Source organism: Phacochoerus africanus, chromosome 12 (assembly GCF_016906955.1).
Source record: "Phacochoerus africanus isolate WHEZ1 chromosome 12, ROS_Pafr_v1, whole genome shotgun sequence".
Classification (NCBI taxonomy): domain Eukaryota; kingdom Metazoa; phylum Chordata; class Mammalia; order Artiodactyla; family Suidae; genus Phacochoerus; species Phacochoerus africanus.
The window spans coordinates 1,424,945-1,497,033 of NC_062555.1; the positions used below are offsets into that span (position 1 = coordinate 1,424,945).

A 72,089-nucleotide genomic window follows, 5' to 3' on the forward strand; every position below is an offset into this window, starting at 1 on the left:
AACCACCTCTTCCTTACTCACTTGCTCCAGTTATTATAGCAGGAGAAATGAAATGGGAAACACTTATGGACATTAAATAATCTGATGTTATCATCATGAATGTTTGTGATATTTTGTAATAGACAATTGTTAATGGGCAGACAAACATGTTTTGTCATGTTGTATTATCTAAGATATTCCAATTTCTATTTTTCTTTTTACAATTTCTAAAAAGCACCTTAAGTTAACTCAGAATCCCTATAGTTACATTTCTATATCAAGGACAGTGGGTTATTACTCAAAAGTTTGTATTTTTCTCTAAGAATATTAAATCTGGGATGATTTTTGAATGATTGTAGGGTTCTATTCCTAGTAGAGTTTGTATTATTCAAATATCTGAAAACTCTGAGTTATTAGAAGAGAACAAAGGAGAAAGAGGAAGGAGATGTGTGTTTTTAAAATGACGCAAAGCAGATAGGTATAGTACAGGAAACAATATCCCAAAATATCTTCGAATAGAACATGATAGAATATAGAATGATAAAAAGAATATACATATACATTATATATTATATATATTTATGAATGCCTGTGTCACTATGCTATATATTAAAAAATGACACAATGCTGTAAATCAACTATACTCTAATAAAAAAATAAAAATAAAAGGCCAAGCAGATTGTCAGTAGATACTGTCTTCATCTCAACTCTTCAAATGGATGTCACAACTTGAAAATTTCTAGATTTGTCCAAAATAAAATAAACAGATAATCTTCTGGAAAAGCTGAAGGAAAGTAGGCAGACAAAGGTGGGAAATAGATGATGGTGGAATATAAAGTGTTGGGTGGATCCTTCTACTTTTGAAAATTTATTTTACTGCAGATGCCACAATGAAAAGCATTGCTTTTCTATCACCTCTCTCTGATTCAGTTATACAAGCACATCCATCTTTGGAAAAAAATCTACACTCTGTATCTTTACAGAAGTTACTGATCTTTATGGGAGGGTTAATAACCTTGAGATTATTTATCATTCAATATCCAGGTTAAAGAGTATATAATCTACTATCCTTACACTCTTTATTCTGTGTAACTTTATCCCATGACTCCTGCTTATCTTATCCACAGATACCCTAGATAATAGCCTTACATGATAATCAAAAGGTGGCCACAAAATTGAACATCTGAAGTTCATGCTTTATATACCTGCTTGCCCTCCATATTAATAAGCTATTTATTTATGTTTATGTATTGCCTTTTATAGAATAGATAACTCATGGTAGCACAAAGTAAATAAGCCCTAAAATGGAAGAATGTTGGCAGAACAAATATTGATGAAATGAACGATTTCTATGGATTTTTTCCAGGAATTCCTCTTCTATATATACAACACATTATCTCTCACATAATTATAGATTTTAGCTTATGCATTTTCAGTTTTCCTCTGGACATTCTCTGAGAGGTAGATTTTTACCTTTTACAATTAAACCTCTGAAATGTGACAAGTGGAAACTATAAATCTGTGATGCTTTTGTATGGACACAATGTATGATAATTCTATACTGTGGTCAATATTCTGCTTAAAATTGTCATTCAGAGATGGACAAGTTGCCATTCTCCAAAAGCTATTTGAGTGTCAGTATCTCCATTCAACTTTTGTCTTATTTCTAAGCACACATAAGCTCTTCTAATTTTCCAGTATCCACAGTTCTTAGTGAGGACATAGAATTTCAGCCTATCTTATATCAGAATTGTTTGTGAACTCTCCTACATTCTGCCATCTCTAAAATCTGTAATAAACCATAAGACATGAAATATATTCCTCTATTTGTACACTGCAATGATGGCTTTTAACATACCTGGTGCTCATAAAATCTCACTGATTTCAAAAGATAATTTTTCTCAACATTTGTGTTCCTTTTATTTATCTCCTATATTAACAGTAAATCTCAGTAATTTAGAAATTTCTTTCTCAGAGTTATATGGGAACAGTGTTTTCAAAATAATATACTAGAAAATTATGTTGGATTCTTTTGTAATGAAGACTCTCTGGGTAAATCATGGAGATTATTTTTCACTTAATTACTAAAGGCCACTCTGAATTACAGTCAATTCTGACCACTTTTTAACAGCAACTTCCTTATAAAACACTGAAAAATATTCTTGTCTCTATTCCAGGGGTATATATTTTAAGAAATAATGACAAGTTATTAGCATCATAGAGGGTATTTTTCCCTAAAGTTTTCCTTACCCTGCTAGACAAAAATATCTCCTATGTAGTAAACCTAACTTTTATTTGTATATTTAGCTTATAAGGACAGAAAATTAATTTCCCTCAAGCTCATTAATAACATACAAACAAGTATTTGGATTTTTTAAGTACTTTACACTGACTAACAGTATCATATTTTTTAAAAATGGTGGAGGGAAGGAGTAAAGAACAGAAAGAATAAAAATGATGTCATTCATAAAATAGGAAGGGCATCACCCAGAAATAATCTTGGTACCTACCATAACATGAAATTACCCCCTCCCTGTGTTGATAAGTAGAATGTAGCAGAACAAAAAAAAAAAAAAGTAGGGTATAATATACTCAAAGTTTTGCATAAAAAAAAAGTCAAGCAAAAATTTGAGACACACAAAAATGTGCCTTATAAAACTGAAGATGATATAATTGGCTTTTTCTGATAATTAGTGATGCTGAGCATCCTTACAAGTGACTCTTTACCATCTTTATGTCTACCATGTGATTCTTCAATTTCACTGCTAAGTTTATATCCAAAGAAATTCTAATCAATATTCTGTGATAATATTTATGGGAAAGTGATTTGAAAAAGAATAGATATGTGTACATATATAACTGAATCACTTTTTGTTGTATGATAGAAATTAGCACAACAATGTAAATCGACTATACTTCAATAAAAGTTTAAAAATTAAAAAGTATGAATGACAATACTTATAAATTGTTTAGTAGATTAAAAAATATACTCCTGTGTAAAATGTTCTGTATATTTTAACTGATAAATGTTGCTTAGTATTACTAACCAATAAACACAAAAATATATTACCACTACTAATTAAAAAGCGATAAACGATGAATACACTTGAAAACATCTCAAAACCTATTGCAAGTTTTATTCAACAGCACATTAAAATAATAATACACCACTAGCCAAATGGGAGTTGTCCTTGAGACGCAATGATGTTTTAACATACACAAACCAGCTCTAATTGTCATAAATTGGTTTTTAAAATTTGTTAAAGAAATTCTTATTCCCAGTGCCTATCCTAAGGCCTGGGGTACCCAGTGTTAGAACCAATCCCTCCAAGGTTGTGATACCCCCTTCTACTTTGTGGTTGCCCACCAGGGGTATGGGTCTTAACAAGGTTGTGTCTCTGCCCCTTCTACTTATCTCAGTGTTTTTTTGTTTGGGTTTTTTTTTTTTTTTTGTCTTTTTGCTATTTCCTTGGGCAGCTCCGGTGGCATATGGAGGTTCCCGGGCTAGGGGTCGAATCGAAGCTGTAGCCACCGGCCTACGCCAGAGCCACAGCAACGCAGGATCCGAGCCACGTCTGCAACCTACACCACAGCTCAGGGCGACGCCGGATCCTTAACCCGCTGAGCAAGGGCAGGGACCGAACCCACAACCTCATGGTTCCTAGTCGGGTTTGTTAACCACTGTGCCACGACGGGAACTCCATACTTATCTCAGTGTTTTTTATTTAAACTTTTACTTGTAGAAAAGCTCTTCTTCTAAATGATTTCCCTTAATTCTCCTGCAAATCATGATAAATGCTTGCCTTAGTAAACATGAATTCCTTTGACCAAAAAAATATTACTAAAATTTATGTAATGTCAACATTTCCAAAGCTAATGTATTTCCAGTGATGCTGATATTTTAAAACACAAGGATGTTTTGTTCTGTGATTAATTCAATGAAAATAAGGCACTTTAAAGAGGACCAAATAAACCTGGTGATACATTCAACTAAATGTAGACAAAAATTATAAGTGGGGCATCACATTTTTTCTTCAACTTGGTATTTTGTATTTGATAATTCAAATGTCTTTAGCCCTTGACTTGGCATTTGTATGTGTGTGGGGGGAGTGTGCACATAGGAATTCATGTTTTTCTGCAGATTTCCAATAAAATACGTTAGTCTGAATTCATGAACTGTCCAGAGGTATCTGATCCATTGAGGAATGTGGTTGATATGGAGATGAATTGGAATATTTAGCTGTATTAATTTTGAATGGTGAATTTGAATAGCATAAAAGATTGTATACTTGTATGTGTAACTGGGTCACCATGCTGTGCATTAGAAAATTGATAGAACACTGTAAACCAACTATAATGAAAAAATAATTAAATTAAAAAAAACAGTTCTACATCCCCCAAAAAAACTGTACTGTAAGAAACCAATTCTATCTAAAATTATTATTCAGCTATAATGTTATTAAGGAGAAAATATTTATTTTTTTTCTTACTATGAATTTGCTATTGCCAGGAGACTTCCTAACCTCTATCTTCTAACAAAGCAAAAATCAAGCTCATAATATTCAATAGATAATAGGACTTCAATAATGCAAAATAAATTTTTGGTCCATTAATAAACTTTCTCATTAACTTTACTATAACTAACATTTATTCCTACTTTTCTGAAATGATATAAAATTTACTGGTAGATTTACTTACCTAAAACAAATTGATTAAATTTAACTCATATCAAGAGATTTGTAAAAACTCAAATTTAATATCACCAGACCCATCAAACGCCCTACTGTTTAATAAAAGTTACTCATTAAGAAACTATTAGTAGTCTCTTAGCATCAGAAATTGGTGCATTATGGATATTGGAGGACATATACCCTGATATACAAAGATATGATATGAGGTGATAAATTACCAGATCACTCATCTGTGTCTGAGTATGGGTGTGGAATATGTCAAAGTAGATGCAAACTATTGCATTTGGAGTGTATAGTCAATGAGATCCTCCTGTATATACATATATTTATATACACAAACACACTTGCAGAACATTGTATACCAACTATAATATCAAAAATAAAATAATAAAAAAGGTGAACATATGTTTACAGCATTCTCTATTCCAAATCATTTTGAAATAACTTTCCAACAGATTTAGCAAAATGTACACTCCTTAAGGTAGGCTTCTACCTAGTTTTCTTGATAACCATAGACATCTCATTCACAATAACTTTTAAAACCCCATCCCGAAGTCCGAGGGAAAATACTATCATGATCCTATTGTTAGCTGAAGTAAAAGGGATATGTGAATACACTTCAGTGAGAGAATTACTGTCAATAATATATTCTTGGAGTTCCCATAATGGCACAGAGGAAAAAAATCTGAATAATAATATTTTCTCAATAATAATACTTGATAATACTTGATAATACTCAAGACCTCTTTTTAACATTTATGTTTTTAATTATTTAACATATTGAGAAAGTATTATCAAGAATATATGTATATATTTTTGGCTATTTTGGGAGGGTGTTTTCAGGGCTGTACACATGGCATAAGTGTACACATGGCACAAATGGTTCAAATAGTGGCAACAAGAAAATGGTAGAAACATGGAGAAGTAAATGGTATGCTGAATGGTAAATTGTTATAATTAAATTTGTGTTTCTATGGCAATAATCATCTGAATATGAAAGTTAATTACCTAAATATTTCTAATAACTGACATGTGGAATGACATTATATTTGCCCTACTTCTCACTGTAATAGTAGTCAGTTAGGGTTGATTGCAGAATTTAGTATCTGAGCAATGAATCACTTTGTATAAGCCTATACCCTATCCAAATATTTTTCTCACCAATTTTACTGAATGTATTTTCCTATATAACAAAATATTTAACACAGCAATTGGAATTACTTTCTCCCCTTCTTTACTATTTGTGAATGTTAATCTCATTGCTAAACTCTTTAAGCAACATTATCTACATATATAGAGCCAATGCACCATTATATAATTCAGAAAAATAATAAGAAATGCAGGAAAAAAATTGTATACCTCAATGTCAAACCTGGTTCATATCCACATATCAGTTTTCCTTTTCTTTTCTGTATATTTTGATTGAGGATTTTCTGAAGTTGTCATGTGTCAGGAGACATGTTTCCACAGTCTTTTCTTAGCCTCTCTGTTTCTATTTTCTATGCTAAAAACTCCATCTTGTGCTGCTTTACTTTACACCATATTCCCCCTTGAAAAATAGTTGTAGTGCTGGTAAATAAGGTAAGCTTATGAACAAAGATCAAAAGGCATAAGTTATTCATATGGTCAGCTGAATGAGGACATAATCTATTGGTCTAGGCATGCCATACCTGTGCAGATAGGCATGCAGTTTGCACAGCATGATATGTCCTCTTAACAATAAGAGGAAGATGAGCCTCATAGCCCCAAGGGGTTTATGAGGGGTCATTAGAGAATATGCATCAGCAAAGAGAACCAGGTGCAAACCTAGGCATGCCAGGTTGCTGCAGATATGCACACCATTTGCAGATGCACAGTGGTGATTCTCTAGATGTTATGCATAGATAGCTTAAGCCAAGCTTCCTCAATGCTAATGAATGTTAAATGCCTATAGGTCAGAATAAAAGCTTAACCAGCTACCAGCTATGTGGCTTTTAAAATAATAATTAAGAAAAATTATATCCTGTACCTATAGCCCTCTCCTCACTTGATGTAATCCCAAAGAGCACAATAAAGGCAGTGTGGTTTCTTGAGGTGGCACTCTTGGTCCCTGAGACTTTGAGTCCCAGGTTCCCACCTTTAATTAAGATAAATGTCTCTGTGTCTTGTTTTATGTTAACTTTTTCTTAAATTTCACAGCACCCATTCTTCAGCTCTCACCAGCCAAGCTGGTCTTGGCAGTCATGTTCACAGGTATAACTGAGTCTAATGAAGAAATAAAGGGAATTAAAAGCATAATGTATGTTTTACAAGGTTATAAGTATAAAATTCCATTTGTGAAACACTTCTTTCAAAAATTATAATTACTCTGACACTAATCAGTAGCCTGAAAATTTCCTGCATTATAAAAAGTCTATTACTTTTTATTTTGTAGTATTGCAAAAAATTCTTCAGTTTCTCTTGCTTCTGCTATCAAAATAATAACTACAATTGCTCTAGCAGTTAACATAGAGTTTCCACCACCAGTTCAATATTTACACTGGTGTTATCAGAACGTGGTCTGCTATAAACTTACAATAATTAAATCAGATAAACCGAGTCCACAATAGAATGGCAAGCTTTTTGAAAGTTAGAGAATTCTTCATCATTGGATATAAAGTATTATATTCCCTTATAAGAATATGGAGAAAATTTATTAAAAAAAATTGAAATCAGGAGTTCCTGTTATTGTGCAGCAGAAACAAATCTGACTAGGAAACATCAAGTTGTAGGTTCAATCCCTGGCCTTGCTCAGTGGGTTAAGGATCTTTAAAAAAAAACAAAAATTGAAATCAGGAGTTCCCATCATTGTTCAGCAGAAACAAATCTGACTAGGAACCATCAAGTTGGGGGTTCAATCCCTGGCCTTGCTCAGTGGGTTAAGGATCTGGCATTGTTGTGAGTTGTGGTGTAGGCCACAGATGTGACTTGGATCTGGCATTGCTGTGACTGTAGTGGAGGCAGGCAGCTGTAGCTCTTTATTATAACCCTAGCCTGGGAATCTCCTTATGCTGCAGGTGTGGCCCTAAAAAAATCAGTAAATTATACTGCAATTTCAATAACTCATGAACTTTAATACAGCAATTGGAATTAGTTTCAACTGGAATTCTGTGTGTGAATAATGTACAATGAAAAATAAAGTTAGCTAGATTATTTTTACAATATTCTCATAATTATATGCTGCAGGAGAAAATAAAGTATAAAAATGAAAATAATAGAATAAAATTAAATATCATATAACTTTTTGAAAGCATAGTCCAAATAGTCATCAAAAGTAATGGCATGGTTCATTCATTACTATCTGATCTGAGTGACCATCATGTTAATTTTAGGTAAAATTAGGAATATTTTTAGTTAGGGAAAAGTAAGTTTTAAGTATTTAGTGTACAGTATGGTGATTAGTTAATAATATAATATTTTATGCTCAAAACTTTCTGAAAGTTGATCTTAAGCATTCTTTTTCACATTAGAAAAGAGAGTTACCTGTGTTAACTATGAGTGGTGATATGTGTTAATTATCTTGAAGTTGGTAATCATCTTGTAATGTTTATGTACATCAAACCACTACATTATTCACTTAAATATACACATTTATATTTCAAGTATTATTCAACAAAGTTAAAAATGTGTTCTGAAAATTTGTGAATCAACATAGAAAAATCAGTTGTATTTCTATACAACACAAATGAAAATTGGAAAATAACATTAAGAAAACAGTAGATCCAACAGTGGCACAGTGGGTCACCACAAAGTTTCAGGTTTAATCCTTGGCCTGGTACAGTGGGTTAAAGAATCCAGTGTTGCTGCAGCTGCAATGTAGGTCACAGCTGAAGCTAATATTCAATCTTTGACCCAGGAACTTCCATATGCCACAGTGTGGCCATTAAAAAATAAACAACATGACCAAGGAAATGAAAGTCTTATATACTAAGTCTTTATAAAACATTAAACAAGCATATTAAAAAGGATTCAAAAATTGGAAATGTATCACACATTCCTGAATTAGAAGAACTAATATTGTTATAATGGCCATGCTACCCAAAAAAATCTACAGATTTAATGCAATCTCTACCAAATTTCCAATGACACTTTTCACAGAGCTAGAACAAGCCAAAAATGTATAAGGAACCATAAAAGACAAATAATTGCTAAAGAAATATGGAGGGGAAAAAAGCAGGAGGCATAACTCTCTCAGACTTCAGACAATATTGCAAAGCTACAGTAATCAAGAGAGTGTGGTACAGAACCAAAAGAGACCAATGGAACAGAATAGAGAATCCAGAAATGAACCCAAACACCTATAGTCAGTTAATCTTTGACAAAGGAAGGAAGAAGAGAAAATGGTAAAAAGACAGTCTTTTGAGCAAGTGGTGCTGATAAAACTGGACAGCTGCACATAAAACAGTGAAACTAGAACACACCCTCACATGATGCAAAAAAATAATCTCAGAATGACTTAAAGACTTAAGTAGAAGAGAAGACACCATAAAACTTCTAGAAGAGAATATAAGCAAAACATTCTCTGATATCAACCATACAAATGTTTTTATTGCTCAGTCTCCCAGGCAATAGAATTAAAAACAATAATAAACAGATGAGACCTAGTCAAACTGAAAAGTTTTTGCTCAGCAAAGGAAACCATAAAAAAGGGATAGGAGAAAATACTTTAAAAAAATGCAATGAACAAGGGCTTGATCTCCAAAGTATATAAACAACTAAACAGCAAAATAAATAAAAATAAACCCAATTGAAAAATGGGCAAAAACCTGAATAGGCATTTCTCCAAAGACAACATACAGATGGCCAACAGGCACATGAAAAAATGCTCAACATCACTGATTATTAGAAAAATGCAAAACAAAACTAAAATGAGGTAATATCTCACACTGATCAGAATGGCTATCATTTATAAGTCCACACATAACAAATGCTGGAGAGGTTGTGGAAAAAAGGGAACCAGCTTACACTGTTGGTGGGGATGTAAATTGTCACAATCACTATGGAAAACAATTTGAAATTACTGTTTTACTATATAACTATCATATTACCCAATAATCCCACTCCTGAACATATATCCAGACAAAACTTTCTTTCAGAAAGATACATTCAACCCATATGTTCATTGCAGCAATATTGACAGTACCCAGGAAATGGAAACAACACATATGTCTATCGACAGATGAACAGATTAAGAAGAGGTGGTACATATACACAATGGAATAATACTCAGCCATGAAAAGAACAAAATAATGCCATTTTCAGCAACATGAATGGAACTAGAGATTGTCATACTAAGTGAGGTAAGTCAGAAAGAGAAAGACAAATATCATATGACATCACTTATATCTGGAATCTAGTACAAGGCACAAATGAACCTATCTACAGAAAAGAAAAAAATTAATGGACACAGAGGACAGACTTGTGGTTTCCAAGGGGGAGATGGAGAGAGTGGGATGGACTGGAAGTTTGGGGTTTGTAGATGCAAACTATTGCATTTGGAGTGGATTAGCAATGAGGTTCTGCTGTATTGCACAAAAAACTATGTCCAATCATTTGTGATGGAAATGATGGAAGACAATATGAGAAAAAGAATGTATATATGTGCAAAATGGTCACTTTGCTGTATATCAGAAATTCAGAGAACATTGTAAATTGACTATAATGATAATATGGGAAAAAAGAATGTATACATATATGTGTAACTGGGTCACCATGCTGAACAGTAGAAAATTGACAGAACACTGTAAACCAGCTATAATGGAAAAAATAAAAATCTTTATGTAAAAATTAAGAATATAATTTTATTTGAAAAAACATCCTAAAGAATAAAATGTTTAATCAAGTGAAATACTTTTACACCAAAGCATAGAAAACACTTTTAAGGAAATTAAAGATCTATAAACAGAAACATATCCAATATTCATGGATTAAAATATTAAGATAACAATACTCTTTAGAGTAGATGTAGATGCAAATCAGTTCCATTGGAGATACTAACAGGAGTTCCTTTTGCACCTCAGTGGAAACAAAAACAACTAGTTTCCATGAGGATATGGATTCAATCCCTGGACTTGCTCAGTGAGTTAAGGATCCAGAATTGCTGTGGCTGTAGTTTAGGTCACAGACATGGCTGGGATCTGGTGTTGCTGTGGCTGTGGTGTAGGCCAGAAGCTGCAGCTCTGATTTGGCCTCTAGCCTGGAAACTTCCATGTGCAGCAGGTTTGGTCCTCAAAATTAAAAAAAAAGAAAGAAATAAATTGACAGCTTTTTTGGCAGAAAAAGATTGTTAGTCCTAAAATTCATATAGCACTATAAGGAATCCCCAAAAGTCAAATAGTCTTGAAAAGTTAAGAACAAATTTGGAAGGCTCACACTTCTGAATGTACTAAAAGCTACAGTAACTAAAACAGTCTACTTGGATGAGAAGATAACAGATCAAAATAATAAAATTGAAGGTCCAGAAATAAACTCATACATCTATTGTCAAAAGTGTTTTGACAAAGTTGCCAGTATCATTCAATAGGAATTGAATAGGCTCTTCAACAAGTGATGCTGATAAACTGGTATCAAATATGAAAGAATGGATTTGAATCCTACCTCATACCACATATGAAAATTACCTCTGAATAGATCAAATGTAGGATTTAAATGATAAAATTATTAGTAGAAACCATAGAAAGAAATCTTCAAGATTTAGAATTAAGTGAGGTTCCTTAAATACAACAAAAAAAGCATAAATAACAAAAGCAATTAGACAAATTAGATCCCACCAAATTTAAAAATTCTTGTGCTTCAAAGGACACTGTCAATAATGTGAAAGCTGGAGAACTTTGCTGATGAAAATGTAAGATGATGTTTAAGTTCTGTGTACACAGTTGGTGTTCCTCAAAATTTAAATATAGGGTTGTCAAAGAATCCAGTAATTCCTCTTATAGATAAATACCAAAAAGAATTGTAAACAGGTGTTCACACAAATGTGTACAATTGTTTACAGCAGCACTATTCATGGCCACAATAAGTCAAATGGCAGATGAGTGAATAAAGAGTTTGTGGTACATCCAAAAAATAGACTATTAATTCACCATAAAAATAATGAAATAACAATGCATGCTACAATATAAATAAACTTTGAAAACATGCTAAGAAAAAGGATAGAAAAGACCATACATTATTTGTTTCTATGCATATTAAATGTCCAGAATAAGAATGACCACAACAGAGAGAGACAAGATGGCAGAAGAGTAGGGGGATATGCTTGCCCTCTCCCACAAACACACAAAAAAAACACATCTACAGGATAAATGACTCACACAGAACAGCAACGAATCCCTGGCAGAAGAACCTAAACTCCAATAAGGGCAAGAATTTTGTGACATTAATAGGCAAAACAAGAGGAAAGAGGAGAGTGAGAAAAGGGGAATCTGAGCTGGATTGGCGGTCCCAAAAGGAAACTGCAGAGGAGAAAGGCATCCCGCACCCTGGAAAGTCACCGACTAGAGGGAAAGATCAAATGAACTGGAGGAATCTCCAGATGCAGAGAAGAGTGTAGCAGAAAGTTGGAGTTCTGAAAAGCAGAGCAAGAACTGAACAGATCATTTGAACTATGGGCACAGTCACCAAAAAATTGAGACACCTGGGTGGGGGCTGGGCACTGAGACCTCGGCTCCGAGGGTTAGTCCCTGGGAATGGGATGGGGTGGCAGGGTGGAGGGGAGACAGCTTGGGAGGTCTAGAATCCAGTCTGTCAAGTTTGATGGGACAAGGACTGCCTGGGAGACTAGAAAGCAGAGTGTCGCAGGGGGAGGGAGCAATACTGCTAAGGGTGGGGATGTGGAAAGCCACATCAGAGGGAACCTGGGAGAAGAGCCAGGTCTTCACCAGTGTTGGGGAGGGGAGAGAAGAAAAGGTGGGCCCCCATAGAATACTCCCCATGCCACAGCAAGATTACTGGCCCGCTAGCTATCAGAAAGTTGTGCTTCCCAGTGCATACCCCCCTGCCGCTCATTATGTACATGTCAGACCTAGGGCTCCCTGCCATCTGGGAGGGCTGGCCTCAACAATTGCCAGAAGCCTACCACTGCAGGGGCTGTCCCTGCCCTGGCATGCTTGCTCTTTGGAGGGGCTACACTCCTGTGGAGCAGCACCAAACACCGCCAGCCCCTGGGAAAAGGCCTGCAGCCCAGAAAAGCTAGAACAAGCTTGGCCAGGCCATGAAAAGATCTGCCTAATTCTTAAAAAGTCCTTGCAAGTTGGGCTGCCTTGGGGAATAGCCTCTTGGTTTTACAGGAGCCCAGCTAGCCACTCTAGCTCTCAGGGGATGGCAGGGGAGAGCCACACCCCTGCAGAACAACTGCATAGGACTGCCAGCTCCTGGAAGGACCCCCCACAGCCCAGAAAAGCTACTAGCCTGGTAGGGCCACGAAAACATCTGCCTAATTATTGGAGAGTTCTTCTGAGTTGAGCTGCCCTGGAGAAAAGCCTCTTGGGTTCACAGCAGCCCCGCTAGCTGCTGCAGCCATCAGGGGGTGCCACACTCTGGCAGAAGAGCTGCACAGGACTGCCAGCTCCCTGCAGGAGTCCCTGCAGCCCAGAAAAGCTACAACAAGCCTGGCTTGGATGTGAGAAGATCTGCCTAATTCTTGTACAGTCCATCGGAGTTGGGCTGCCCTGGGGAAGAGCCTCTTGTGTTTGCAGCAGCACAGATAGCCACTCCAGGTCTTGGGGGGGGGGGGGAGAGCCACACTCCCATGGAACAACTGCAGAGGAAAGCCAGCTCCCTGCAGGACCCCCCACAGCTCAGAAAAGCTACAACAACCCTGGAAGGCCCATGAAAAGATCCGCCTAATTCTTGGACAGTCCTTCGAAGTTGGGCTGCCTTGGGGAAGAGCCTCGTGTGTTTGCAGAAGCCCAGCTAGCTACTCCAGCTCTCAGGTGCTGCACTCCGGTGGAACAACTGCACAGGACAGCCAGATCCCTACAGGACCCCCTGCACCACAGAAAATCTACAAGAAGCCAGCCAGGATGTGAAAAGATCTGCCTAATTCTCGGACAGTCCTTCTGGATCAGGCTGCCACAGGGAAGAGCCTTTTGGGTTCTCAGTGACCCAGATAGCTGCTCCAGAATGTGGGGGGTGCTGCACTCCTGTGGAACAGCTACCCAGCACTGCCAACCCCCTGCAAGAACCCAACAGCCTAAAAACACAAGAGCAAGCTCTGCCCGGCTGAGTGAAAACTGCTCCCATCGTGGTGTGGATCTCCCACTCCTGTCTGCCCTAAGGAAGTCCTCTTTTGCTTCAAAGAGACCCTGTTAACCCCGCCAACACTCCAGAAAAGCCACACTGCCTCAAAAAAGACTGACCAACAACACCAGCTCTCAGGAAACATTCCACGGCAGTGACAAGACAAACACTGCCTGGCCACGGAGAGTACAACTCCACCAAGAAAATGAAAACAACAAGCAAGATGAAGAAGCTGAGAAACCACCACCAGTCAAACCAACAGGAGAACTCACCTAAAGCAGTCAACAATGAAACAGATCTCTGAAGTCTGACAGACCTGGAGTTCAAAAGAGAAATAGTGAAAATACTGAAGGAATTAAGAGAAGATATGAACAGTAATGCACACACTCTCAGAAAGGAACTACAAAATATAAGGAGGAGCCAAGACAATCTAGAAAATTCATTTGCAGAGATGCAAACTGAACTAAGGGCAGAAAAAAAAAACAGAATGAATAATGCAGGAGAACGAATCAGTGATGTGGAAGTTAGAATAATGGAAATCACCCAATCAGGTCAGCAGAGAGAAAACCAAATCAAAAAACAGGAAAGCAATATAAGAGACTCATGGGATAATATAAAGTGCTCCAATGAACATAGGGGAGCATGTGTCTCTTTTAAGCAGAGTTTTGTCTGGATATACGCCTAAGAGTGGGACTGTGGGGTCGTATGGAAGTTTTATGTATAGATTTCTAAGGTATCTCCAAACTCTTCTCCGTAATGGCTGTTCCAGTTTACATCCCCAGCAACAGTGCAGGAGGGTTCCCTTTTCTCCACAACCCCTCCAGCACGTGTTATCTGTGGACTTCTTAATGATGGCCATTCTGACTGGTATGAGGTGGTATCTCATGGTAGTTTTTATTTGCATTTCTCTTATAATCAGTGGTGTTGAGCATTTCTTCATGTGTTTGTTGGCCATCTTCATATCTTCCTTGGAGAAATGTCTATTAAAATCTTTTGCCCATTTTTCCTTTGGGTGATTGGCTTTTTTGCTGTTGAGTTGTATAAGTTGCTTATATATCCTAGAGATTAAGCCCTTGTCAGTTGCATCATTTGAAACTATTTTCTCCCATTCTGTAAGTTGTCTTTTTGTTTTCTTTTGGGTTTCCTTTGCTGTGCAAAATCTTAGGTCCCATGGGTTTATTTTTGCTCTTATTTCTATTGTTTTGGGTGACTGACCTGAGAAAATCTTCATGAGGTTGATGTCAGAGAGTGTTTTGCCTATGTTTTCTTCTAGAAGTTTGATGGTGTCCTGTCGTATATTTAAGTCTTTCAGCCATTTTGAGTTTATTTTTTGTGCATGGTGTGAGGGTGTGTTCTAATTTCATTGCTTTGCATGCAGCTGTCCAGGTTTCCCAGCCATTCTGGCTGAATAAATTTTCTTTTCCCCACTTTATATTCTTGCCTCCAAAGATTAATTGAAGAGAGTTGTCTGGATTTACTTCTGGGTTCTCTATTCTGTTCCATTGGTCTGTCTGTCTGTTTTGATACCAGTACCACACTGTTTTGATGACTGTGGCTTTGTAATATTGCTTGTAGTCTGGGAGAGTTATGTCCCCTGCTGGGTTTTTGTTTCTCAGGAATGCTTTGGTGATTCTGGGTTTTTGTGGTTCCATATAAATTTTTGGATTGTTTGTTGTAGTTCTGTGAAAAATGTCATGGGTCATTTGATAGGGATTGCATTGAATCTGTAGATTGCTTTGGGTAGTATGGCCATTTTTACAACATGGAATATCTTTCCATTTCTTTACATCTTCTTTGATTTCTTTGATTAAAGTTTTATTGTTCTCGGTATATAAGTCCTTTACCTCCTTGGTCAGGTGTATTCCAAGGTATTTGATTTTGTGAGGTGCACTTTTAAAAGGCATCGTATTTTTGTATTCCTTTTCTAATATTTCATTGCTGGTATACAGAAATGCAACAGACTTTTGAATGTTAATCTTATATCCTGCTACTTTGCTGAATTTATTAATCAATTCAAGTAGTTTTGGGGTTGAGTCCTTAGGGTTTTCTATGTATAGTATCATGTCATCTGCACACAGTGACAGTTTTATCTCTTCTCTTCTTATATGGATGCCTTTTATTTCATTTCTTTGCCTGCTGGCTGTGGCTAGGACTTCCATAACTATGTTGAGGAGCAGTGGTGAGAGTGGGCATCCTTGTCTTGTTCCAGATTTGAGTGAGAAGGCTTTCAGTTTTTCCCCATTGAGTATTATACTTGCTGTGGGTTTGTCAGAAATGGCTTCGATTATGTTCAGGAATGTTCCCTCTATACCCACTTTGGTGAGAGTCTTCATCATGAAGGGATGTTGGACTTTGTCAAATGCTATTTCAGCATCTATTGAGGTGATCATATGGTTTTTGACTTTCCTTTTTTAATGCGGTGGATGACGTTGATTGATTTGCATATGTTGAACCATCCTTGTGAAACTGGGATGAACCCAACCTGGTCATGGTGTATAATTTTTTTGGTATGTTGTTGGATTCGGTTGGCTATGATTTTGTTGAGAATTTTTGCATCTCTACTCATCAACAATGTTGGCCTATAGTTTTCTTTTTTTGGTGTTATCTCTGTCTGGTTTTGGAATTAGGGTGATGGTGGCATCATAGAATGTCTTTGGGAGTATTCCTTCTTCTTCAACCTTTTGAAAGAGTTTAAGGAGGATGGGCACCAATTCCTCTTTATATGTTTGGTAGAATTTGCCTGTGAAGCCATCTGGTCCTGGACTTTTATTTGTAGTGATTGTTTTGATGACCTCTTCAATTTCATTTCTAGTGATTGGTCTGTTCAGTTGGTCTGTTTCGTCTTGATTCAGTTTTGGCATGCTGTAAGATTCTAGAAAACTGTCCATTACTTCCAGATTGCCAAATTTGTTGGCATATAGTTGTTCATAGTATTCTCTTATGGTTTTTTGTATTTCTGCGGTATCCATTGTGATTTCTCCTTTTTCATTTATAATTTTGTTTATTTGGATTCTTTCTCTCCTCTTCTTAGTGAGTCTAGCCAGGTGTTTGTCAATTTTGTTTACCTTTTCAATGAAGCAGCTCTTGGTTTTATTAATTTTCTCTATTGTTTTTTGAGTCTCTATTTTATTGATTTCTTCTTTGATATTTATAATTTCCTTCCTTCTGCTGACTTTAGGTCTTTTTTGTTCCTCTTTTTCTAATTTGTTTAGGTGGAGGGTTAAGTTGTCAATTTGGGATCTTCTTTTTTGAGGAAGGCTTGTATTGCTATAAATTTCCCTCTGAGCACTGCTTTCACAGCATCCCTTAGATTTTGAGCCGTTGTGTCTTCATTATCATTTGTTTCAAGGTATTTTTTAATTTCCTTCTTGATTTCCTCATTGACCCATTGGTTTTTTAGTAGCATGTTGTTTAATCTCCGTGTAGTAGGTTTTTTCTCTTTCCTTTTCCCATGGTTGATTTCTAGGTTTATGGCATTGTGGTCAGAGAAGATACTTGAGATAATTTCTATGCTCCTAAATTTGTTGAGGTTAGCTTTGTGTCCCAATATGTGGTTGATTCTTGAGAATGTTCGATGTGCATTTGAGAAGAATTTGTATTCTGATTTTTGGATGTAGTGTCCTGAAAATATCAATAAAATCTACCTTTTCTATTGTTTCCTTTAGGATCTCTGTTGCTTTACTGGTTTTCTGTCTAGAGGATCTGTCCATTGGTGTGAAGGGGGTATTAAGGTCTCCTACTATGATTGTATTCCCATCAATATCTCCCTTTATGTCTGTTAATATTTGTTGTATGTATCTGGGTGCTCCTATATTTGGGGCATATATGTTGACGATAGTAACATCCTCTCCTTGGATGGATCCCATAATCATTAAGTAGTGTCCTTCTTTGTCTCTCTTTATGTCTTTTGTTTTAAAGTCTATTTTGTCTGATATGAGTGTTGCAACTCCTGCTTTCCTGTCATGTCTATTGGCGTGAAATATTTTTTCCCACGCTTTCACTTTCAATCTATATGTATCCTTTGTCCTAAGGTGAGTTTCTTGGAAGCAGTATATTGAAGGTTTTTGCCTTTTTATCCACTCAGCCACTCTGTGTCTTTTGCTTGGGGCATTCAGTCCATTGACATTTAAGGTGATAATTGATAGATGATTATTTATTGCCATGTTGAACCTCCTGTTCCAGTTGATTCTATGGTTCTCCATTCTTCCTTTCTTTTTGTGGTTGAATGGTCTCTGGTTATTATCTGTTTGAGTGGGTTTTTTCCCTTTTTTTTTGCAAATGCAATGTTTGGTTTTGGCTTGCAGTTGCCCTGATTTTAAGTATGCTAACCTCTTCCTATAATTGTGTGTTTTAGCTTGATGGTCTTGTGTGTTGAAACACTTCATTACTATATTAAAATTAAGAGAAACAAACAAACAAACAAACAAAAAGGGTCTATTAATTTCCCAACATCCCTTGCCCACATTTTATGATTTTGATGACCCTTTTTTTTTCTTCTTAATTTTATTTTGTTTGAAACATGTTCATGATTATATCTGTATGCTGGCTTATTTGAGGGACTGCTCTCTGATTGTGGTTTCCTCAGTCCTAGTTCTTCCTCTTCGTTTTTTTTTTTCCTTTTTCCTCCCTTTCTTTCCTTCCTCTTTTTGGTTTAGAGAAGTGCTTTCAGTATTTCTTTTAGCCTTGGTTTTGTATTGCTGTATCCATTTAACTTCTGCTTGTTGGAAAATCTTTTTATTTCTCCTATTTTAAATAAAATTTTTGTTGGATAGAGTATTCTAGGTTGCATATTTTTTCCTTTTAGCACTTTAAATAGCTCTTGCATTCCTTCCTGGCCTGTAGAGTTTCTGTAGCAAAATCAGCTGATAATCTTATGGGAATTCCCTTGTAGGTAACATCCTGCTTTACTCTTGCTGCCTTTAGGATCCTCTCTTTATCACTAACTTTTGCCATTTTTATTATAATGTGTCTTGGTGTGGGTCTATTTGGGTTCAAATTTTTTGGGGCCCTCTGGGCTTCCTGTATCTTGAACTCAGTATCCTTTAGATTTGGGAATTTTCCAGTGATAATTTCTTCAACTATATTTTCCATTCCCTTATCTTTTTCTACTCCTTCTGGAATTCCTATTATGCATAGATTGGCCCACTTTATATTATCTCATAGGTCTCTTATATTGCTTTCCTGTTTTTTGATTTGGTTTTCTTTCTGCTGACCTGATTGGGTGATTTCCATTATTCTATTTTCCATGTCACTGCTTCATTCTTCTGCATTGTTCATTCTGGTTATTACTGCCCTTAGTTCTGTTTGTATTTCTGCAAATGAATTTTCTAGATTGTCTTGGCTCCTCCTTATATTTTGTACTTCCTTTCTGAGGGTGTCTGCATTACTGTTCATATCTTCTCTTAATTCCTTCAGTATTTTCACTATTTCTCTTTTGAACTCCAGGTCTGTCAGACTTCAGAGATCTGTTTCATTGTTGACTGCTTTAGGTGAGTTCTCCTGTTGGTTTGACTGGTGGTGGTTTCTCAGCTTCTTCATCTTGCTTGTTGTTTTCATTTTCTTGGTGGAGTTGTCCTCCTGATGGCTGGGCAGTGTTTGTCTTGTCACTGCCATGGAATGTTTCCTGAGGTTTGGTGTTGTTGTTCAGTCTTTTTTGAGGCAGTGTAGCTTTTTGGAGTGTTGGCGGGGTTAACAGGGTCTCTCTGAAGCAAAGGAGGACTTCCTTAGGGCAGACAGAGTGGGAGATCCACACCACGATGGGAGAAAATTTCACTTGGACGGGCAGAGATTGCTCTGGTGTTTTTAGGCTGTGGGGTTCTTGCAGGGGGCTCGTGGTGCTGGGTAGCTGTTCTGCAGGAATGCAGCACCCCCCAGGGTTTGTGCAGCTATCTGGGTCACTGAGAACACAAGAGGCTCTTCCCCAGAGCAGCCTGACTCAGAATGACTGTCTGAGAGTTTAGGCAGCTCTTTACATGGCCTGGCCAAGCTTGTTGTAGCTTTTCTGGGCTCCTTGGGCTCTTCTAGTGAGCTGGCTGTGCTGAGTAGCTCTTCCATAGGAGTGAAGTACCCCCCGAGGCCTGAATAAGTTAGCTGGGCCACTGAAAACCCAAGAGACTCTTCCCCAGGGCAGCCCAACTCAGAAGGACTGTCCGAGAATTAGGCAGACCTATCACAGCCTGGCCAAGCTTGTTCTAGATTTTCTAGGGTGTGGGGTTTCCTGCAGGGGCTGGCAGTCCTGGGGAGCTCTTCTGTAGGAATGTGGCACCCCACGAGGGATGGAGCAGCTAGCTGAGCTGCTGCAAACCCAAGAGGCTCTTCCCCAGGGTAGCCCGACTTGGAAGGACTGTCCAAGAATTAGACAGACCTTTTCTGAGCCTGGCCAAGCTTGTTCTAGTTTTTCTGGTCTGCAGGCCTTTTCCCAGGGGCTGGTGGTGTTTGGTGCTACTCCACGTGGGTGTAGCCCCTCCAAAGGTCAAGCATGCCAGGGCATGGACAGCCCTTGTGGTGGTAGGTTTCCAGAAATTATTGAGGCCAGCCCTCCCAGATGGCAGGCAGCCCCAGGTCCATCGTGTATGTAAGGGGTGGTGGGGGGTGGGGGGATGCACTGGGAAGCACAACTTTCTGATAGCTAGTGGGCCAGTAAGCTCGCTGTGGCATGGGGAGTGTTCTATGGGGGCCCACCCCTTCTTCTCTCCCCTCCCCAACATTGACACAGACCCGGCTCTTCTCTCAGGTTCCCTCTGATGTGGCTTTCCACTTCTCCACCCTTAGCATATTGCTCCCTCCCCCTGTGACACTCTGCTTTCTAGTCTCCCAGGCAGTCTGCCCTGTCAAACTTGATGGACTGGTTTCTAGACCTCCCAAGCAGTCTCTGTACCACCCAGCCCCCCCAGCCCTTTCCCGGGGACTAACCTCAGGAGCTGACATCTCAGTGCCCAGCCCCCACCCAGGTGTCTCAATTTTTGGTCACCGTGCCCATAGATCAGATGATCTGTTTGGTTCTCGCTCTGCTTTTCAGAACTCCAGCTTACTGCTACACTCCTCTGCATCTGGAGATTCCTCTGGTTTGGTTGATCTTTCCATTGAGTAGATGACTTTCCAGGGTACAGGATCCCTTTCTCCTCTGCAGTTCCCTTTGGGGAGCACCTGTCCAGCTTGCATTCCCCTTCTCTCACTCTCTTTTCTCTTGTTTTACCTAGTAATGTCATGAAATTCTTGCCATTATTGGAGTTTAGGTTCTTCTGCCAGCAATTGGTTGCTGTTCTGTGTGAGTCATTTATCCTGCAGATTTTTTTGTTTGTTTGTGTTTGTGGGAGAGGGCCAGCGTGTCCCCCTATTCTTCTGCCATCTTGCCTCCTCCCCAAGTTTTAAATTAGAATCACTCACCCTGTGTCTGGCCTCACCGAGATTCAGGTTCTTCATGTCTCTGCAAAGAAGGAATTCAGTGAGAGACAAAGTGATATGCAAGAAATAAATTTATGAAGATAGGATGCTCATGACAGATGCAAGTGGGCAGGTGCAGAAGCTCTGCCCTGAGGATCCAGTGGGCTACAGATTTTATCATTCAAGGGGAGTGGGGGTTGGAAAAGCCCACCTTTTCCTTTCTGGGAGTAGTAGCTCCTCCTTAATATCTGGCAAGGTGTATTCAAATCCCCAGAAAGGTGGTCCTCATACTCTTGCCCTAGTTCTGAATATGAATGCAGGCCTAATCCCATCCCCCACCCAGTGACTTGAGGCAATTCGTAAGGCTCCACTAATGAAGCAAACTTGCCTTGTTCTGACGGCTTTTTTGAGCAATTTATTTACTTACAGAGATCTCTCAGTGAATGTCCCCTAAGTTTCCCTCTTTAAATATGGTCCTTTATCAGGACTTCTAAAACTACCTGTGTCTACTCCATCCCTAATCAAGAAAAGCCAAAAAAAAGCATATTATTAAACTTTTCTAAGCAAAACCCAGTATCAATAGATGTTTAGAGTCTAAATATCATGGCTATTAGACAAAAAAGTCATAATAATTTTAAATGTCATTCATATATAATATGGGGATATTTAAAATAAACTATTTAGAGGAAGATAACACATATTTAAAATATTTGAATAAGTTAATTGACAGTTTTAAATTAGGTAAGATTTTTAAGCATTTAACTCTTAAAAGGGAATTCATACTTTTGCACTTTATTTTAAATATTTAGGAGTTACCTTCATGGCTCAGTGGAAATGAATCTGACTAGTATCCATGAGGATGCAGGTTTGATCCCTGGCCTCTCTCAGTAGGTTAAGGATCTGGCTTTGCCATGAGCTGTGATGTAGGTCACAGAGATAGGTTGGATCCTATGTTGCTGTGGCTGTGGCTGTAGCCAGCATCTGTAGCTCTGATTTGATTTCTAGCCTAGGAACCTCCATATGCTACAGGCATGGACCTAAAAAGACAAAATAAAAATTTTAAATGTGTTTTTGGAAAATAATCAAATACAATTTTGCAAAGAAAACTGCAAATTTCAAAAAATAAAAAAATTATAATTATTGCTTGAAAAAATAACAAAAACAAAAAACTAGTTACAGGGATTTCCAGTCATGATGCTGCAGAAACAAATCCAACTAGTAACCAGGAGGATGTGGGTTTGATCCGTGGCCTTGATCAGTCGGTTAAGGATCCAACATTGCTCATGAGCTGTAGTGTAGGTCACAGAAGTAGCCAGGATCTGGCATTGCTGTGGCTCTGGTATAGGCCAGCAACAACAGCTCTGATTATACCCTTAGCCTGGAAACCTCCATATGCTATGGGTGCAGCCCTAAAAAAGACAAAAGAAAAAAGAAAAAAAAAGTTACAAAAGTTTAAGACATACCAAATAGTGGGGAAAAGGAAACATATGTTCTTATATAGCATGTAAATAGCAGAGTAAATAGAAAGTGCAATTTTAGACTATGTAGAAAAAAAATATTTAGGGAGTTTCCTTGTGATACAGTGAGTTAAGGATGCAGCCTTGTCACTGTAAAGGCTCAGGTGGCTGCTGTGGCACAAGTTTGATCCCAGGCCCAGGAGCTTCCACATGGCTCAAGCATGGCAAAATGAATGAATGAATGAATGAATGAAGAAATAAATAAATAAAATAAAGGAAATTTTAGTACCCAATCTGACTAAAATGTATGAGTTGCTGCAAAATCTGAATTCATTGTAAATTTGTAGCTTTATAATTTGTCTCTGTTAAAAAAAAAGTAGGACAAGTAAGTCAAGCATTTAATTCAACCATTTATTTTAATTGTTATAAAAGCCTATAGAATGCAACAGACAGGCTATGATTTTTTTTTTTAAATACACAGATTTTTAACAAAGGAGCACTTTACTGAATCTTGTTGACACATCACAGAAAAGTAAGGAGGCCACCAAGGAGATAGAACTGCATGCAAATTTTTAACTTGATGAATTTACAAATATTTCAGGTCCAAAGCATCTCAAAATGAGTCATGAGGTTTTCCGATGTACCAAGAACACATTCACCTTAGGTTTAATTAACAAAAGAATAAAAAAATGTTAAATTTGTAAGTTTATATGGAAAGCTATAAAAAAGTACATAGGAAATGACAAAAACATTGCTTATGTATATAATATGTATGTATTTATGAATAACTATTAATCTAGAACACATACAAAGCTGTTAATTATCATTAGGGCCTTTCTACTAACTTAAATATTTCAATGTTTTCCAAATTTTCTCCAATGTTAATATATAGCACTCCAACTCTAAAACTATGAAGTGCTGACTTGTTCCTTAGCTGCTTGTGTGCTTATCCTTTAATTCAATCAAAAGTAATTTATAAGAAAAAAGTGAATATTCTTTAAGAAAAAGTCATGGAACATTAAAAATAATGTAGTAATGTGAGTGTTCTAATGATAATGTCCAGTCTTTATTAGTACTACGTTAAATGCCCAAAAGTCATTATCTGATTTTATTTTATAACTTTATGGACCTTGAATTATTATTTCTTTCTTGCAGTTGAAGAATCCTGAGGCTAAAATTTTCAGTGAGTTATCAAGGGTTATACAGCTAAAAGGGTACAAGATCTAGAATATAAATTCTGGAATGTTTAGTTCCAAAGCAAATTTTCATAATCACTCGCTATATTGCTTCTCCATAAAATAAATGAAATAATTCCTATCATTACTCCTCAAATGGAGTTCTTTTCCATAATAAAATTATCTGAAATTCAAGGATACATGGGAATTTGTATGCTATAGCTTTAAAAATGACAATCATATTTTTTGATTTTCAAATCAGTTATCCTCAAAAATATGTAAGTTTTGACCATAGCATTAATATATTTTATAGTTTCCAATATATTATCAATTTCTGCAGTCAAATGCTCAACCACTGAGCTATACCCCCTACATGGATTTCTAAAGGTATCTTCCTGGAAATGAAAAGACCATATTTGGTCAAACAGAAAACAAATACATAAAGGATTCAAGCATTTCTGGAAAAAAACCAACGGAATACACTATAGGGAAGAGGGAAAAAAATCTATTCAGTTTAGCTTCACTCTCACTTTAATTGCCAGGTACCCACGGTTTTCTGTAAGACTAATGAAAGCATTTTTTACTTCTTTGTTTCTAAGACTGTGAATGAGTGGATTCAGTGTGGGGATGACAATAGTATAAAAAACAGATCCACTTGATTTCTTTCCCAAGGAGGACTTACTTGGTTTTAAATAAGTAAAAACCATAGTGCCATAAATGATGGTGACTCCCAGGATGTGGGAGGCATAAGTAGAGAAGGCTATTTCTTTCATGAGGTAGAAGTAATTTTCAGGATAGTAGACAGTATAGACACATAGGACACAAGTATTGTGATAAGAGATGCCATTAGAGTGAGCCAGCTACAATGAATATCATTATTTCCATGTCTTATATGTCAGTACAAGACAAGGCTAAAATTAGGTATGTGTCACAGAAAAAGTGATGGATTATATTGGAGTTGCAAAAATCCAGTATGCTCATGAAAAGCACACTGACAAAGAGTCCATGAAACCAGTCAAATAAGATCCAAAAACTAAGGAGCAGCAGCATCATGTGGACACAACAATGTGATACTGCAGAGGACTGCAAGTAGCTACACAGCAGTCAAATGTTGTGGAGGAGAGAAGAATATTCAGTGACCCCCAAGAAGACAAAGAAATACAACTGGGTGAAGCCATTCATGTATGGAATGTACTTTGTGGGAATCAGTAAGTTCTCTAAAGTTTTAGGTGTGATGACTTTTGAGTAACTGAGATAAAGAAATGACAAGTGGCTGAGGAAAAAAATACTTGGGGATTTGAAGCTGGAGACTCGGGTGGATTATCCATATCATCCCTGCATTGCCCAGCACAGTAACCAGGTATATCAGGAGAAATAGCATAAATAGTATCCTCTGGATTGCTTCAGAATCTGTCAGTCTCATAAGGATGAAGTCATTCACATGTGTGTTATGTTTTCCACCCATAGTATTCAAATGCTCTAAACTGTTGAGAAATTGAAGTTGATGTTTAGCAGGCATGGCTTCAGAAAGTTGTGTTTAAATGAAAGACAGGACATATTTTTACTAGTTTAGTTTTTCTATAATGTGATATTAAGAAAGGTTTACAGAGTAAAAAGAGAAAAATCTTAATTTGATTGCCAAATATAGAAATAGGTATAAATTAGCATTTGGATATAATGTAAGCTAATATATTGGATATTTAAAATATGCATGAAACTGTTCTGAATGCTTCCCTTTATTAGAGCATTATGATTCCATGGATTATTACACCATAGGTAATACTACTAGCCACATATTTTAGAGGAGAAAAATGGCACAGAGAATTTTGGTAACTTATCCAAAATCAGTACTATTATATGTTGGGTCTGTAATTTTCCCAAAATAGATTGACATCAGACAGCAGACTTATGATACTATATTCCCATTTATAAACTTCAGCAAACCTCAGGAAGAAAATGCTATATATATAATAAACAATGACAGAATAATAGTTTTAATCCACCATGTGCTCTTTTAACTTCCAATATTATTTAATATAAATGATAAATATATTTAACCTAGTGGATATTAGTAGTGTGCATTAAAATGATAGACCACAGGTTCATGTTAGCTTCCAAAAGTTATGATGAATAATTTCCTAATTTTACCATTCAAAATCAAAATTCTTCCAAAATTATATTTCTAAAATATGCATGTTTCTTGTAGTCCCTGATTATGTCATCTCTGTATTTCTAGTTCCACATGCCCTGGCATTACTTAGGGTGTTGTCAAAGTACTATCTACATGTATATTCTTCTGATAACGTCAACGTTTTATCTGAGCCTAAGGAAAACCTTCTAATTTTCAAAATAATACTTACCAGGAGTCAAATTTGATGTAAAACCACTGTCTTCCTGTATTATCTTTTTAGCCATATGTCAACCTCAAAATTTATTCACAAATAAGACATGAAGACTATTTAAGTAGAAAATTTCTGTAATATATTTTTTTTCTAAGAGATATGTTCTCTTTAAATCTTAGTGCATTCACTTCCCAGAGGGAAAAAAAAAACATAGAAATTGTGGTCAGCTCCTGATCAAAGGTAAAATTTTCCAGAAAGCTGTTTAAAACAAATATGTATATAAACAGAGAAACCTAGGTCTTGCCACTCATCCTGTTAATTCTAGGTTACCTCATATACTGTGGATTGGTGATAATGAAAAATTTGGTCATCCCTGTGGGCCACTTTACGTGCGATTTTATTCAAAATGTTTCCAAAGACAAAAGTTCAAGGACTCCATGCAGCTCTGCCAAGTTTTGAAATGCTACTTATCTTTTCCCTTACTACCCACACAATGAAGAGCCTAATGGTTTGGTCTTCTTTTGTGATGTCCAAATTGATGCCTGGAGAGGTAGAGAAGCACTTTCTAGGGAAATACTTAATTACTCTAGGTCTGAAGCCATCAGGGACAGAAGGATACATTTTCCTCAATGATACTTTTATATTTAAATGTGTGATACTATATAAGAGTAATATGTTCATTAGAAACCAAATACAAAGAACAGTCTGAAAACAATTCAAAACTGTTGAAATGTTTTGATAATTTCTCTCAATTATTTTTTTCATAAAATGATTATTTATATGCCTCTAGATTTGCATAATTTTTGTGGTACTATATATTCAATATTCATCCTCAATTCACCTAAAATTTCATAATATACTATAAACAGTGTTACATTAGACTTTCATAAAACCCATAATTTGTAGGTTTTTTCATTAATTCATGATAATTAGATCAATGGTTGTATAGATTTAAAAGGGAATCTTACAGAAAAGTCCACTCATACATCATGGTTTTAGGAGGTAATATATTGTTGTAGCCAAGGGAGCACATTTTATTTGTACTATATCTTTGATGAAGGGCAGTTCTATTTATTAGAAGTCAGTGCTGCTGAAACAGGCTTATTTGGAGGTTAAAAAGTGAATATAAATCTATTTGACAGTAAATAACTGAGAGTTAAATCAAATGAGAGACATGGTAATTTTCTATGTAAATGCTACCTCCAAAGCCCTGTTGTTTGCAAAATTACTGGGAGCGAGTGCTTCTTCCTCAATATTTTCCCTACATATGTCATGTTTAGTGTTGCTTATGACTTTAAGCTATTCTCCTTTTTTTTTTTTTTTGGCCATGCCCACAGCATGCAAATTTCCAGGGACAGTGATGATTGAACCTGCTCCAGAGCTGGGACCCAAACCACACCAGTGAAACCCCAAATCCTTAACTCACTGAGCCAAATGGAAGAAAACAAAGTCTGATCAGAGATTTTAAATATCTTTTGATTTAATGATGATATACACTAGCTCACTACAGTTTTAACTATTCATTCATGCAGTTAAATGTTTTTTTCATTCAATGTTTTTCATTCAATGTTTTTTCTTTTATTTTATTCTAGTTACTATTTCTTTCTTCTTTAACTCTTGAAAGAATGTTGTTTTTTTTTTCAGATAGATGCTATTTTTTTTGCCTTCAAATCCATTAATTGTTATCTAGATTTTATCATTCGTCCCCTACTTTACTAGGATTATGAAGAACAACAAACAATTTTTCCTCTATTCTCATTTTTTGAATGAGACCCACCCACTGTAATGAAGGACAGAATAATAGGAGAAAAATAAGCAGAAATTTAATGATATTTATATCCTGTATACATGGGTGATACCAGGAAAACTGAGTGACTCCTTCAAATGGCCCAAGCCTCCCCCTTAAACATCATATCAAGCTAAACACAAAGGATAATGGGGGGAGGGAGGATGGGAGGCAGGAAAAAGAACATAGTAAACAATGGTATGTTTGTCAGTGCAGGTTCAAGTCCAAGCCTTCTTCATTGATAAGTTTCTAGATATTTAGTTTTCTTCCTCTTCTTGGTACAGAGAGAGAGACATCCTTGTACATGAAGATTTCCATTTTAAATGTAAATGCCTCTTACAAAAGGGTAACTTCCACTCAGTTTTCGGAATATATCCTGTGTCTGCTCTTTCTTAAAAATAACCAGCTTGGAGTTCCTGTCATGGCACAGTGGAAACAAATCAGACTAGGAACCATGAGGTTGCAGGTTCAATCCCTGGCCTTTCTCAGTAGGTTAATGATCCAGCTTTGCCATGAGCTGTGGTGTAGATCACACACTTGGCTTGGATCTGATGTTGCTGTGGCTCTGGCATAGACCAGCAGCTACAGCTCTGATTAGACACCTAGCCTGGGAACCTCCATATGTGTGGGTACGACCCTAAAATGACAAAAGACAAAAAATAAAAATAAAAATAACCAGCTCAAGGTAATCCTTATGCCAAAGAAGCATACTGTGGCATAGAAATGCTTTTCCCCTTTAGGTTGAATTCATTTTTTTTGTCTATTACCTAGTAATAGCTGTTTATTTACTTTTTGTAATCTGTTTGATAATATATGAATTTAATATATGCATTACTCATCTGAGTGTTGCTTTAAATTTGACCTGTATATAGTGGTAATAATTACTTTTATTGTGGCATAGTAAATAGATAATCTAAAGTTAAAATTTTAAATTTCCTATTGTTTAAGAATAATTCAAGATTTAAAAAAAAATAGGTCAAGCTAAAAGAATATATTTTATTTATTTACTTTTTTGTCTTTTTAGGGCCAAACCCACAGCATATGTGAGTTCCCAGGCTAGGGGTCAAATTAGAGCTTTAGCCACCAGCCTTTGCCACAGCCACAGCAACAGCAGATCTTAGACATGACTGTGAACTACATTGCAGGTCAGAGCAACACTGGATCTTTAACCCACTGGGAGATGCTAGGGAGCCAACCCACATCCTCATGGATACTTGTAGGGTTTGTTACTTATAAGCCAGTACAGGAACTCTCCACTTTTTTTCCTTTAAGTATCAATTTTATATTATACTACATTGCAGACAGAAAATGAATGTGACTCTTTAATTTAAATGTGGGAAATTTATGGATTAACCAATTTATCAATTAATTTATGGATTAATAAATTGAAATTAATGGATTTCAATTTATGCATTATTCAACTAGTATAATTGACTCAGATTCTGGGAAAGAAAGAGTCAAATGTTGATATGCATGTCTGGTCTTATCAATTGTAGTATTAAAGATTATAAATTCACAGCTGGGGTAAATAGGAAAAATACATAAAAAGTAATATAATGTGTTAGAAGGTGAAAACTGCTATAAAAATAAAAAGTGAAACAGCTCAGAGGAGGGAGTTCTGGAATAGGGGCATGAGGAAGCAATCAGAAAATTTTGTGGTCAAGATAAGCTTAATACAATGTTGGATTGTGAGCAAATATTTGAAGGAGGGAAGTGTTAGTCATGCAGGTATATGGGAGGGGAGTGGTTCAGAAAGGGGAACATCAGTGCAGAGGCCCATGCAGTGGATGGGCCATGCACTCTGAGGGGCAGAGAGTAATATGTACTAAGAGTGTTATTTTATGTTGGGAGAGAGGAGAAGGAGAAGCAATAATGAAGAATCTGTGTGTCTATGGTGGTAAGCGCTTTGGAGAAAAACTAAGAGTAGGGACTGCATGGAGACAATTGGACCTCTTCTATTAAAAACAAATTTTAGGGTTCCTACTGTGTTGCAGTGCATTAAGAAACCAAGGGCAGTGTGCAGTGGCTCTGGTCAATGCAGAAGTGCAAGTTGGATTCCTGGCACAGTGCATTGGGTTAAGGGTCCAGCATTACTGTGTCTGTGGCTCCTATTCAAATTCCATATGCTATGAGGGTAGCCATAGTATTTTAAAATTTTTTTCTCAAGGAAATTTCTTCAGAGTCTTCAGTGATATGGTCACACTGAAAGAAGAGAAGTATAAAGTATTAAACATATATATATATGGAAGAGGTGAGAGTCAGGCAAATGGAATAGTAAAAATGGTGTTCTATAAAAATAGTTATTCTATTATAATATTTTGCATCACTATTTTGTTAAAAAATGTGTGAAAAATATAATATACTGTATTTAGACTCACTTTGATAATCATTGTCTTTTTAGAAGAATTTGTTATACTGAATAAATATAAAATTACTTTTTTCTCCAATATGTTCATGTTTTGTAACACCAATTGTTCTATATTTTTTCTAAAATGTATTTTTACTCCGTCATTTCTTTAGCTATTTTTAGATTCTCAGACCATTTCCCTTTCCCATATTTTGAAAGCAAATATCCTATGTAAAAATCTTACATAAAAATCTTAACTTACTTTACAGTACTTTTTCCAATTCAGACAATATCTGGAATTCATTTTTGAACTGCTCTCTAATCTTTGTGTAGGGGCAAGAGAGTGAGTCTGACTCTGCCTGCTATCAAAAAGTCACTTTCATTGAGTAATTTGGTTCTTCAGGAATTTCTAGTCTTTCTTGAAGTAAAAGAAATTAAGGAGGTCTCCTGTGGTGCAGCTGGTTAAGATTTAGCATTGTCACTGCAGTGACTTGGGTTGCTGCTGGGTGTGAGTCTGAACCCTGGACCCCTAGCCTGGGAACTTCTGCATGCTGTGAGCACAACCAAAAAAAAAAAAAAAAGGAAATGTGAAACATAATTTTATTTTTTCTTTACATTGATAGAAAAGATGTTTTAAAGCTGTGAAATAGAACACAAACTAGAGAAACACAAACGTTAACAGGTGTATTTTAAGGGCACTGCAGTATAAATACTTGGAAAAAATACTCAGTATTTTTATTTTGAAGCCTGATGAGGTAAACATTTTAAACAGATTGTCTTTTATTCCAGCCTAATGAAAAAAAGAAAAAAAAATCTGGGTCATTTTACAAACTGTGATCACTGTGGGGACACTGTTCTAAACATTATTAAGTTGATCATCTGGCCTGGTCAAGTGCTAGAGTCTAGAGAGAAGGAAAGACTAGAGAAAATGCAAAGATATATAAGGCTCATTCTGGACATGTGTATCACAGATTCTAGAGGGAAGGAATATAAAGAGCATCTAGAAGAGAGAAAGATGGAAGTTTTACACATAAATAAATATGAAGAGAATATTGAAACTATATAAGGAAATTTAATGATAACTTTGGTCAAATAAATTATATTTTTGCTTGTGATTAGTGAGAAAAATATGGCACTTTTTTCTCTTAGAAACAAGCAAGGAAACATAAAAGCATAAAAATAACAATTAGGTGCATAATTTTATTGATACCAAAATGATAAAATCTTAGAATTATCTATATATGATTAATACATATGCAAAAACAAGTGAAAATTGATACATACAATTAGACCAAGGGTAAATATAAATACAGTTCAGCAGTCTTGATGTTACAGATATTTACAAAAAATTGAGCAATGTGGTTATAATTCATGAGAGAAAATCTTTGAAATGAAAGGAAAATATACTGAGGTTAATAGGTCTCCATGATGATGATGAAAAAATATTGAGAGCAACCAATCTGAATTACATTCTGCTTCAGAGGAAAAAGAAATTCATGTAGACTTGACAAAAGAAATGACTGATAAGACAGAAACCTCAATATATCCCTAGTGTAATGCATAGTATGTTTCAAGTTGTCACTTATAATGGTTCATAGCATAGTATTTTACATTATAAAATGAACCTTGCAGGAGTCAGAAGACATTTGTAGATCAGAGAAGAAAATTAAAATTTTAAAACCAAGTAAATATGTGTGCACAAACAGAGCCTTTCACATGAATTATCTTTAGCTACTTATTTCCAAGACTGAGGCTGATTTTTTATAGGAGATTTGTCTGTCGTACAGGATATGTGAGAAGGCTTAACCAGAGATTTATACATTGTCTATATGATTTTAAATCCTATAAATCTCTGTATACTCATTTCTGTATCTTAACCATAAGGAAAAATCAGGTGAAAAGAAATATGTTAATTACTATGCCATTTTATCATATAAATAAGATGTTTTTGCAGGAATTCTAGAAATAGAAGTTTCAACTAAACTAATGTGTTTTTGAATGCCAAAATGCACACATTCCAAATACCAAAGAAAGAGATCAACATGACTAAGGTAGAATCCCTGCCCTTGATGCATGAATCCCTATGCTTCCACAAGCAAATAAAATGCAAAGAAAGTATTTAATTACATATTGTGTATGTGATCATTAGCAATGTGTTGTGGATAGGAAAAATATAACATAGCAAACTCTTCTGTCAGAGAGCTTACATACTTGGAAAGAAAAATATCATAAACACACATTTTATTTTTAAAGCACCTCATCAAATTCCTTTTAAAATATATTTTAAATGTGATGTCCCAAATCCTTTAGTTACTACTCAATGATTCATGCTCAGTAAAGGCAATAATGAGGGTTACATCTTCTCCAGTGATCATTTTGTAACAGTGCCTGGGAGAGTTCATTACTTGAGGTTTACCTTAAATCTCCTTTCAAGGAAAATAATAAGGAAACAGTTTCCCCTTTTAATACTACATACTTAGTGAAGGTTTTTCTGCCTGCTTTGGAGAAATGAGAATCTCTACAGATTCCTTCTAAAATGCCTAGGGAATTATGCTACTGCTAGTACTTCATTCATCTACACAAACACTCACATAGACACATTCACATTTAAATGTTTATCAAGTCTTTGAACTTAGGGAGGAAGATCAAGGTGATGAAGAAATTAAACTGCTCTTTTTGATGGAGAATGAACTCCACTTCATAAATGCATTGCTTTTCTGTGTAATCAAAAATCATGTTTCAGAAATAAATGATCAAAATTATAATTGTTATAGTGAAATGAATCTACATGGCCAAGAGATGTCTCTGTATTACCCCGTGTCTCTTGTTCTCATTGATCACCACTGGAATAACTTCAAAAACCCACCCCTTCAACCCTGGACTTATATTTGCATTTGTTAATGCTGCACATTTTTTTTTTTGGCTCTGTGGCTTTCAGCCATAATTGGAGTCATTATCTCTTCATTTTCTAGTTTACTATTACTCTCAATTTGTTGATGATTGAGAAAACAATATCAAACAATATGAAAAGTCAATAGAATAATTGTCTAACATGTTTTACTGTGACGATATGCTCAATCAAGGATAGTCAGGGAAAGATTCAGTTACTGGTCAGTTGCTTTCTTATTTGTGCATGTGTGTGTCTGAATAGTGTAATGAAATGAACTCTTAAAATGATTATAATGTATCCCATACATATTAAATAATAATTTGTCTCTCACATTTTAAGATTCTATTATCAGTTATTTTGTGTTATGCTTTTTTGAATTATTCTAGTAGTTTCCTAATTGTTAGAGCAATGGAGTGCTTGAAACCAGACAGGTGTGCTTTAATTGCAGCACAAAGAGATTTCTCATGCAAAATGTTTTCTTTGTATGATTCTCAGGAGAGGACCTTTTACATCTTTATTCCTCAAACTATAGGTGAGTGGATTCAGCATTGGAATGACAATGGTATGAATACAGATGCCACCTGTGCTTGGGTCAAGGATGGTGTGTTATCAGGCTGCAAATATGTGAAAATCAGGGACCCATAGAAGATAGTCACACCCATGATGTGGGACACACAGGTAGAAAAGGCTTTTTTTCTGCCTGATGCAGACTTGGTCTTCAGGAAGGCTGAGATAATGACAATATAGGTGATAATGATTATAAGAGAGAATTAAGAATGGTGAGCCCAGCCAAAACAAAGATCTCCATTTCTGTGCTGAATGCATGCACACAGGACAGGGGCAAAAGAGCTATGGTGTCACAGAAAAAGTGATTGATGCTGGAATCACAGAATGCCAAACTGCTGATCACACAGATGGATATCAGAGAATTGGAAAGCCTACTGTATATAGCATTGTTCCCAGCCAGTTACACCCTTTCTGAGACATAATCACTGAATACAGTAAGGAATTTCAGGTTGTGACATAGTGGTCATAGGCCACTGATCCCAGAAGAAAACATTCACTACTAACCAAATCCACAAAAATACATTTGAACAAATCATCCGATGAAGGAGATGGTTTTCTGTTTTGACTGGGAATTCCCCAGTGCCTTGGGTGTTATAGTAGAGGAATAAAATATGTCAATGAATGGTAAAATTGCTAAGAAAAAGGACATAGGTGTGTGAAGCTGAGAGTCAATTCTGCTTAACATAATCAGTCCATGTTTCCCCAAAACAGTGAACAGATAAAAAGAAACAGTGAACAGATAAAAAGAAAAGGCTGACCCATAGCTCAGGGTGGTTTGCAAATCCAGAGAGGATGAAGAAAGTCACCTTGGTGAAATTTTTCCCAGTTGTGTCTATCAGCTCAGGCCTTTGGCTTACCTGCCAAATAACAATAATGGAAGTAAGAGAGGGATGCAAATCTGAAGACTTGCTTATCATGATATATTTAACCTCCCACAATGGATAGTGACCAATGAGATATGAATGTTAATGACATCAAGTTAATTGATAACATATGTATTATTTTTACTCTTTAAAGAGCTGATACAAGATTAAAAATTTTCAAAATCACACTTGTGTGGAATTGGTTGCACTCAAAAATAAATTTATCTGGAATGATTTTTGAAGATTTTCCTTCTAAGATTTAAAAGCCTCTACCCTAGTATCACTAGTCACACACTTTGAAATTTACCTCCTGGAATATATTACACCGTATTAGAAAATGTAAATGTTAATTAGGAAAGTAGGATCTGTAATTTGTGAATGTCATAATACTTTTGTGTGGCAGTCTTAAAATTTCAGCATTTAACAGCTGCTTTAAAGGATTGCTTTTGGAATGGATAAGCAAAGAGTTCCTGCTGTTTAGCACTGAGAACTATACATAGTCACTTATGATGGAGCATGATAATATGAGAAAAAAAGTGTATATATTTATGTGTGACTGGGTCACCTTGCTGTATAGTAGAAAATTGACAGAACACTATAAACCAGCTACAATGGAAAAAATAAAAATCCTTATTAGTAAATAAATAAATACATAAGTAAAGGATTGCTTTAAGAGCTTAATAAGATCTTAGATGGGCACATTTAATAGTTACTTGGAATCAATAAAATTTGCAAAATTTTGTAAAATATGTATATATACACATATTTATGTATTATATTAATATATAATATACACTATAAATTTATAAATTATATAAAACATATATAAAAATGAAGTAAGAAATACTGTATTTATTTTCCATGTTAATGCTAAAATTCCCTAGTTTTTTTCTATCACCTACCCTTTCTTTCAATTGGTCAGATATGACCAAATGAGGAACTTAATCTATATCATAGCCAAATAGTTTTGTATTTGTGCTTAGTAACCATGTGTGTTTCCAACATGAAATGCGTGATAATCTATGATCTCAGGGGATAACTAATTCATTGCAATATGGTACTTTCCAAGTCAATTATAAAACACCTACAAACAGTGAAATAAATACATCTTGTTATATTTAAAACCAAAAATAATATGTAAGCTGATTACACTAGAAATTAGAGAACTCGCTTAGTTATACTGATATAAGTGGGTGATAAATAGTCAGAACTGAAACTAGAACTGCTTTTTTTTTCTCTCTCAGGTTAAGACAATTTAACCTCTGGCATTTTGCTAGAAATAGGTAACTGTTGCCTCTGCCTCCCCACAACCACTTTCCCCCAACCCCCAGATCAGCTGGGGGATGATCCAAGGCCTTCATTGGCAACTCAGCACCCAGATCTCTCCCTTCCCAGGACAGGAGCCCAGGGCCTTGGATTGGTGTTGCCTGGATGGGTTGGGGGACTTTGGCTGCTTCCAGCAACCAAAAGGCAGAGCCACACATGGCCCCCCCCAGCCTGTCTTTCCTGCCAGGCCCCCCACCTCAGCTTCACCTTGCAGGGAAGCCAGGTAGTGATGCCTCTGGAGAGTGGCCCTGGCCCCTGGACCCCAGCAGAGTAGTGCCCCCCATCCTACCCATATTCTTAGCCATCCTGCCAGTGTGCACCTCCAAGTTAGCAATCCTCGGCCCTGGACTGCACAATGCTGGCAAGGCCAAGGCCAGTCCTTCAGGCCTCCATAGAGGAGTGGTGAGCACGGGTGCTGGGGGCCCTGGTGGAGTGTACTGCCCAGGGAGCATCTGACTACTGGAGTTTAAGTGCACAGTGCAGCCCAGCTTTCTACTGGTATGCACTGCACACTGGTAGAGCATGCACAGGACCCACCCAGAGCCAGCCAGAGCCCCTGCCACTGTAAGTTGATGTGAGCATTTGGGAGCAGCCCCTGGTAATGCAGATGTAGGATAAAGCATGGCCCAGCAGGGTGCCTAGACTGTGCTCCACCAGGCTCAAGGTCTGGGATCCTGAGGCATCACTCAACATGCTGTTGAAACTAGCATAATGTTAATGCAAGTTTATTTCAGACATTTAGCCCTCTACTGGAGTAACCCAAAAGGACTTGATGTAATATTAAATATATTTAATCACTTAGTATCTCTCATGTTCACAGTGTTCCGCTTTGTCCATTATTTCCTTTAACTAGTATTTAGTCAATGGCAGCATTTTTGCCTTGCCTGTCATTAAAGGCACTTTTCTGAAAACTTACTGGAATATACAGGCTTTTGTAAAAAGAAAAAGTTTCTCAATATTAGAAACACACATGCACACACGCAATAATGAAGAGGATGTTAAAATTAGACTTACCTGGGATTTAGTCTACAAAAGGAAATTTCTTTCCCTTTCAAACCTCTGCCAGCTATTTTCAGGGATATGTTCAGATTACAAGAAGCAAAAACATTGTGCAATATTTGTGAAATTCACCATATATTTTTGGCCTTAACTATATTGGCCTCAACAATTCTGAATCCTGTGAATTCCCAATAGAATAGCTTGAATCCGATATTATTTCTGCTGCTATTGTAAAAACAGAACTCTATCTTTTATATAATGGACACCTGAAGATATTAGGAATTTGATGGAAAAATCATTGGTGGTTTTGATGACAGTTCTGGATAATACCTATACTACATTCCATTGATAGAATAAAATTAAAAGCCAAATTAACAAAGTATTTATTTTGTGTGCCTTCTCAAAATTAAAATCTATTTTTTAGCTCAAATTTATATTTATATTCAGGATTACTTTTTTTTGTAGTGTATTTCTAAAACAGTCCCATAACAAATGATTCTTTTCTGAAATTAGAGTTAAGCAATCTTTGCATACAAGCATCTCTTTTAAACTCATAAAATTAAATCATAAGGGAATTGGTCAATTAGCATCTTTGATCTCTTGAGATTTGTATTTTAATTGCACCCTAGGTTTAATTTTAATTTGCCTGGGATACATCTACAATAGAAATGTTTGGAAATAAATATTATTTAATTTTTGTACTTCTGTGTAAATGTCCATAGATATAGTAAAAACTGCAGTTAACATACTTTTAGAAATTTATATTTATTTTGATATTTCATGTTATACACCAATACACACATATATAACACATTTTCTAAAATGTTATGAAATGTAAATGAGATACATGGTATTAGAAGATATCAGATAACCACTGCCTCTGTCTAGCTGCCAAGATAAACTCTCCCAGCAAAGAGAAGTGAGCTTTCCTATATTATTTAATGGTATTAATATACATTGAAATTATATTACCACCTATGTCAATAAATCATATATGTATTTAATTTTAATGCAGGTGTTCAATTTTTATTTGACTGTGCCTAATGTTACACACAAAAAAAAATGATTGGCTGAAGAAAAGTATACCATCTATGAAAATAAAAAATCTTAAGTGCAATTGTCTTATTTGTAGCTCATGACAAACACCTCAATCAAAATTCTCTGTGGTGTGATTCCCCAAAATCACTCAGGTAGATGCAAATATACAGCATGATCCCAAATTTATTTGAAAGTCTGGCTCACCCTTGAGAGGTTCTCTATGATGTCCTTGACTTATATTTTTAATGAGAAAAATACAATTTTCTTGAAGACTTTACTGGAAAATACTTTGGAAGAAGTTTTGATACCCTAATATTATAGGCTATGACAATTTATTTTAATCAAAGTTGTGTTTTGGAAATACTTTTCAAGAACCTTATTTAAATCAAGGAAGACCTCAGTCAATAAATCTAAAAAGAATAACTATGTTCTGGTGAGTTCTTCAACTAAGTGTAATACTTTTATTCTGATGTAGGAAACTATGAAATCATCAATACTTTTGGAGAGAAACACCTTTGCAAATCTAGTAGCAGTACAATAGTGTACACTTAATTCAGTTAAGAAGAAGGAGTTACTCAAATCTATTTCTTACATTTTAAAAATTGTTGGAATGCATTTGTCTTTTAATGTTCCTTCTGTAATTTACTTGATGGATATTCAACTAATATTACCTGTTCTCAATTTCAAAATATATTTTAGGAAAATAGTAAGAAGAAACCCATACAACTGTAGGGAAATATACCAGAATTTGCATTAGAATTTTGAGTTTAAAACCAGTTAAGTGGAAGAAAGTTTGAGCAGTAATATAACTTCATTTTATGGATTAATCACCAACATTGTCTGGAAGAGTTTTGCCAGGAATTTGATATTAAAAAATTGTGATGCTTAAAATCTGATGGAGTAGAGGACAATGTGGTCAATGTGATGAAGGCATGATGTTATAAAAATGTGTTTTATGCAAAAATGATCAAAATTACTGCTGTGAGTTAAACAAAAGGAGTATCAATTAAAGAGTCTGGGTGATATAGTGACATTAGGGATTATAGAAATTCAGAAAAAAAGGGTTAAGATTTTGAGTAATTTGTAAGGAGGTAATTTTGAAAATGTCTACAAATCTAAATCCAAGCACAAATCTAAAATAAAATTTAATGAAAGATAGTGTGGTCATATAGGCAGGCTAAATAAAGATGATTGTTACCTAGGTAAGTAGATGGTGGGAGCTAGGGATAAAGATGGGAGCACTTTTTGAAGAATACTTTCACTTAGTCCTAACTGCCTTTCTCAAAACCTGAAATTGAGAAGAAAAGCAAATCATAGAAATCAAGAAAAAGGGAAGAGAATTGGAGAAAAGAAAGTTTATGCATGGATGGTTTGAGATGATAGTAGAGATGTGTATCCAAGAAGAAAGAATTAAAATGAACTAGGAAAGACAGCTATTTCCTCTATGTCTCTGCAATATTTTTCCATGTAATATTCTCTATTTGTGCCACTTCATATCTCTAAAGTTATAACTGGTACTGCATTCTAAGGTATTTTATAGTCATATATTTGAAATTCAAAATATACCTATTTAAAAACAGAATTAGAAGCACAGGAAGAGAAGAAATTAAATTTGAGGTGACATTTACTACATATGCAATTAATCTTAGATGTTTACAAAATAGCTATCTTAAATTATGATATATAAAATTGTACAATAAAAATAAAAATAAATGCTTACACTATTATCATATCTCTATAGATAAGGGAATGTGTTGCATAAAGATTAAACAACTTGTCAGGGACACATATCAATAGGCGGCTGAGGCCAAACTTGAACCCAGGTTGACCATATTACAAAGCCCAAGATCTTTACAAGATGTCATTCTTATTCTCTAGAAGATGCAAATGACCTATTAACAAGGTTAAGTCAGTTGATGAAATCATTACAAGGATGTTAAACTAGGGCTTGTCTGATGGCTGGAGAGGAAAAGTGACAAGAAATACAGAAAAGTGAGGAAAAGTGAGAGCAATGTGAAGAAATCTTGGCCAATTGAAATGGCCAGAGCAAACATAGGAATCTGTAGCCATAGTCAAAAATTTTAACTAAGTGGGTCTATTTAAAGAAACATTTATGTGAAGGGAAATGGGAAAGAGCTAAGATGAGCAAATTCAAAGAGATCCATTTCCTGAGCCACCCCTGATGCTCAGATCATTCTAGTCCATTCTAGACCTGACCCTCCATCAGGACACAAACTTACTCCCTCACAAACACCCAGAGACACACCATGCAGGCTTCAGGCTCCACTAGATTTGAAACATTTGGTTGCTCAGGAAGGACTCTCTGATTTTCTCCAGCAGGAACCATAGTGATGGAAAAGGGAAATCAGAGAGTTGGAATCACCTTCATTCTCCTGGACTTCTCTGAATAACCACACCTCCTGGTGCCCCTCTTCTTGGTCTTCTTGGCCATTTATGCAGTCTCCATAGTGGGGAATGTGGGTATGATTGTGATCATCACAATGAATCCCAAGCTCCACACCCCCATGTACTTTTTTCTCAGCCATCTCTCCTTTCTTGATTTCTGTTACTCTTCTGTAACTATACCCAAACTCTTAGAGATCTTGTTTGTGGACATAAGGACTATCTCTTACATGGGTTGCATGATGCAGTTTTCCTTTGGCTGCACATTCATGATTATGGAAATATTCATGTTAGCCTTGATGGCTTATGACCAGTTTGTGGCTATTTGTAACCCCCTTCTCTATATGGTTTCTATGTCTCCTAAGCTCTATACCCTCCTGGTAGCCTCAACTTGCTCATGGGGTGGGTTATGTTCCTTGACACTCACATATTCTCTTTTGGAACTCTCTTTCTGCGGTTCTAACATTACAAACCATATTTTCTGTGAGTATTCTGCCATCATCTCTGCCTCCTGCTCTGACACGTATTTCAACCTGATGCTGAGTTTTATCATTTCCACAGTCAATGAGGCTTGTAGCCTTCCAATTAACCTCTATTTGTTTCTTTTCATCATTGTCACAATTATCAAGATGTCATTTACTGGTGGGCTCTGAAAAGCCTTCTCCAACTGTGCCTCCTACCTGACTGTCATCACCGTCTTACATGGGAACTTCCTTCTTCCTTACTGTATGACCAGCTCCAAAAGATCATTTCTCTTCATGATAATAGCCACTGTGTTTTACACAGTGGTGATCCACATGCTAAACCCCATGATGTATAGCCTTAGAAATAATGATATGTAAGTATTGATCAGAAAGTTAATCAATGCTGAACAACTGTTTTCTCACTAAATGTAATTTTGATGAGAGAGGACTTATTTTCTTAAATGTTTTTATACATTTTAATTTTTATTAAATTTTTTCTTCTAGTAATGGTATCATAATTTATTGAGTAAATAAGATAATATATGTGTATATATATGATCATTAAATCTTACTGTGCTTTAAAAAATCATCTTCAGTTCATAAGAAAAAAAAAGAAAATTCTATTTATGTATCACTCCCAGAATATGAGGCTTAAAAACATTCCTCTAAAGACGTCCACATTCTAATTTCAAGAAGCATGTAAATTATTACCCTTCCCTGTTTTCTTCCCTTATTTTCTGCTGCCTTGCCTCTTCTCTTCCTCTCTCTCTTACATCAGGAAATATGAAAAACAAGCAGAAAACATTCTGAATAAAGATTCTGTAGGTTACTTTCTCCAAGAAATTAAAGATAAAACACTGTCAGCACGTTGCAACATTTCCATACACATTCTCTAGTTATGGTGCCTAACACCACCAGGAGCAAACTGCTTCAAGGACTGTGTCATATTTAGAACTTTTTCTTTTCAGTTACAACCCCTGATAATAGGTTATGAGAGTCTCAAAGTTACCTTTTTGTCTCCTTTTGAAATGCATATAAAATTTTAGTGTGTATATGCCCTCATATCTGTCATTGCTGCAAGCTGCTTTGTTGGATGCATATGTTGCTGGGATGTGGCATTCCTATGGCTGTGTTGTCAGTTGAAAGCTGCAGCTCCGATCAGACCCCTAGCCCGGGAACTTCCAATGCTGTGGGTACAGCCTGATAAAAAAACAAACAAACAAACAAACAAATTATTACAAGACCATAGCTATAATTCCCATGCTATACAATATACCCTTGTTTCTTAGCTACTGCATACGGAGTATTTTGTGTATTTTAATTCAATATCCCTAAATTGCCCCATCTCCATTCCTTCTACAAAGTCTAAAAAACACCAGTGTTGGAGAGAATGTGGAGAAAAGAGAACCCTTGTACACCATTGGTGAGAATGTAAATTGGTGCAGGAAATTACATACCATATGGAAAATATCATGGAGGTATTTATCCCAAAATTTAAAATTGAACTACTATATGATCCAGCAATTTCTCTCCTGGATATTTCCTTTTCTGCATTTAATGGAAATGTTGCTATGAACATTTTTAACACAAAGATGCACTACATTGCACATAAGCTGTCATTCTGTGCATAAAGTCCTATGGTGAATGTTCTGGATCAAAGGGAGCTTGTTTATTTTCTTTTACTAGACACCATCATACAACTTCCCAAGTAGTTGTATTAGTTTGCACTCTACACATCTTGCAGCTGAATTCTAATTATTGCCCATTCTTGCCAACATTAAATATTGTCATGGGATATTTCTAATTTTCAAGTTGGTAGGTGAGTAGTAATACATTATTTTAGTTTATAATTTCATCTCCTCATTATTGATGAAGCCATTACAAAAATACCCTAAAAATTGCTATGTTTGGAGTATGTTCTAAGGCTGCTGTGATTTTGTAGTTTTTCTTTCATGAAGAGGATGTTATTCACTTTTTATGGCTGTATCCATGGCATATAGAAGTTCCCAGGATAGGAGTTGAATCAGAGCTGCAGCTACTGGGCTGCACCACAGCCACAGCAACACCAGATTTGAGCTACATCTGTGACCTACACTGAAGCTCACAGAAATGCTGAATCCTTAACTCACTTAGCAAGGCCAGAGATCAAATCTGCATCCTCATGAATACTAGTCAGGTTCTTAGCCCACTGAGCCACAGCAGAAACTTCTGCATCACTACCTTTTAATATCAAGTTCCTGGCAAAACAAAAACAAAAACAAAAAACAAACTTACAGAAAACACTGGTGATTAATCCAGAACTCAAAGATACTTTATGGCTCCAACTTTCTTCCACTACAGTTTTAAACTAAAATTTTCCTTCAAAGTCTGGCATATCTCTACAGTTCTATAGGTTTCTTTTTAACAGCCATGACAGGAACTCCGAGGATGATATATGAAGCCAGATTTCTTCACATACCAATTCTGTGGTCTAGGGAATTAGAATTATTGTGTCTTGTTTGTTAAATGTGTGTATTATCAGGAAATAATATGTAAGTTTGGATTCACTAAATTAGTTCTTATTTAGTTATAGGAGTGCAAAAGTATTACTTACTATCCCCAAACCTCCACACTTCAACCTAGTCCCAACACACTCACAGCCGAAGACATTAAACACAAAATCTGACAAGGGGGGTAGCAAAGTTATTCAAAGTTGGGGGGAAGTGGAGGCTGAGAAGTTGCTAATTATGATTACACTATTTCAGTTCAGAGGGAATGGTGTGTTGGCCTAAAGTAGAACTGGTTGTGTTATTAGAGATACAAATAAAATGGGACTATTAAATGATAGATTTTTAGAAATAAATTTTACAATTTTTAATAATTTTGATTTACAAAATAAGGTTCAAGGATATTTCAGAGAGTTTTCATCACACTTTACATTGTTAGTATTAAAGAAAATGTTGTAACTGCTGTGGAAAACAGTATGGAGGTACTTTACAAATTAAAAATTGAGTTAAACATGATCCAGTTATACTATTTCTGGATACTTATAAAAAATTCTGATCAAGTTTTCAAGGAGATATTAGGCTTGCCATGTTCATTGTAGAACCATTCACAACAGCCAAGATTTGGAGACAACCTAAATATCTGTGGACATTTTGATTTAAAAAAATGTATTATGTATAAACAATAGAATGCAATTTGGCTTTAAAAAAGATGGAAATTCTGTAACATGTGACCACATGGATGAACACTGAAAACATTTTGCTCAGTGCAAGAGAAAGAAAAATACTATATGATTCCATTTACAGGACATATGTAATGTAATAAAATTCATAAACTTAAAGAGGGGAATATTAGTTGCCAGAGGCTAGTGGAGGGGAAAATGGGAAGTTTCAAATCAATGGGCACAAAGTTTAAGTAAAATAAGATTAGGATCTAGAGATGTGTTGTACAAAATTATATCTGTAGTCAACAATGCTGTGCTGTACTCTACACTTGAATATATCTTAAGGAATTCCTGCTATGACACAATGGGATCTTCAGCATCTCTGCAGTGCCAGGACACAGGTTTGATCCCCAGCCCTGTCAACTGAGTTAAAGCACCCGTGTTGCCACAGTAGGTGGCAACTGTGGCTTAGATCTAATATCTGGTCTGGGAAATCCATAAAAAGAAAAAGACAAAAATACCTTAGAGTAGATCTCATGTTAAGTGTTTTACCTAGTGTAAAATAAAAATTTTTTAAAAAGAAATAATATTACATTATGATGTCTAAAATATAAATTTTATTTGGATTCTATCAGTTTTTTTCCATTGTTGTCCTTTTTCTGGAGTTTCCATCATGGTGCAGTGGTTAACGAATCTGACTAGGAACCATGGGGTTGTGGGTTCAATCTCTGGCCTTGCTCAGTGGGTTAAGGGTCCAGTGTTGCTGTGAGCTGTGGTGTATGTTGTAGACCCAGTTTGGATCCCACATTTATGTGGCTCTGGAATAGGTCAGTTGCTACAGCTCCAATTAGATCCCTAGTGTGGGAACCTCCATATGCCATGAGAGCAACCATAGAAAAGGCAAAAAAAGACAAAATTAATATCCTTTTTTTCTTTTCTGGGATCCACTCCAGGAGACCACATTGCCTTAAGTTGGCATGTCTCCCAAATCACTTCTGTCTGTGATGGGTTTTCATTCTTTCCTTGTTTTTCTCAGCTTTGAGGATTCTAAGGAGTACTGCTGGGATATCCTGTAGGATTCTTCCAAATATGGGTTTGTCTAATGATTTATCTCATATTAAACTAGGACTATGGGTTTGGGGAAAGAATATTACAGAGGTATATCTTCTGTTCTCACATCACATCAGGGGTAAATCATAAGCACATATTCCCACTGGTAGGGGTCAAATCCATCCTTTGCTTCAGGTCATGTTGTCCAAGTTTCTCTACTATACTTCTGAATATAGGATTTGAAATTCAGTTGAATTTGTAACAATTACATCTAGATTGTTCTTTTTTCCTTATTTAAAATCCTACAGTTAATGTTTACTTCTTTGACTATGTATTATTTCAATAATTCAAAATCTAAAAGTAAGTAATGATGTCTTGTCTTACATTTAAGTCTTTAAGCCATTTTGAGTTTATTTTGGTGCATGGTGGGAGGATGTGTTCTAGTTTCATTGATTTACATGCAGCTGACCAGGTTTCCCAGCAATACTTGTGGAAAAGACTGTCTTTTTGCTATTTCATATTCTTGCCTCCTTTGTCAAAAATTAATGGACCAAAGGTGTCTGGGTTTATTTCTGGGTTCTCTATACTATTCCATTGGTCAGGATGTCTGTTTTGGTACCAGTACCACATTCTCTTCATGACTGTGGCTTACTGCCTGAAGTCTGGGAGAGTTATGCATTCTGTATGGTTTTTGTTCCTTTGGATTGCTTTGGCAATTCTGGGTATTTTGTGGTTCCATACAACTTTTTTTGGATTGTTTGTTCTACTTCTGTGAAAAATATCATGGGTAATTTAATAGGGATTGCATTGAATCTGTAGATTGTTTTGGGTAGTATGGCCATTTTTGCAATATTAATTTTTCCAAACCAGGAGCATGGAATATCTTTCCATTTTTTACATCTTCTTTAATTTCTTTGATCAATGTTTTGTAGTTCTTGGCATATAAGTACTTTACATCCTTGGTCAGGTGTTTTCCCAGGTATTTGATATTTGGGGGTGCAATTTTAAAAGGTATTGTATTTTTGTATTCATTTTCTAATATTTAATTGTAAGTATACATAAATGTGACTGATTTCTGAATGTTAATCATGCCCTGCTACTTTGCACTATTTGTTGATCAGTTCAAGTAGTTTTTGTGTTGAGTCTTTGGGGTTTTCTATACAGAGATCATGTCATTTGCATATAGTGACAGTTTTACTTCTTCTCTTCCTATTTGGATGCCTTTTATTTATTTTGTTTGTCTGATTGCTGTGGCTAGGACTTCCAATACTATGTTGAATAACAGTATGAGAGTGGACATCCTTGTCTTGTTCCAGATTTTAGTTGGAAGGCTTTCAATTTTTCTCCTTTGAGTATAATATTTGCTGTGGGTTTGTCATAAATGGCTTTGATTATGTTAAGGAATGTTCCCTCTATATCCAATTTGGTAAGAGTTTTTATCACAAAGGAATGTTGTACTGCGTCAAATGCTTTTCCTGCATCTATTGAGATGATCATGTGGTTTTTGACTTCTTTTTTTAATGTGGTGTATGATGTTGATTGATTTACATATATTGAACCCATCCTTGGAAAACTGGGATGAATCCCAACTGGTCATGGTGTACCCTCTTTTTGATATGTTGTTGGATTCAGTTGGCTAAAATTTTGTTGAGAATTTTTGCGTCTATATTTATCAAAGACATTGACCAATAATTTCCTTTTTTGGTGGTATCTTTGGTTTTGGAATTAGGGTAATGGCGGCATCACAGAATGTCTTTCTGAGTGTTCTTATTTCATCAAACTTTTGAAGAAGCTTAAGGAGGATGGGTATAAATTCCTCTTTGTATGTTTAGTAGAAATCACCTGTGAATTCATCTGGTCCTGGACTTTTATTTGTAGAAAGTGTTTTTATGACATATTCAATTTCATTTCTAGTAATCGGTCTGTTCAGTTGATCTATTTCTTCTTGATTCAGTTTTGGAAGGCTGTAAGTCACTAGAAAGTTGTCAATTTCCTCTAGGTTGTTGAATTTGTTGGCCTATAATTGTTGATAATTGTTGATAGTATTTTCATTTTTTTTTGTATTTTTGTAGTATCTGTGTGACTTCTCCTTTTTCATTTCTTATTTTGTTTATTGGGTTTTTTCTTTCCTCTTCTTGGTGAGTCAAGCCAGAGGTTTGTCGATTTTGTTTACATTTTCAAAGAACCAGCTCATGGTTTGGCTGATTTTGTATATTATTTTTTAAATCTCCATTTTAGTGATTTCCTCATTGGTCTTTATGATTTCCTTCCTTCTGCTGACTTTAGGTTTTGCTTGTTCTTCTTTTTGTAATTCATTTAGGTGGTGGGTTAAGTTGTCAATTTGAGATTTTTTTTCTTTTTGAGGAAGGCCTGTATTGCTATGAACTTCCATCTGAGCACTGATTTTGCAGCATCCCATAGAGAAGACACCATTAAACTCCTGGAAGAGAACATAGGGAAAACATTCTCTGACATCAACTTTACAAATGTTTTATCAGGTCAGTCTCCCAAAGCAACAGAAATATGAGCAAAAATAAACCAATTAGACCTAATCAAACTCACAAGCTTTTTCACAGCAAAGGAAATGAAAAAAAAAAAAAAGGCAACTTACAGAATGGGAGAAAATAGTGTCAAATGATGCAATGGACAAGGGCTCAATCTCTAGGATATACAAGCAACTTACACAACTCAACAACAAAAAAGCCAACAACCCAATTAAACAATGGGCAAAAGGCCTGAATAGATATTTCTCCAAGGAAACACGATGGACAACAACACATTCAAAATTGCTCAACATCACTGATTATTAGAGAAATGCAAATCAAAACCATCATGAGCTACCACCACCTCAAACCACTCAGAATGGTCATCATTAATAAGTACACAAATAACAAATGCTGGAGAAGGTGTGGAGAAAAGGGAAAACTCCTGTACTTTTGGTGGGAATGTAAGCCGGTACAGCCACTATGGAGAACAGTATGGAGGTACATTATAAATCTATACATAGAACAACCATATCACCCAGCAGTCCCACTCTTGGGCATATATCCTGATGAAACTCTCCTTAAAAAAAACACATGCACCCTCATGTCCCTTGCAGCACTATTCACAATTGCCAAGACATGGAAGCAACCCAAATGTCCATTGACAAATGATTGGATTAGAAAGATGTGGTGTATATATACAAAATGGAGTACTACTCAGCCATAAAAAAGAACAAAATAATGTCATTTGAAATGACATGGATGGAACTAGAGACTTATCCTGAGTGAAGAAAGTCAGAAAGAGAAAAGCAAATACCACATGATATCATTTATATCTAGAATATAATATATGGCACAAAGGAACCTTTCCACAGAAAAGAAAATCATGGACTTGGAGAATAGACTTGTGGTTTCCAAGGGGGAAGGGGAGGGAATGGGAGGGACTGGGATCTTGGCATAAAGAGATACAGAATGTTGCCTTTGGGATGGATTAGCAATGGGATCCTGCTCTGTAACACTGGGAACTGTGTCTAGTCACTTACACTGGAACATGTATTGTGAGAAAAAATATTTTTTTTTGTCTTTTTGCTATTTCTTGGGCCGCTCCCGCAGCATATGGAGGTTCCCAGGCTAGGGGTCAAATCAGAGCTGTGGCCACTGGCCTGCGCCAGAGCCACAGCAACGCAGGATCCGAGCCGCGTCTGCAACCTACACCACAGCTCACGGCAATGCCGGATCGTTAACCCACTGAGCAAGCGCAGGGATCAAACCCACAACCTCATGGTTCCTAGTCGGATTCGTTAACCACTGCGCCACGACGGGAACTCCAGAAAAAAGATTTTATACCTGTAAGTGTATCTGGGTCACCATGCTATTCAGTAGAAAAATATATATGTATAAATAAAAGATAAAAATATGAAATAAAAGTAAGTAATGAAATATATTTAGAAATCTAAATCATAGTTTTGCAATGGCTGTGGCATAGCTACAGTTCTAAGTTGACTCTAGCCTCATAACTTCCATATGCTATACGTCAGGCCTTAAAAAGAAAAACAAAATGTCTCTGACCATATAAAAGGGCTATCTATAATTTTTAGAGTAAGCTATATGAGCTGGAGCTCCATATTTTTTGTCTAAATGATTTAGAAGAAAATATATCTACCATAGTGACCCAAGAGACAGTGCTTCATATAATTATATGATTTTGTGGTCCACTGAGTAATACTCCAATTATAATTCTCTGTAGTTTATATGTTCATTGTCACAGAGGCAAATATAAGACCCACAGTTTAGCAAAGTTTAGAAAGGCAATTGAGCTTTTATTTTTTTCTTTGTATTCATTATTATGTCCTGCAAATAAAATGCCATTTCTACTTGCAGTCTCATTGAAATATACTGCCAGATTTTTTACAAACTTAAGCCTGTTGATATCTTAAAAAGTGTCTGATTACTGAGCATGAAAGTTCCTGAGTTTCATCAGTCATACAAAGGCCTCCTTCATAAATTGATCACTGTTTTCTGGTTTCATGTCAGTTCATGTCTCTTTCGGTATCTTTCAATTTAGATAAAAAAATGGAGCTCCAGCTCATATAGCTTACTCTAAAAATTGTAGATAGCCCTTTTATATGGTCAGAGACATTTTTTTTTCTTTTTAAGGCCAGACGTATAGCATATGGAAGTTATAAGGCTAGAGTCAACTTAGAACTGTAGCTATGCCACAGCCATGGCAACACCAGGTCCAAGCCACATCTGCAAACTACATCACAGCTTGTGGCAATGCTAGATACTTAATCCAATGATCAAGGCCTGGGATTGAACCCACATCCTCAAGGACATGATATCAGGTTGTTACCTCACTGAGATGCCATGGGAACTCCTGGTTAGAGACATTTTAATTTTCACTAAGACAGCCTGAAGTGTTTCTGATAATTAAGTTCTATATTGCAGAAACAGGCAGCGGTGACCAATGGAGAAGCTGCAAATATTTTATAGGCTATTTAATGATTTTTAAATCTCATGGGCCTAGTTTCAATTTGAGAATAAACCTAATAAACTTAATTCTTATCCAGATATTTTTGCCAAAATCATTTGAAAGTGCTAGGGTTTAATACCAACTCCTTTTCTGAGTATATATTGGTACTAATGTAATTGTTCCAATAAATCAGAAAACTAGTATCAATCTCCCTAATATACCAGGGTTTTGCTAATATTTTCAGATGTTGAAGGAGACTCATTGTCACTGCAGCTGTGGCACAGGCTGCAGCTGCAATGCTGGTTGGATCCCTGGCCCAGGAACTTCCATTTATCAGCAGGTGCAGCTGGACAAATAAATAAATAAATACATAAATATATAAATAAGCCTGAATAATAATGGATATTTGGAACTTATCTGCCCAGTAACTTTTGCTATTGGGAAGAATATTCTGAAGGCATGTGCTTTATGTCTAGGGTTGTTTATAGTGCATGTCAAGTAGGCATTCATGGAGCTATGTCTGGAGCCCAACACTTGATCCAGACAAAACTAAATAGATGGAACAAAATCATCCATATGTTTTTGTGGCAGTTTTATGTCTATATCTTGAAGTCATTTATTTTATGGCATTACTGCTTTCACCTCCTTATCTTCCTAAAGTTTGCCTCATCATAAAGAGGGCTTATTTCTCATTGAACCTTAGGAGATATTTTGTATGAAACTATTGTTGTTGAACTAATACATGCCTGTTCTTCTATTTATGTTATATATATTTTATATTGTACATATTTATAATCTTTAAATGTATATCAGAATAGATGACCTAAAAGGCATATTAATATGTAATAAATGCAATTTAATTAATTAACTTTAATTAACAAATAAAAATGCTAAATAAGATCTCAATAAAAGAGCCATAAAATTTCTTCAGGAGGCAGTGCACCATTAATGGAGGTTTTGGTGGTGGCTACATCATCATTTCTTGTGTAAGGTTCTGTAATCAATTTTTAAGAACCAGAAGGAAGGCATGGGACTAGATACAATTTTTTATTTACTCCAACTCACACATTCTGTGGGTATTTAATTCTTTATAATGTCTGAAACAAACAAAAACAAAAAAATTTACACTGAGATTTATCTGACAACCTTTCTTTTTTTTTTTTTTTTTGGTCTTTTTTAGCACTGCACCTGTAGCCTATGGAATTTCCCAGGATAGGGGGTTTGAATAGGAACTATAGCTCATGGTCTGGGCCATAGCAATGCAGGATTCAAACCACAACTCATGGCAATGTTTGATCCTTAACCCAGGGAACAAGGCCAGGAATTGAGCCTGCATCCTTATGGATACTAGTCAGGTTCATTACCACTGAGCAACAATGGGACCTCTGTTAGTATCATTCTTAGAACCATAACAAGGTACTTTTTTCTTCTGTCTTACCTCTCTTGCTGTTGTTTTCTATCATTTATTTTTGGTCTAAATTTATACTTCAGTTCTGTAATATATTAATATTAATTCACCAATTCAGTAATGAAGGCTAAATTTTAGACAGTAGCATGATTATTATATATATTTTAGTGATTCTTATAATTTATCATTCATCAATATTACCTGGAGGGCTGGTTAAAACATAACTTGCAGGCTCCATTCTGGAGTCTTTGATTCTGGAATTTAGTGATGATACTGGAGACTTTGCATCCCTAAAAAATTCTCAGCTGCTCTCACTGCTGCTGGTTTGAGGACCATACTTCAAGAAACATTCTTCTCTTTCTTTCTTTTTTTTGTCTTTTTAGTGCCTCACCTGCACCATATGGAAGTTCCCAGGCTATGGGTTGAAAAGGATCTGCAGCTGCCAGCTTATGCCACAGCACTGCAGGATCCAAGCTGTGTCTGAGACATATGCTGAAGCTTGTGGCAACACCATGTCCTTAACCCACAGAGCAAGGCCAGGGATAGAACTGCATTCTCATGGGTACTAGTCAGATTCTTAACCCACTATGAGCCATGATGGGAACTCCAAGAATCACTGTTCTGTATCAACTTCAATGAGACCTATGAAGTTTCCTCCTTCTCTGATTCTCTTTTCTGTTAATGTCTACTTTTCAGGAATAACTTTTGGTTCTTTATTCAACAGGGGTCATGATGTTATCAAAAGGAAATCAGAATATCATACCCACATTTATTCTTCTGTGTTTTTTAGAATATCCAGAACCAGGATATCCAGGTTCCAATCTTCCTGGTTTTCTTGTCTATCTACACAGTCACTGTGTTGGGGAGTCTGGGCATGGTAGTCATCATCAAGATCAATTCAAAACTCCACATGATCATGTGCTTTTTCCTTAGTCACTTGTCCTTTGGAGATTTCCATTATTCTATCATAGTTACAGCTAAGTTTTTAGAGAACTTGATTGTGGAGACAGAACCATCTCCTTTTCTGGGTCCATTGTGCAATTTTGTTTTGCTCACATATTTGGAGTAACAGAAACTGTCATGTTAGAAGTGATGGCCTATGATAGTTTTGTGGCCATTTGTAACCCCTTGCTCTATATCACTGCTATATCTCAGAAGCTTTGTGTTCTGCTGGTGGTGGCTGGGTCTTGCTCAAGGGGGATAGTGTGTTCCCTGACATTTAAATATTTTATTCTTGCATTATCTTATCATGAGTCTAGCATCATAAATAATTTTATCTGTGACCATTCTGTACTGGTTTATCTTTCCTGATCAAACCCCTATATCAGTCAGATGCTATGTTTTATTATTGCCATATTCAATGAATCAAGCAGTGTGATGATAATTCTGACATCCTATGTACTCATTTGTATCACTGTTATGAGGATGCCTACTGCAAGTGAACATGAGAAAACCTTCTCTACCTGTGCCTCCAACCTGACAGCCATCACCGTATTCCATGGAACCATCCTTTTCCTTTACTGTAACCCTAACCCTGAAAAGTCTTTGCCCACAGTTAAAGTGCCTTCTGCATTTTACACAGTAGTGATTTCCATGCTGAACCCCTTGATCTATAGCCTTGAGAAAACATTTTCAGAAAATTAGTTGTCACAAATTTGCATAGTCACTTGATATAGTACTGTGAGATTCATTACAGTATTTCTGAAGATAATGTGATTTCCTATGCTACAGATTGTTCAACTCTTGTAGTGCAATAAGTTACTCAAGTTCAAATCTTTTAAAAGACAGAGTTTTAGTTAATATATCTATATTAGGACATTTTATTGATTATTGATTTTTTATTGTTGCATACAAGAATGTTTAGAGGAATAGCCATAAACTACATGTAGAAAAAAATGAAATTATTTGATGTTATTTGTAGTATTTATAAATTATTTTTAAACATTTTAATATGTACAATATAATTGCATATCTGTTTCCAAAGTAAAATTGATTCCCAGCTCATCAGATAAGGGAAGGTCTAAGATGATTCTCTAGAATCATAACTAGGAAACTCATACTCCAGACATGGCTTTGACAAATGTTTCAGCCTACTGTACTTTAATGGATCCTTTACTATATATTGTATAAAAATGATGACAGTTAATTTTAACTCAATGAATTTTATTACATTTATAAATGTACAATGATCAACACAACTAAGTTTTATAGAATTTCCATCCCAAATCCCAGCACCATAAGTTGTCTCCTTTGGAAACCATAAGTTCTTCAAAGTCTGTGAGTCACTATCTGTTCTGCAAAGTTCATTGTGTCCTTTTTTAAGATTTCACATGTAAGTGATAGCATATGATGTTGGTGTCTCACTGTTTGACTAACTTCACTTAACATGATAATTTCTAGGTCTGTCCACATTGCAGCAAATGCCATTATATCTTTCCTTGTAATGGCCAAAAAATATTCCATTTTGTATATGCATAATATCTTCCTTATCTAGTCCTCTATTGATGGATGTTTAGGTTGTTTCCATGTTTTGGCTACTGTATATAATACTGCAATGGACATTGTATTACATGTATATTTTGAGTCATGTTTTTCTCTGGATAGATGCCCAGGATTGGGATTTCTGGATCAAATGTTAATTCTATTTTTAGTTATCTGATAAATCTCCATAGAGTTTTCCACAGTGGTTGTAGCAATTTACTTTCCCACTAACAGTGTGATAGGGTTCCCTTTTCTCCATACCCTCTTCCCCATTTATTGTTTGTATATTTTATATTACAGCCATTCTGGCCAGTATAAGGTGGTTCCTCATAGTAGTTTTGTTTTGTATTTCTCTAATAATTAGTGATGAACATCTTCTTATATGTTTTTTGGCATTCATATATCTTCTTTGGAGAATTGCCTTTTTAGATCTTCCCATTTTTTTTTTTGATTTGGTTTTTTATTAACTTTTTTTATATTGAGCTGAAGGAGGTGTTTATAAATTTTGGAGATGAATCCCTTGTCAGTGGCTTCATTTGCAAATATTTTCTACCATTCTGTGGGTTGTCTTTTCATTTTGGTTAGGTTTCCCTTTGCTGTGCAGAAAATTTTAAGTTTAATTAGGTCCCAATTTTTTATTTTTGTTTTTAGTGTCATTACTCTAGGAGGTGGATCTAAGATACTGCTGTGATTTATGTTGGAGAGTGTTTGACCTATGTTTTCCTATAAGAATTTTATGGTGTCCAGTCTTATATTTAGGTCTTTAATCTATTTTGGGTTTATTTTGGTGTACAGTGTTTAGGAGTGTTCTAATTTCATTCTTTTATATGTAGCTGTCCAGTTTTCACAGCATCACTTATTAAAGGGACCATATTTCCCCATTGTATATTCTGGCCTCCTTTTTCATAGATTAGTAGACAGTATGTACATAGGTTTAATTCTGGGCTCTCTATCCTTTTCCACACATCTAAATTTCTGTTTTTGTGCCAGTACCATATGGTTTTGATGACTGTATCTTTGTAGTATAGTCTGAAGTCAGAGAGCCTGACTTCTCCTGCTCCATTTTTCTTTCTCAGGATGGCTTTGGCTATTCCAGTTCTTTTGTGCTTCCAAACAAACTTAAAAATATTTTGTTTTAGTTCTGTGGAAAATGTGCTTGGTAATTTGATAGGGCTTGCAATATTGCCTTGGGCAGTAAGTTATTTTGATAATATAGATTCAATAAAATTGTATTTATGCAAAATGAAAAATTGTAGAATAAACCTCCTACTATCAGAAACCAGAGTCTTCTATTTCATCTAGAGGTGGCCACTATAGTCTGTTTCTAAGAGTCTTTCAGTAATAATCTTTGCAAAAACAAGTATATTTGCATATATGTGTTTGCCTTTATGACTATTTTTTGCACTTTACTACTCAGCCTCCTGAAAATCTTTACATGCCAGTCTGTGTAGCTGTAACACATTCTGTTTCCTCACCTTTGTAACTATTGTACAAAGACATATTAAAATTGGTGTATCCAGTCCTCTTTACAATGTCCTCAGTCTTTTTCTATAAGAAATAATTTTGCAAGTATATTTTTTTGAAAAATTTTTAGTGTGAGTTCCTGCAAGTGAAATTGCTGCATCAATTGATATATGTATTGAAATTCCTCATATTCATAGCATTGCCAAAATACCATTCATGACCTTTACCAAACTTAGTACTCCCTCAGTCTTGAAAATACCTTTTTGACCACATTCTGAACAAAACATTCTTATTGAACTTTTATGATATATTAAATTTTGACTAAATAATCTCATTTGTATGTTTTAATTACAGATAAATATAGTTTAAATTTGGCATCAACTTAAATGCTTAAAGTGATGTGTATTCCTTTTTCATAGATTATCTATTAATGATTTTATGTATTTTATTTGATGGCTGATCTTTTCCATACTAATTTTTATGCTTTAATTTTATAATAAATTACACACAGTCTGAGTATCGATGGCTATGGTGGCAGCAGCAGAAGGAGCTGCAGTGGTCAGGGCTCTGGGCAGGGGCAGTGACATCATCTTGTGCCCAGGGTTGGTGGAGAGGTCAGGAAGGGGGCCCTGGGGTTTAGGGAACTATAGGAAATGCTTATAGTCTGAGGAGCTGGAGCCAGAGGGGCTGCTGCAGGAACCTAAGACAGAGCCCAAGCCCAATGAGGAGATGCCCTGGCCTCATGCCCCCACCTATCTCCTTCCCAGGGCCTGGCTCCAGAGTCCTCAGCAGCCAGGAGGAGGAGGAAGTGGAGCTGGGACTGGTGAAGAGTGACCTGGGGAATGGCACCATTGAGTAACTGGAGTTGGAAGTGATCAATTCTTGAGTATGGGAGGTGGAAGAAGAAGCTGAGAAGCTAAAGAAGCTACAGAACATGGAAGAGAAGCATGTGAATATGAGCCCACCTTCAGAAAATGCTGGCCCAGTTATCATGTCCATTGAGGAGAAGATGGAAGCTGATTCCAGATATATTTTGGCAATGTGGACTATAGTGAAAGAGCAGAACAGCTGAAAGCACACTTTCATGGCTGTGGTTCCATCAACCATGTTACTATGTGACAAATTTAGGGGCCATCCTAAAGGTTTTGCATACATAGAGTTCTCAGAGAAAGAGTCAGTGAGGACTTCCCTGGCCTTAGATGAGTCCCTATTTAGAAGAATACAAATCAAGGTGATCCCAAAAGGAACCAACAGACCAGGCATCAGCACAATAGACAGGGATTTTCCATGAGACAGATACCTTGTTTGGATAAAGTGGTTTTAACAGCAGGCCCCTAGGTTGTGTCTACAGGGGCCAGGCTAGAGAGACATCATGGTATTCCCCTTACTAAAAAAAGGTGTGTATTAGGAGGAGAGATGGGAAAAGAGGGGGTGGTGAGGAATTAAAAAAAGAAACAGAAGAGGACCTTGATGGAAAAAAAACTATTAAAAAAATAGAGAGATATACTGTAGAAGCAGGGAGAATCCCCTAACTAACTGATGAGGAGGGACCTGTTTTGTGAAGTAGGGGAAGTTATGGGGATGCTCATTCACTCTGGGGATTCACTATGGACATATCTCAACTGCTCAAGCTGCTCCTCCATTTTCCCTATCCCCCTTCAACTTTGGGGTCTCATCAAGTGTAGTGGGCATGAGGGTTGGGAGGTTTTTTTGTTTTTTTTTTTTAAACCCAGAGCTCTGTAAGGACACCAAACTATTGTGCCTGTTACCTTCCCACCATCTTCTCCCTAACTTTCACATTCCACTCCAGCCTACACCTATCCTGCCAGATATACCACCCACTCCACCCCTCTTTTTTGGCTCCCTGCTGTCATGAGATATGTTTCTACAATATTTTCTTAGCCTCTTTGCTGAAAACTACATCTTGTCCTTCTTTACTTTATCCAATCTTCCTGCTTGGAAAAACAGTCACAGTGCTGGTAAATGACTTAAGCTTAAGAACAAAGACTGTTATGTGCCTAAAGATCAGAGTAAAAGCTTAATCTTTTATCAGCTAAATGCCTTTTAATATAGTAAAAGAACTTATAAAATAGTAAAAAAATCCTATATCCTCCACCCATAGCCCCTCCTCACTTGATCTCATCTAAAGAGCACAATAAAAGTGTGGTTTCTTGAGGAAGGGCTCTTGAACCCTGAGTCCTTGAGTCCCCCAGTTCCCACCTTACTGTCTCTGTGTCTTGTTTTATGTTAACTTTTTTCCTTAAGTTCTGAAACACCCATTCTTCAGCCCCATCCTCCTGAGCTGGTCTGGCAAGTGGTGCCTGACATGGGGCTAACAGGCAGGCAGGAGGAAAAAAGGACCACGATAACAGTGGAATTTTTATTCACTAGAAGTGCTGTGGAGCCCTGAGAATAAGGGAGGAATTTTGTGTGGTCATACTAAAGAAATCCTATGGATACATTCCCTCTCTCAGGTATTTACAGGGTAACATGGGAAATAAGGTAATTGCAGGAAACTATAGTCCTTATATTTGTCTGTAGGGAATACTCCTTAAAAAAGGGGGTGCAAAGGAAGTGAATGTAAACTTTTGGAACTTTTTCAGACTATTGAGAAATATTGTGATTGGTTTCTTACATTAGAAATGTTATATTTAAAGATATGGGAGACAGTAGAAAGGGAACTTAGGATATTGCATGATGAGGGTGTTCCAATTCCTGTGTCCATTTGGAGTACTTGGAACTTAATTAAATCAGTTTTAGAACCTCTACAGGACTTAGGGGAGGAAGAAGAAAGTTTCCTCCTTTGTTGGAGGAACCTAAATATTCAGTCCCTGAACAAAATCATCATAGAGAATATTTGGCTCCTGAGTCTTCAGCTCCAATTTTTGATTCTGATATTCCTCAATTGCCTACTATTAGGAGTGAGGTGATGAGGACTCATCAAGCCTCTACTTCTAGGGTTGTAAAGAAAATGAACTTTATCCATGAATACCACCTATCATCCATTCAACAGGGAATATTACAGGCTCAAAGGGAAGTTAGCCTTTCCAGTAACTGTCAGGGAGACAGTGGCTCCAGGCATTGATCCTGCCAACCCTGATGGAGTTTATGAGCTCATTCATGAGCCCTTTCCTTTTAAAATTCTTAAAGAATTAAAGCAGGCCATTCAAAACTATGGTGTTAATTCTCCCTTTATAAAAGGAATCATGCAGGGAGTAGCAGAAGGAAATAATATGATTCCTGCTGATTGGCATAACTTAACCCATGCTGTGCTATTGCCCAGTGAATATTTACAATTTAAGTTCTTGCTGGCAAGCTCATGCCCAAATTACTGCTAATCTTAATCAGTCTGAAATCTTCTGATTACAATGGAACAATTGTTAGGGATTGGTCCTTGGAGTAATATTCAAGATCAAATGATAATGAATGATTTGGCTATTAGACAATGTTGCTTAACAGCATGGGATAAACTTGAATCTAAGGGTTAAATAAATACTTCTTTTCAAAAGATCCTACAAATCCCTAAGGAACCTTATACTGAATATATAGCTCATTTACAAGAGGCATTAAAATGACAAATTACTAACTCTGAGGTGTCTGATATTATTTTTTCAATTGTTAGCATATGAAAATGCAAATACTGATTGCAAAAAGGCCATAGAATTTTTAAAAGAAAAAGCTAACATTGTTGAATATATTAAAGCCTGTCAGGGAGTGGGGATGGGGTCCTTTAAGACCTCAATGATAGCCCAAGCAATGGCTAAATTAAAGGTGAAGGACAAATTTTCAGAAAAATGTTTTAATTGTGGCAAGACAGGAAATACTAAAAAACAATGTCATATTCCTCCACGAGCCCGACTTTCCTTTCACGGAGATTCAGCACCTTCTAGTAACAATAATAAACAGCCCAGACTATGTCCAAGATGTAATAAAGGAAGTCACTGGGCTAAACAGTGCTGGTCCCTCTTTCTAAAAGATGGAACCCCATTGTTGGGAAACTCTCCTTGGGGCAAGCTTCCAGCCCCATCAACCAAGTAAGCTTTTCCTATTGAGAACAAGACCCAAACTCTCAACCAATGTGAGATTCCCTGGGACTATGCTCTGCATGAGCATTCAATATCAAAGTAGATCTCCCTAGTTTACAGGATTCAATTCTCCTTCCTAGTGAAACTCCTACTTCTATTACAACCAAATTGGAAAAACCATTACCAACAGATATAGTAGGATGGATAATAGGAAGGGTGGGGCTAACAGAACAAGGAGTTTGAGCTCATACTGGGATATTGGATAATATAAGGGATGATAAAGTACAAGTGATGGTTTCCACTGTGATTCCTTGGAAATTTAAAAAAGGGGATTGGATTGCTCAAATCTTAATTTTACCTAGAGTCCAGAAGAAAAAAGAGAGGAATAATTTTAGACAGAAGAGATTCAATACCACAGGAGGGGCAGGAGTGTTTTTATCAGAAAAGGTCCTAGAAGAATGACCCACTTGTCAAGTTATCATAAATGGGAAATCTTTTAGAGGATTGATTGATACTGCGGCTGATGTTTCAATCATTAGCCATTTACACTGGCCAGACACCTGCCCTCTTCAGCCAGTGAATATTGAAGTCTCTGGGTTAGGAAAAGCAGAGGGTCTCAAAAAGAGTGCCCAATGGCTTAATTCTGAAGGACTGATGGGAAGCCAGCTAGACTGAAACCTTATGTTGCTCAACACCCTATCAATCTATGGGGAGAGATTTATTACAACAGTGGGATGCAGAAATTTACTTATCACCAGTAGATCAATATGGTCATAAAAGCCAAAAAATGCTACAGAAAGAGGGCTACATTCACAGACTGGAGTTAGGTCAACATCATCATGGGAGAGTGAAACCTGTTGCATCTGAGATTAAAATGGATAAATCTGGTTTGGGACATTGGCTTTTTCATTAGTGGCCACTGCTTGTAAAAATAATTATGCTTCTCCTGAAACTATTCAATTAAAATGGACTACAGAAAAACCAGTTTGGGTTGAGCAGTGGCCTCTTTCTTCAGAAAAATTAAAGGTATTAAATGATCTTGTCCAAGAACAATTAAAGAAGGGCCATATAGAAGAATCCTTTAGTCCTTGGAATTCACCAGTGTTTGTTATACAGAAAAAAATCAGGAAAATGGAGATTGTCAGCAGATTTAAGAGGAGTAAATGCTGTAATTCAGCCTATGGATGCCCTTCAACAAGGCCTCCCATCTCCTAGTATGATACCAGCTGACTGGCTGTTAATTATCCTGGACTTAAAAGACTGCTTTTTCACAATTCCTTTATATGCAGAAGATAGGGGAAAATTTGCTTTTTCAGTGCCAGTGATAAACAATATAGCCCCTAGAAAGCATTATCAATGGAAGGTCCTGCCTCAAGGTATGTTAAACAGCCCTACCTCGTGTGAGTATTATGTGGCTTAAGTTGTTGAGCCAGTCCTACAACAATTTCCTAAATGTTGTATTGTTCATTATATGGATGATATATTTTGTGCTGTACCCTCTCAGGAGCAGCTGACTGAGGTTTTTCAATGTTTGCAATACTGTCTAAAAGAAGAAGGATTGATTATTGCTCCTGAAAAGATTCAAATAAAAAGTCCATATCAATATCTGGGAACTGTAGTTGAATGTACCACTGTTTACCCTCAAAAGGTAGAATTAAGAAGAGATCAAATTTCTACATTAAATGATTTACAAAAACTGTTAGGAGATATTAATTGGCTCCGACCTTGTTTGGGGATTCCTACATAGGAATTGCCAAATCTTTTCTCCTTACTTAGGAGAGATTCTAAATTAAACAGCCCCCACTTTCTAATTGCAGAAGCAGAGGAGAACTACAAAAGATTGAAAGTAAAATACAAAACTCCCAACTAAGTCGGGGTCAATGTAAACCAGCCCATTCAGTTAGTAATTATACCTTCTCCTCATTCTCCCATGGGAATATTGATGCAATTAGGAAATATTCTCTACTGGCTTTTTCTTACCAATAATGTCACAAAATCTTTGTCTCCGTACCTGGACCTGATGGCACAACTTATTCTGAAATGTCGTATTCATTGTGTGCAAATGTCTGGAAAAGATTTGAATCATGTAATTGTTAGTTTAACTGTTAAGGAAATCCAAAATTGTTTTAAAAACCACATAGGTTGGCAAATTTTCTTTTCAGATTATGTAGGATCAATAGATAATCATTATCCAAAAAACCCTATTTTACAATTTATAAATCAACTCAATGGATTCTTCCAAAAAAGATGAAGGATTCACCCATCATTGAAGCCCCTGTGATCTTTACTGATGGTACTAGTAAAGGGAAGGCCAGATATGTGGCTAATCAATCTAAAATTATAGAAACACCTGGCCTTTCTGCCCAACAGCCTGAACTAACTGCTGTAATCCATGCCTTGAGGGACTATCCTGAACCAATCAATATTATTTCTGATTCAGCATATGTAGCTCATACTGCCAAAATGATTGCAACCACTACCATTAAATGAAATTTACCTATCTTGTTATTTGACTTGTTTACAGAATTACAAACTGTTGTAAGGAAAAGAAGATATCCATTTTATATTACTCATATCAGAGCACATAGTAACTTACCTGGGCCTCTAGTTGCAAGAAATAAAGAAATTGACTGCTTGGTGACACTAGGTCAAGAAGCTCAATATTTTCATGATTTAACACATGTAAATGTTCAGAGGCCTTAAAAAGAGACTTGGAATAATATGGGCTAAAGCTAGGGTGATTGTCCATCAATGTCCTGCATGTCAAATTATTAACAATCCTTCTCAATCTGAGCCTGGAGTTAACCCTAGGGGACTTGAACCAAATGCTCTCTGGCAAATGGATGTTACTCATTATTCATATCTTGGAAAATTGTCATTTATTCATGTATGTATTGACACTTGCTCTAAATTCATTTGGGCTACAGCTCAATCTGGTCAATCTGCTAAACATGTTATTCATAATTTATATGCCTGTTTTGCAGTCATGGGCCTGCCACAAACAAAACTGATAATGATCCAGCTTATATCAGTTATCAACTTAAAATATTCCTGGATACATGGCATATTGCTCACTTCACTGGTCTCCCTTACAACCCCCAAAGACAGGCTATTGTGGAATGAGCCAATTTATATGTAAAACAGGCTCTTCAAAAACAAAAAGGGGGAGACACAGAAATAGTTAAGTCACAACAAACACTTTTAAATAAAACCTTATTCATTCTAAATTTTTTAAATTTGGCCTCTGATGAAAAAATGGCTGCAGAGAGACATTTTAGTACAGAACAAAATAAGATTAACTTTCCTCAGGCTGAACAGCCCTTGATTTGTTGGCAGGATCCATTAACAAACTTCTGGTCTCCAGGAAAACTTTTTACATGGGGTAGGGGATATGCTTGTATTTCACTAGGTCATGGATTACAACCTGTTTGGAATCCATCAAGAAGAATCAAACCATATCATGAGCAAGCCTGTGAAGCATCCCTCGACTTCAGACCCCAGACGAAGAATGATGGATGAGAACATACTGAAGAGACCCAGATTCATGATTGGGGATCCAGAACTGCCCACCATGGATATAGCAGTGATGTCTGTGACACCAACACATGTGTCGCTGCCACAGACCTGAAGGGCTCATCTTCCCACTTGGGGTCAGATTAAACATCTAACCCAAGAAGCCAAAAATCTACTAAGAAGAGAAGGAAAGCCTATCACTCCAAATAATTTGGTCCTGTCTTTACTTTGTTTTCTATCACAGTGAGTATTCCCTTAGAAGCAATGGGAGAAACCAATTATACCTACTCGGCCTATATCCCCAATCCTCCTTTATTGAGACCTGTGGAATGGGGTGAGGCTCCAGTGCATATATATTTATCTATTAATGATTCCTCCTGGGTCCCTGGGCAGGAGGATGACAAACAGCACTGTTTTAAAAAAGGAAGAAGGGATGCCTTTTAATCAAATTTTAGGGTTTAAAAATTGGCAAATTTGTATTGGAAAAGAAAACATATGTTCAACTCCTGAAACTCAAATGTGGTTTTCAGGAAATTTAGATATGCCCACTAGTGAAGATGGACATTTAGTTACAGGCTGGAGTTTCACTTACTGCCAGGTGAAACCAGTTAATATGTGGATGCCAGACAGGACTTTATGTCCCTTAAAAAGGACAGATACCTTCAAGAGAATGAAAAATCAAATTCATTGGAATATATGCAGGGAAAAAGAGGGGATCATACTTCTTAATGGTTCCTATGGAACTGTATGGGATTGGTCCCCTAAGCGGAAGACAATTCCTGTATGTATGGGCCATCAACCTCTGTTCTGTTAAAGAATTACTCTCTTGGACAGTCTCCAGCTGATCAGGCCAACAAAAAATAATAACTAAAGCCCAAAGCCCCATAAGTTGGAAAGATTCAGGCCTTGTGCCTTCCTATCCTGAATTTGATGATAGCAAGCCTCAAATTGATTTGTGGAAAATTCCTGTTAACTTTAAATATATCCAAATCTGGGATGGAAATTATACTTATGAAGAGTCAAAAAAGGAATCAATTAATCTTTTACTTTGTATTGTGTTACTCCCTATGAGAACAATTCTAGAGTAACATCATGGGAAGAAATTAAGAGACATTTGTGAGATCATTGTCTTTCAGGGTCTCATGCAGTCCTTTGAGTTAGCCTGAAAGGACATTGTGTTATTACTGAAAAAAAAAAAAAAAAAAACACATAAAGTCTTCAAAACTGCTCAAAGCTGGGGAAGATGAATGGAACTAGATAGAACAAGATTCCCCACAGGGTGTCAGGCAGTTCCTATGAGTATCCCAATTGATCTGCTGATGAGGGAGAGAAACACAATTGGCATAGAAATCATTTTATTATTTGTATAGTTGAGGGATTAAAAGCCTCATAAGTAAAGCCCATTAAAAACTATCAGAGTTTTACTAGGGGAACAAGAGAGTCCATCAGCTTTCTTAGAAAGACTCAGAAAGGCATTGAGAAAACATACACCAAGGAACCCAGAAACAATGGAGGGCCGAATAATTCTTAAGGATAAATTCATAGCTCAATTGGTGCCAGATACATGGCAAAAGCTAGAAAAGTTTACTTTTGGCCCTGATCAGAACCTGGAGCACCTCCTCAGAGAAGCAACTCAAATGTTATAATCAGGGCCAGGAAGAATCAAAGGAGAAAAAGAAGAGAGACAGAGAAAAGGCTGAGGCTCTTGTTATGGCACTACAGAGAGTCAACCTTGGAGTTTCCAAGGTGAGAGGACTAGGGCAGAGACCTATGCCCAGAGCCTGTTTCCTCTGTGGAAAAGAGGGACCCTTTAAATAGGAATGCCCTAAGACTCAAACCACAGCACCTAGGCTGTGCCCCATATGTTGGGGAGATCACTGGAAGAGGGACTGCCCCTGAAGATGAAGGTCTCTGTGGTTGACCCCTCAGGCCTAGGATCAAGACTGATGGGACATTTCCATAATGGCTGCTGTCCTTATCACCACTCAGGAGCTCTGGGTGACCCTAAATGTAGGAAGACAGCCTATTGGCTTCCTCCTGAATATGGGAGCCAGTTTTCAGTCCTCCTCTCCAATCATGGGCCCCTCCCACATGAATCTGCCACATTCAAATTTCTGGCAATCTGGTTACAAAATTTTTTATACAACCTTTGAGTTGTGACTGGGAATCCATTTTCTTCTCTCAATGCCTTATTTTTCCAGAGCGTGTGACTCCTCTTTTAGAAAGAGAGGCTGGTGGCTTCAGCTATGATTGAACCTCTAGCCTAAAAAAAAAGAGAAAAAGAAAAGGGGGGGGGCACATGCCAATGGAGCCTAATCAAGGTTTATGCCTGCCTTCGATGGACTAGATTTAAAAGATGCCTTTTTTTCAGCATTTACTTGCTAATTCCCTGCTAGATCTTCAACAGTAGATCCATGAGCTGTCCTATCCAGCTCTAGTTTTTGGAGCTGCCCTGTGGAACCATCTGACCTCCTCCTCCTTGTGAAAATATTTCTTCACCATATTCATTGTCATCTTGATCCTTTTATTCAGACCCTCTATAATTAATTGTATTTCTGTCTTCATTACCTCCTGATTAAATGCTATCAATGTTCAAATATTGATAGAAGGGATATCCAAAGCAATGTATCAAAGCCCACTTGACTATCCATGAATGGAGATCTAACTGCTTTCCCTAATGTTGCCCCTTTTCAGCAGGAAGAAGTCAAGAGTGGTCATCGCCCCTTTTCCCCACAGTTGGAGTCTCCAACTCGGGGGAGTGGGAGGAATTGAGACAGAATACTAACTCAGGTAGTCAGTGTAGGGATATGGGCTTTGATACATTCTTTGATGTGGTTAATCTCTTTTATAGAGAATCCCTGCTATTGTTGATCTATTTGTTGATCCCCCACTTGGGAGTATGTGTCTTGACTCTATTGCCTCCTGCTACCTGTTTTGTAGTAGTCCCTCATTTATACTTCTGCTGTATAGGAACTTTTTTTGCTAGACTTCAGGTCATTCTCCTCAGTAGCTGCTCTGCATTTTGGTGTCCCTATGGGAAGAAGTGAGCTCAGGGTTTTCTACTTTGCCATATAGGGCATGACTTCTTATATACCTGCCTTTACACCCAAACCATAATGCTGAGGTGCCCACAGTTTTGTAGTATGTTTTAGAATCAGGAATAGGAAACCCCCAACTTTGTTATTACTCTAGATTGCTTTGGCTGAGTTCCCCTGATATTTCATATGAATTTTATGATGGACTTTTTCTTTTTCTTTTTTTTTTAGTCTTTTGTCCTTTTTAGGGCTGCACCCATTGCATATGGAGGTTCCCATGCTAGGGGTCTAATCAGAGCTATAGCTACTGGCATACACCAGAGCCACAGCAATGCCAGATCCATGCTGCATCTGTGACCTACACCACAGCTCATGGCAACACCATATCCTTAACCCACTGAGCAGGGCCAGGGATTGAACCTGCCACCTCATAGTTCCTAGTTGGATTCATTTCCAATGCACCACTATGGGAAATTCCAGATTTTTTTTTTAATGTCATACTTGTGGCATATGAAAGTTCCCAGGCTAGGAGTCTAATCAGAGCTTAAGGTGATGACCTATGCCATAGCCACAGCAACTAAGGATACAATCCCCAGTTGTGACCTACACCACAACACATGGCCCATTAGATACTTAACCCAATGAGCAAGACCAAGGATGGAACCCACACCCTCATAGATACTTGTGAAATTTGTTTCCATTGAACCACAATGGGAACTCCTAGGATGACTTTTTCAATTTTTGCAAAAACGTTGGTGCTTTGATAGGTAATAATTTATTACATAAATCATTTTAGGTAGTATGGACATCTTAATAACCTTAAGTATTCTAACTCATGAAAGTCATTTTTTACATGTGTCTTTTGTAACATCTTTCAGCAACATTTCATACTTTCATTGTAGAAAATGAAATGCCTCTGCCTTAAGTTTGATCTTATTTTATTTAAAATTTTTATTGAAGCATTATTGATTTACATTGTTTTGATATTTTTCTTTTTGATGCTCTTATAAATGCATTTTTTTCTTAATTTCCTCTTCATGTTCCTTGATAATATGGAAATTCATCATTATTTAATGACAAAAACTCCCAAAATTGGGTACAGAAAGAGTGTACCTGAACATAATGAAGGCCATACATGAGTGTTCTACAGTGCACTGTAGACTAAATTTTTTTTAGAGTCACACCCATGGCATATGGAAGTTCCCAGGCTAGGGATTGAAACAGAGCTGCAGCTGCCAGCCTACACCACAGCCACATCAATGCAGGATCTGAGCTCTGTCTGTGAACTACATCCCAGCTCATGGCAATGCTGGATCCTAAACCCACTGAGAGAGGCCAGGGATTGAACCTGCATCCTCAAGGATACTGGTTGGGTTAGTTACTGCTAAGTCACAACAATAACTCTAAGACTCAACATTTAAAGGTGGAAATCTTTTATATTAATAATCAGGGACAAGAGTGCACATGCTCACTACATTTTTTGTAAACACATCATTGAAAACATCCCTTTGAATTTTTGGAATTTACAATATAGATGATATCATATCTGAAGTTAGATAACTTTAATTAGATTTTACTTTCTTTTACTGCCTGTAGTAGTGCTTCCAATGATAGCCATTTCCTATCCTTTGAGTCTCAGCCTAATCATCACATTTTGAGAAAGGCCTTCTTTTCCATAGAATAATTTTCCCTCTAATTTCTTAATAGTGCTCTATTTATTACCTTATTAGCAGTGAATAAGTCTATACTGACCTTATTAGTTGTTTTTTTTTTTCATTATTGTTTTACTATGTTTTAGGAATATGAGATCCATGCAGGAAGGAACATTTCATGATTCCTCACCCCCACGTTTTAGTAATTGTTGTATTCTCATTCATAACACAGTTTCTGGCTTAAATAGGTACCTTAAATTAAAATTAACAATTTAATAGATAAAAACTAATTATTACATCCAAATTGGTGATAGTTTTTTTTTTTTTAATGTCAAGCCACACTTCAAGGCAGAATAAATTTAGTATCAAAGGAAAGGAAAGAAAATACTTCTGTGGAAGGTTGGGGAATCTCTGATTAATTAATCTACCTGGAACTAAATGACTGAGCTGCCACTTTATTCTTGACTGACAATGGTCTCAGCATGTTTCTGAAGCTATTTTTTTCTCCATGTTACATCTACATTGCCCTTATTATATGATTTAACTTATTAAAATTTAACATGTACTTAAAATTTTTTGTTGTAGTTGATTCGCAATGTTCGGTCAATTTCTGCTCTTCAACAAAATGATTATACACACACACACACACACACACACAATTTTTTTCTCATACACTCCATCATGTTCTATCACATGCAACTTGACATATTTCCCTGGGCTATACAGCAGGACCTCATTGCTTATGCACTCCAAAAGCAATAGTTTACATCTAACAACCATCCCACTCTAGGCCATCCCCCTCCCTTCATTTCCCCTTGACAACCATAAGTCTGTTCTCATGTACATGAGTTTGTTTCTCTTGTGTAGGTAGGTTCATTTGTGCCATATTTTAGATTTGATATATAAGTGATATCATATGGTATTCATCTTTCTCTTTCTGAAGTACTTCATTTAGTATGAGAATCTCTAGTCTCATTCATGTTACTGCAAATGACATTATTTTGTTCCTTTTTATAGCTGAGTAGTACTGTTAAAATTTTCAGGAACAACCCAGTGAATTTAACTAAGCTTAACTCAGTCTTGGACACTTTCTAAGACTCAATGATAAATATTGTTAGAAGGGACAAACGGTCCAGTGATCTTTGTCAATGTCAGAAAAAAAATGATATCCTTTGAAGGAATGATATAAAATTTTCAGAAAGTCATTTTTTAAGTTTAAAATATAGCATGGAGAAAAGAAAATCACAAGAATTTCTCTCAAAATCTCAAGTCAACTATTCTGGCTCCACCAACATGAGAGAATAAGGATTTCACAGTTGAATGGTATTTTTCTTTTTTGAAGTTAGTAGGAAAATATATACTGCAGAAAAATTTTCCCGGAAAATGACTGTTTGCACTATTCCTATGTAAACGCAGGATTTGCTTGTCTTTTTGATAAATCATCCTATGATATATTTTTTCTGTCTTTTTTTGTGAGCACCACAAAATTTCTTTTAAATAATTTATAGGGCAAAAAAAACCCCACAATCTTCTGAGTAATCAAAAAAATCCATGGAGGAAATGAGCAGACATTCAAATGAAATAAATTATTTCCTCAAGTAAAAATGCAGCCTTTGGCCCTCTGGTGTTAAACTGGATGAAAGAAGAATTCCACATCCCTTTGACTGAGTTAAAAACTCATTCTTCAGATTATTAACAAGCCTCCACAGGCAAGACTAAGAGTAAATAATGGGAATCATGCATCAAATTGTGTGACAATATTTTGTAAGACATTATTTTACTTTGAAATAAGTTAACTTTAGATTCAATTCTAGTTTTACCACTTAAAATGCATGACCTTGGAAAAATTAATGAGATGTTCTGTGCATCAATTTATTCAACTATGAAATAGGGAGTAGAGTTTTTATTATGGTAAATTTCAAGGTGATATGTTAAATTGTGAGTGCATGGTTGCTATGCACTGAGGGAGACTGAAGAAGTGAAGAGCTAAAAACCAGAACATGATTTAAAGAGAGTCATCTGGGCTGCTTCAAAAGAAGACATTATTGGAGGCCAGAATAGAAGTGAAGAGACATGGAAAGATGCTATCACAATGGGCTAGGAAGGAAATACAGGACTGGGGGGTGATCAAATTTATGATATACATTGAGATTTGAGACAAGAGGATGAAACAAATCTATCAATAAGTAGTATGAGAAAAATAGCGAGTGAAAGATGTGGGGAGGTGGGTTTTTTTTTGTGGTAACATTTAATGACATGGGAAACTATCTTTTTATTATGGAAAACTGAAAATTTATTTTTACATATACTAAATTTATATCCAGTCATAGATGCCCAAGTTGGAGATGTTGCCTATACAAGGTTGAAGTAAGTGGAAAGATAGGTGCTGAGACACAAATTGCAAGTGCTTCAGCAATTATTGTTTGGGAAAAGGAGGAATAAACAACATAAGACCCTATGAAAGTAGTCTCAGTGTGGTTTCAGACAATCCAGGACAGTGCCATTCTATTCATAGTTTGATTGACTCACACAGGATATGTAAATTGACTTGTATGGGTTTTAAGTATTACACATATTTTCCCTTACAAATGGAATTCCCTTATCATTTTTCTTCTTCTTCCCTTTTTCCTTTAAAACACAGTTTTGCATGTTTTCTTCTGGAAGCATTTTCTGATTCATGTTTGAGAGGTATATTCCTACAGTCTGAATCTTAGCATTGTATGTATGTTCTTACAGCTTCACTTATTCTGTGGATCTGGAACTGTCTGGTCCCTTGTCATGTATCATATCACTGATCAGAAAACTATGATATATTCAGCTTGGCAATCACAGTGTGTATGATATATTGGACAGAAATAAATACTCCATACATATTCTTATAATTGAATGGAAAAGATGAAATTTATAACACATGTAAAATTTCCCACACTGTTTTGTAGGTAAACCACTTCTAATATGTGATGTCAGCTCCTGTACAGACTACATGGAACCAAGGAACAATGAGACTTACTTTTTTCTTCCTGGGCCTCACACAAACTCCAAAGAAGTAGCAAATTCTTTTTGTTCTATTCTTGCTCTTCTACATTTTGACCATTGTGGGCAACCTGCTCTTTGTGGTGACTGTCAGTAAGACCCTAAACTCACCTATGTACTTCTTTCTTGCTAGCTTATTATATATACACCTAATTTATTTATTTTTTCTATTTCCCCCAACTTGATTTCAGACTTGTTCTTTGTGGAAAATACTATATCCTTAATTCTCCATGACACAGCTCCTTACTGATCACCTTTTTGGTTGATCAGAGATCATGCTTCTGTTGTTGATGTCCTGTGAATGCTATGTGGCCATCTGTATGCCCTTGCATTATTTGGTTATCACGAGGCAAATGGTATGTGTTGTCATGCTAATGGTGTCCTGGCTTGGACATTTTCTGTACTCAGTAATTCAACTTAGCACTATTTATGAGCTCCCATTCTGTGGCCCCAATGTCCTTAATCTCTTTATGTGTGACATGTTCTCATTATTGAAACTCATCTGCACTGACAACTGTGTCATTGACATCTTAGTGGTGGCCAATGGAAGGTTGATCTATTCTATGTCATTTTTACACTTACTCATCTTCAGGGAGTCATCTTGCACTCTCTACAGAACCTGAGTCAGGAAGGGAGACAGAAAGCCCTCCAGACCTGTGCTTTGCATATCAATGTGGTTGTCTCTTTCTTTATTCCCCTGTATTTTCATGTATGTAAGACCTGTTAAGACCTTCTTCATTGACAAATCATTGAGTATGTTTTGTACAGTCATGTCCCTGATATTGAACTACATAATCTAAAGTCTAAGAAATTCTGATTGACTAATACTAGGAAAGACCTCTGGAGAAAAATAAAAGTCATATGACATAATGTGGTAAATAAGTGTATCATCCTGCATGCAGAAAGAAATTTTGCATTTTGTTTAATCTTCTTGAAATTTAAAGGTATTCACAAATCTGATGCAAATTTTCCTTTTCTCTAAAGGATTTATGATGAGTATAATTAAAATATAAGCATATGTTTGTGCTATTTTAACAGTTTCCCTCATAGCATAGAAACACTACAATATCTAGTTTAACACTATACTAGAAAATTGTGTGTATTTACATTAGGTAGTAAGTAAATTGCTATCAATGACTTATTCAATTATTTATAATAATTAAAATAATTTTTACTTTATGCATTCATTTTTATATTTTTCTTATTTGTAGTTTTTCTCAGTCATCCATCTCTCTTCATTCTTTGTATTGTACTGGATAAAATATTTAAAAATACATAGACTATCCTCTTAATTCAATGTTATTTATGTCACATATGACATTTTAGTGTAATGGGTTTACTTTAAAATGAGAAACTGAA

At 36.3% G+C, this 72,089-nt stretch overlaps 5 pseudogenes; 3 read left to right on the plus strand and 2 right to left on the minus strand.

Annotated features, from left to right (window-relative positions):
* Nucleotides 1–24,449: 24,449 nt before the first annotated feature.
* LOC125112966 (olfactory receptor 8H1-like) lies at nt 24,450–25,459 on the minus strand (annotated as a pseudogene).
* An 8,308-nt stretch (nt 25,460–33,767) lies between these two features.
* Nucleotides 33,768–36,219, minus strand: LOC125112967 (olfactory receptor 8I2-like; annotated as a pseudogene).
* Nucleotides 36,220–40,449: 4,230 nt separating this feature from the next.
* LOC125112968 (olfactory receptor 5D18-like) lies at nt 40,450–41,343 on the plus strand (annotated as a pseudogene).
* Nucleotides 41,344–52,256: 10,913 nt separating this feature from the next.
* LOC125112969 (olfactory receptor 5D13-like) lies at nt 52,257–53,171 on the plus strand (annotated as a pseudogene).
* Nucleotides 53,172–53,478: 307 nt separating this feature from the next.
* On the plus strand, nt 53,479–56,763 carry LOC125112972 (polyadenylate-binding protein 2-like; annotated as a pseudogene).
* The last annotated feature ends 15,326 nt before the right edge of the window (nt 56,764–72,089 follow it).